At 43.2% G+C, this 70,703-nt stretch overlaps 3 protein-coding genes across 3 annotated transcripts; 1 reads left to right on the forward strand and 2 right to left on the reverse strand.

The window, feature by feature from the left end:
* Positions 1-528: 528 nt before the first annotated feature.
* On the forward strand, positions 529-13,477 carry LOC309880517 (biotin-dependent 3-methylcrotonyl-coenzyme A carboxylase beta1 subunit-like). Its single transcript, XM_082765528.1, has 13 exons — positions 529-557; positions 1,017-1,340; positions 3,039-3,235; positions 4,337-4,515; positions 5,474-5,554; positions 6,001-6,179; positions 7,126-7,318; positions 8,337-8,428; positions 9,266-9,422; positions 10,166-10,288; positions 10,910-11,055; positions 11,532-11,613; positions 13,287-13,477. The coding sequence occupies exons 2-13, from the start codon at positions 1,021-1,023 to the stop codon at positions 13,368-13,370; spliced, it is 1,833 nt and encodes a 610-aa protein (XP_082621654.1). The 5' UTR covers positions 529-557; positions 1,017-1,020; the 3' UTR covers positions 13,371-13,477.
* Positions 13,478-14,261: 784 nt separating this feature from the next.
* On the reverse strand, positions 14,262-19,467 carry RPE65 (retinoid isomerohydrolase RPE65; the record flags this gene model as incomplete). Its single annotated transcript, XM_082765722.1, has 13 exons — positions 19,388-19,467; positions 18,805-18,951; positions 18,169-18,276; positions 17,935-18,076; positions 17,508-17,655; positions 17,152-17,233; positions 16,689-16,821; positions 16,462-16,601; positions 15,789-15,918; positions 15,411-15,525; positions 15,221-15,315; positions 15,006-15,117; positions 14,262-14,413 (listed from the first exon to the last, which is right to left on the reverse strand). Exons 3-13 carry the CDS (start codon positions 18,243-18,245, stop codon positions 14,262-14,264), a joined length of 1,326 nt encoding a protein of 441 aa, XP_082621848.1. The 5' UTR covers positions 18,246-18,276; positions 18,805-18,951; positions 19,388-19,467.
* A 5,480-nt stretch (positions 19,468-24,947) lies between these two features.
* On the reverse strand, positions 24,948-36,678 carry DEPDC1 (DEP domain containing 1). Its single transcript, XM_082766465.1, has 11 exons — positions 36,607-36,678; positions 35,945-36,210; positions 35,169-35,322; positions 33,885-34,000; positions 33,314-33,444; positions 32,934-32,981; positions 31,406-31,546; positions 29,251-29,423; positions 28,024-28,200; positions 27,558-27,743; positions 24,948-25,848 (listed from the first exon to the last, which is right to left on the reverse strand). The coding sequence occupies exons 1-11, from the start codon at positions 36,649-36,651 to the stop codon at positions 25,708-25,710; spliced, it is 1,578 nt and encodes a 525-aa protein (XP_082622591.1). The 5' UTR covers positions 36,652-36,678; the 3' UTR covers positions 24,948-25,707.
* Between the last annotated feature and the right edge of the window lie 34,025 nt (positions 36,679-70,703).

Below are 70,703 nucleotides of genomic sequence, written 5' to 3' on the forward strand. Positions count from 1 at the left end.
TATGGACAGCAAATGTCGCTGAAAAGTGTGGATTTCCAGCAATCTGCAGCTTTTTGTGGTTCAGTGGAGGACTTGGGTTAGGTCAGGGGCTGCGCTGGGTGATCCTGGAGGTCTCTGCCATGGCTCTGTGGTGACTCTGTGTAACGCGCTGCATGAAGGGGGGACGTGGAAGACCAGGCACTTTGCAGCCATCCTTTACCATTCTGTATTTAACAGAATACAGAATTCTGTACTTAACAGAACACTGAATTCTTTATTTATTTAGTGAGGTCCCAGTGTGGTATTTCTGAGGCACCATTCTATAAACCCCATGTAATCTCCACACCAAACACTCCGTGTGTGTGCATTGTGCTTATCGCCGACACCGGCAACTCTGCCGCTACTGGTACACCCCCGGCACTCCAAAACGCCGTCCACCATCAACTTTTTTTGCCTCTTTTCCCCCGGAGAGTCCTGGAGGGCACCGTGAGGCCGCCCTGAGGCCTCCGGGGCCGGGCGGCTGGCGGAGCCGCCCCCGGGGCGGGCCCGGTGGGGAGGACGAGGCGGCGGCTGCCCGCGTAAGGGTCGCTGGAGCGGTGGAGGCCGCGGCGGGTGCGGGGAAGGAGAAAGAGAAAAAGAAGGAGAAAGAAGGAGAAGGGAGGAGGCGGTGGGACGAGCCGAGCCGAGCCGGGCAGAGCCGGGCAGGAGGAGCGGGGCCCCCGCGGCTCGTCCCGCCCGGCCTCGGCGCAGGCCCCGCGGCAGCCCCGGGCGGGCTCCATGCGGGGTGTCCCGGAGCGCAGGGGCCGCGCTTGCAGCTCGGGGGCTGTAACGCAGAGTTTGGGAGGGGATTTTTGTGCCCCCCGCCGCTCTAACAGCGCTAAACAAGTTGTTAAAAGTGGAAGTTTCACCATTCGTGGCCGCACTCCTGTAGCAGCTGCCACCTCGCTGATTTCTGCCTATTAATCCTTGCCTTTTCCGCCCTGGGGAGGCTGGATTTTAATTTGTAAACGCGGTTTCTCCTCTCTTTTAACTCCTAGGGCCATGTGGAACAATCTCACCTTCTGCTCCGTGTGCAAGCTCGCCCCTCAGCCCACGCCGCTGCTGCTGCCCAGATTCCTGCCTTTAGCTCATGTGTTCAAAAGGAGGTGTAAGGGCCTCAGTGGCAGTAAGCACCCAGCACAGACACTGCAAAGCGAGGGGCTGAAAAGGACGTGCAGCCTGCTCCCCGCTCGTTTAGTAAGTAGCAAAGCAAAATGTAGGCGGTATGCAAAAACCTACCCTGTGTTAGATGGACGCGTCCTGTCCGTGTACCGGCATGTGTTTGAAGAAAATTTAAGGAACAGTGAGGCTGTTGTTAAAAGGTAATGACTGATTTTTGTGACGTTTTCAAAGTGTTGATACGTGTGAGGTGGTGTGAGCGTTACTTACAGGTGCTTTTAGCAACTTTGAACCCAGGAAGATCGCTAGTTCAAAACTCCAGAGATGAAAAATAATAATAATAATAAAAAGGTTGTTAGTATTTTTTTCTGACCACTTTGAAGCTTTAGTTTCCTTGCTGTCTCCTGGTCAGTTTCTGTTGACTGAGGTGCCTGAAGCTAGGTGCAGGCTGTATTTAAAATACTGTCATATGACATTGTTCTGCACATAATGCCAAGAACTATTTTTAGGCCTTCATAAAATTTACTCAGGTTTGATTTTGAATGTAAAGAGGTAAATGGTGACCCGTGCACTTAAAGATTGCTCCTGAATGAGGGGGTAACAGTTACTGAAATTAATCACGGTTCACTGATAAAACAGGAAAACGTGTTTCATGCATTTGGCCTTAAGGATCAGATGGCAAAAATTCAAAGGCCTTTGTTCAGAGGAATGATAGGGGAGCTGAAAGCCCAGCTATGGAAAACACACTGTGCCCTCCTGTGGTGGCATTTACAACACTATTAAAATCCTTAGTTTTTTCCTGCTGAGGTTTTTCGACCTCTACAGTCTGCAGGAAGCCATAAGAAAGTAATGGAGTCACGCACAGAGCGGTTTGTAAATAGTTACATCAGATGGTATTTTTATTTAAAGATGATGCATCTTGGTGAAAAATATTTGACTTAAAATAAATATAAAGCCTTGCTTGTTTAAGACCAACGTTATTGGAGGTACCACATTTGTTTCCAGTTTTGCTCAGTTCATTACCTGTATTTTATGCTGCCCTGATAATAGCAAATGGTAATCAATGTCTCTTTTTGATGATTGTAGTGACACTGCAGTGTTCACTCTGTTAAAGTTCATCTTCCATGCTGTTGAGTATACGTCAGGCCTGTCAAAAAAGCTTTCACAACATGTTAAGGGGGAGCAGAGGAGGAATTCATTGAATGGGTTCTTCCCTAGAGTAGTTGGAACCTGGAGTTAAATGCCCATGCTGAATTAGGAATAGCAAATTATGATGGCCTTATCAGTATTTGCACGTTTATAGGCCAAAGATGTAGAGCAGCGTCTCTCAAATTCTGCTTTGGTAGCTGATGGTCAGCCCCTCCTCAGGACTCCATGTCTGGGGTTGCTGACGGTGATTGAAGTAGGGTCATATATTGTGAAATGCTGCGTTGGATGCATAAAGGCAACACCTGGGAGGGACAGGTGTTAATTAATATGGCTTAATATTGTCTCCTAGCTATGATCAAAAAGCTACAGATAGAATTATATTATTTCTGTTTATGTGTTATTTCTGTATAATTCTAATGTAATTAATTTATATTATTTCACTCTTCTTGGCGGGTCTTTGTTGGGTTTGGAAATGTGACACCTGAATAATGAAACTAAAACGACACATCTCTGCTTTTTGTTACACTTTGGAAGAAAACTTATGCCTTTGAATTGAGTGCTCTGTTAAGCAGACCTTACCTGTCATTAACAAGTTCCTTTCACAAATGATAATCCGCAAATGTGAATTAATGTTGTTCATGGTGTTGGTATGAAAGCTGTGCAATACATTTAAGTCCTGTGCTAAATCTCCGGAAGATTATCTCGTAAATTAAGGTGGCTTTCATTAATTGAAACTTTCTTTTCTAAATCAGATACTCAGAATTGCTAGAGTTGGTCAGTAAAGGAGGGGGAGAGAATGCCATCTTGCGTCATACTCAGAGAAACAAGAAGCTGTTTGTTCGTGAGCGCCTGAAGCTGCTTCTTGATGATGAGTCTTTTCTCGAACTGTCTCCTCTCGCAGGCCTCAATATGCCTTATGGTGATGTTCCTGCTGCTGGATGCCTTACTGGTAATTGCTGGAAAGTTTCACGTTAGAGGTTATGGAAAATTCGTGAAGTTCATTTGCTTAATTGTTTGTATCTTTAAATATGATTCAAGTTAGATCTAAAGATGCGTATGGGCTGAGGGTATGGGCTGAAGCAGCCCATGCTGGAGATGCAGCCTGGAAGGAAGAAGGGTTTTGGGCCATTGTGAACCTTAACATAATTTGAGGGGTGCTGTCTGGGTGCACTGAGTATGTAGTGTACGTTAGTTGTGGTCTGCGTGTGCTGCACACCTTCCCATAGCATCTGGCCTTCCTCTCCGAACTTATGGTGTTTGTTCTTACTGGGAAACAAAGAAGGATACGTGTAGTCAGGTTTATGGGATATAACATGGAAGAGCTTGGACTCTTCCCAACATGGAAGAGTTCAGCCACTGATGTATTATTTTCCGTTGTTCTTTGCTGGGAAATCTGGAGGAAACCTTTAAAGAAAAAACTGTTTTAATTTCTTCTAGATCTAACAATTTATTTGACATACCAGTTACTGATTTTTGTTTGAAAAATTTAGAATGATGAGTCATTTAAGCTGATGCCTGTTGAATGAAAGGGGACCAAGTCAATGTGTGACACAGGCACTAAGACATTTATTTTGTAATGCTTTTCAAATTATGAACAATTCATTGCACTTCAAAGAGCAGTTCCAGTTTAAAAAACAACTAGAAGAATGGATTGTGAAATCCTGTCTTTTCTTGAGTCACAGACTTACATTTTTCAGTTTTATGTAGGTAATTTTTAATTGCCTTCACTGTTAACTCAGTCCAAGAGCTGTAAGTCAAATTAAGGTTTTTTTTTTTTTTTTTTTTTTCTCTTATAGTGATACCAGGAATAAGTTGTATTTCAAGTTCAGTCTTCTGTCATTTAGATTTTTTTTTTTTGTGTATGTGTGTCGTTAGCTTTCATTTTCTTATTCCAGAGAAGAGCTATGGATTTCTTCCCTATGTGGTATTTGCCAGTTAATTTGCAGCTTATTGATATCACCACAATGACATCCTAGCTAAAATTTGGTCTCCTTGTTTCATATCTGGTGTCTCAGAGAGTCCTGATAAACATCTGTGGTATCACTTGTAGGAATTGGAAAAATCTGTGGGGTTTGGTGCGTCTTCACGGCAAATGATGCAACTGTAAAGGGAGGAACTATTTATCCGATTGGAGTGAAGAAACAGCTAAGAGCTCAGGAAATAGCCATGCAGAACAGACTGCTGTCTGTGTACCTTGTCGACAGCGGGGGAGCGTTCCTACCACTTCAGGTAATAGCAGAGCCAGTTCATAGAGGAAAATACCTACTGCTTGTTTCAGTCATACTCATTTTCTAGAAATAAATCTCAGATTTATGTTTTTGTTTTCTTGGCTGCCTGATTTTCATTCAATTTAAGTTGTACTTAAATGGAGTTTTGCCTGCAAATCTGAGTCTAGAACATGATCTGAAGATACATAACAGTAGAGACAGCTTTGACTAATCTCTCATCTAGCATCTGATCGAAGTTTAAAAGCTTGACTATCAGCATTGGGAAGAAAGTGCAGAGCAAGCAGGTATCATGGATACTCCTCAATGTGCTGAAACATGTTGGTGTCCTTGAGAAGTTAGAACATTGTTTGAAGTTTCCATTTTCAACTTCAGAACCTTTAAAATGAGTCTGTATTTTGTTATGAAGTCTGTTACAGTGATGCGCAAACCTCCATGGCCTTTAAAAATGCAGTTTTTAAAATTCTTGCTGTAGTGGAAAAACTTGTGCAGGTTAATTTCTAGTTCACAGAGGTCACATTATCACAGAGACTTGAGCTATTCCCTCTCCAGACTGAATCCAAACACGTAGAAAAAGGTTTTATCCAAATTCAAGAGCTGAACTGAAAACTAGAGTAAAAAGGGAAATTGTCCTGAAGTTGTTTCATAGATAAAATACTAACATGAGCTTCCGCTTCTCCACATTTAAAGTTTAAGCCTGTCTAGAACAAATGGTTTTCATAAAACATCGGAAGACTTTCTCTGCTTTTGAAACACTGATGGCCATGGGTGCTTTTGGGGAATTGTGCAATGTGTAAGGGTAACAAATACAGCAGAGGGTGCTGCATGTAAAAGTTTCTGGTATGCTTGTTAGCGGTGACCTTCCCAGAATCAGTTACAATGCTTTTGTGAATGAATGAAGCAAAGAGGAAGTGCTGGCTTTTACAGTTAATACTGAAACTCGCTTTGTTTTCTCCTGTCAGTCAGAGCTGTTTCCTGACAAGTCACACGGTGGCAGAGTTTTCTACAATGAAGCAATAATGTCTGCTATGAAAATCCCTCAGGTACAGTGTCATTTTGAATACAAGTGTAATACGGGTGATAAATAGAGTTCTGAAAAAAAAAAAAAAAGAAGTTTTCTTAATAGAGTTTCTAGGAGCAGCTGTCAAGCATGCAAGAAATTTCTGAAAGCTGACCTTTTCTGTTTGTGGGGTGGGGAGATGTGAGTAGTATCTCACAGACAAGAACACTTCTCCCTTAAGGGAACTTCTAAGTGCTTACTGACTGATTTTGATGGAAAGCATCACATCATGAGGTGGTTTCAGGGTGAGCATTGAGCTCTGTGATGTCAAGAGCAGCAGCGTTGTTCATGCTGGTATTTGTGTCTGTAGTTCGTGGTTCTCCAGGCTGCAATTTATCCTCTTGAACATTCCTGAAATAAAGGTGATGGCTTTGCCCTTCCATTCTTCCCTCTGCAGCACAGTGGTTTGTTTTCGTTTGTGTCCTTCAGGTGGCAGTAGTGTGTGGCTCCTGCGTAGCTGGAGGTGCCTACGTTCCAACCATGGCCGAAGAAGCTGTGATTATAGATAAAATCGGCACTTTGTTCCTTGCTGGCCCACCCCTGGTAAAAGCTGCTACTGGAGAATATGTCTCCCCTGAGGACCTGGGAGGAGCGAAACTTCACTCTAGGTATGTGAAATAATTCTCAAATTATTGTTGTTGAGAGCTCAGCACACGCAGCTTTAAAGAACGGATCATTCTGTTACAAGTTAATGTGACTGTTTTTGATGTTTTCAGTGTTTAAGAATTTTTTTTTTTCTGCCCTAAACTAATGCATGCAGAGGTGGCTGAAAGTCACCTCTGCATGCATTAGTTTAGGGCAGAAAAAAAAAAATTAGTTACTCTACTGAAGACAGTAGAGTAACTCGCTGCAGAGAAGAATCTGGATGCTTGTAAAAGTATCTGAAGCAAAGAAGAAAAAAAAAGAAAACCTATCTGCCTCTGCTGTTGATGAGGGTTTCATAGCAGGAAACGAGCAAGCAGGAAATAAACGTGACAGTAGTAGCTGTGTAACTGTTTCTTTAATGTTATTTTTCTACGTCAGAAATTTCTGTAGTTGTCAAAATAGTTTTTCCCTTCTACACAGGGGACAAGGGTGGATTTGCTTATTTGTTTCTGGCATTCAGTACTTGGTATGCAGAAACAAATTCCATGCCTTTCTCACAAAAGCAAGTATTAGTGTGACAGCCAGCTGTGTTTATATATTGTATACATTGTTACTGTGTTTATATCCAAGCTGGAAGTGCTGCTACAGTGATGCAATTTTTAAAGTTTGTTTTACCTTTATTGTTTCCAACAACATCATCGTGAGAATAGAGGCCTTTCTTTCACATATGTAGAAACAAAAGTCATGAGGAAGGACTTCTCTCTACTGTGAATTTGGTTTTGGTTTGGATTGCACAGAAATTCCTCTGATGTACTGGTTTGAGCTCATTTGTACAGGAATAAAAATGCACAATGTTTTCAAGGAGTTCAGAGATTCCCAGGACAGGTGAAGGTTTGTCTTTCACTTTGGGTTCTATCAGAATTCAGATTTCATTAATTCAATGCTATTTCCTGTTGTTCTCTCTCTTAGAGTCAGCGGCTGCAGTGACCATTTTGCATCTTCAGAAAAGGAAGCCTACGAGTGTGTTCGAAATGTTATCTCAACGCTGAATTACGAGCCTCTGCCAGAAGAGGTCACAGAACATGACGGTCCTCTGTATAGCTCTGACGAGCTCTTGGGGCTGGCACCACGGGATTACAGGTGTACTCTCCCTGTGAAATTGGTAAGCTGGCAGATAATACATCCCTTCATCCTTTTGGTCTGCTTTGTCTAGTATCTCCAGGTTAACAGGCAACAGGCTATTCCCTCCAGGAGAAATGAAGCACCTGAAAAATTTCATATGATTGCCTAATCATTGCCAAGCGGTCTTTAGCCGCAGCAAAGCAGAATGGCAACAAGTCTGCAGAGCTGTTGAAAATATTTAAACCAAAAACCTGCTAGAGATAAGATAATTACAGATTATGCCAGCTGATCCCCATCTGTTTCCACTCGCTGTTTGAGATGCTTTTACATCAGTGTATCTTGTACTGTGTTGGCTGCTTTTAGAACATGCATCCCTTTAGAAAGGGGTTTGTGCTCTTATTCCTCCTGTCTCCTTCGTTTTTTAAGGGGCTAAGGCTTTATGTTGTAACTTAACTGCTTAATGCAAATGTTGACTGAAAAAGCAATGAAGCTCAAACTAAATTTGTTTGAGGTTGAGACAGACATCTCTGCAGAAACATGTGGAGTTGCATGGCGCTATTTTTATTGTGCAGTTTTTGGAGAGGTTTGGTCTTTCTAAGGATGCGAATCCAGTATCTTCGACAGTGGTAAATTCCTGGAGTTAAGGGAATTGGCTGTAGTAAGAGTGTAGCTTTGAAAGGCAGCTCTTAAAACTGGGTTTAAAAAAAGCGTGAGCAATATGCCACTGAGTATTTTTAGGCACATAAACTATAACTGCACATGCTGTTTTTTATAAGGTTTTTATGCATATGAACAACTGCTCTGTAACTTTGAAATAATCTTGGAATTGAACTTGGCTCAAAATATACGGTTGGTAATCAAACACAATTTTTATGTTTTGTGCATATTGAGTATTTAGCGAAGTGTAAGACATAAAAGGACCACTGTGATCATTTACTTTGACCTCTTGCATAATACAGGTCTCCCTACTATTGGAACAGAGCAGAGCATGTCTTTGTAGCAGAACCATCCTATTTTCACTCAGATTTCTGTAGGAAAGATTGTATGTTTCTTTGCAGATCCTGAGCCGTCTGCTGGATGGAAGCAGGTTCCAGGAATTCAAGGCTGACTATGGAACAACGTTAGTGACAGGATTTGGCCATGTGGAAGGGTAGGGCTATAAGACTTCATTATCAATATGCATGGACATATTTGTCTGAATAGCTTTTGTACAATATTTATGGAGTTCTGAACCAGTCAAGAATTGGTGATGAACTATTTCTAGAAAGCCTGATCTTTTATCTGTGGGTTCTGTACTCATTGTGTTTCAGGCTGATGGCAGCAGAGTGATTACAATTGAATGGTTTTTGTGACTTTGAACTGATTTGTTTGGTCACTCAAGTCACTAGCTGAACAGCTGGAAAGTCTCAGCAGATTCTTTAAGAAGTAAGAAACAACATCTTGAAGTGTTCCTTCCCAAACTGAGTCAAAAGTTATCCCACCTCCCACATGGTGGAGACAGAATAATAGCCATGCAATAAAACCATGCATAGTTCAGACCAGACTGTATTACTAATGCATTCCTAAGCATAAAACATTCCAGACAAATCTTTAATTAAAAATAAAAAGAAGTAAAATGTATTTTAGAGACTCTTTTGGTTGAAAGTATAAACTTTTCAGCATGACTCTTACATTGTATGTTATGGAGAAGTGGAGAGCATGCAGAGTTCCAGTACTTTGTCTTGCATTGTGAATTGTAGCAGGTCATCTGTAACCTTACCTGCCTCCTGAGAGTTTATCCATGTTAATACTTCAACGCTTTATGTATAGGGACTGCTCTAAGACTTCTTGTTTGTTAGGTATAGCAGGTTTCTCGAGTGAAGTGATATGCATAATTGCATCCTTTTCTGTAAAAGGGTACATCTATGTGTGTGTTTCCACCCTTCCAAACATTATGGCCCGTCTTTTCATAATTTGTGGGGAAAATGTTCCTGTGTCTGTTTTGTAGGCACTTGGTGGGAGTGGTGGCTAGCAATGGGGAGCTTACTCATGATGCTTCTCTCAAGGGCAGCCATTTTGTACAGCTCTGCAGTCACCGGAGCATTCCCATCCTTTTCTTCCAAAACACTGCTCCCCATGCAGCAGAGCCAACAAGCATCTCGCAGGTATGGCGTTTTAGTTTGACACACTTAATTCAAGGAATTCCCTAGTTCTTGTTTCACCTAACATTACATTTTGAGAACTGTTAGTAGAAAAATTATTATTTGATCTGCTTTTGATGGGTAAATCAAGAAGCTTTGTAATTACTTTGCTTTTAAATCTTCTCATTTCATTCTAATGTTAAGCAGGCCTGTACACTTATCTAAAATGGTGCTGTCAAGCTGGCAATGCAAGCTGTAAAACTTGGAATTTGCAATGCTTTTTACATTGAACTACAGCCTGTTGGCTCTTCTGATACCACTGTGCTCCACAGAAAATAAGTATTTCTCTTTTCTAAGGCATTAAAGTACAGTATGGTTTGTCCTGGGCTTTGGAAAGCCTGATAGTAAAACCTGTGTTAGGTTCTCTCAGCAGAGACTATTTCTGCAGCTCTGTTCCTCCCAGCTGTCACCACGTCTTAAGACAAAGCCTGGCATAACTGTGTTGTGTCTAAGCTTGCTAATGCCTGGGAGAGCTAGAGTTGCTCTGTATCATAGGTTTCTGCACAGTGGTTATAATTGTTTTGCTGATTTACATCACAAAGTAAGGGGTATAAAGGGCTATTTATGCTGTCCTATTGTTTTGGAAGACAGGATCATAAAGAATTGCAAAGTAATAAATGTTTTAGAAATAGGTTGTAAGTTTGGTGAGAGTAGAAGGAATCTAGAAGAAAGACTTGGCAGAACTAAAATCTTTATTTTCATTTCAGGCAGAGGCTCACTCCAACAGATTAAAAGCCCAGGCCTCCATGATGGCTGCCGTTGCCTGTGCTTCTGTTCCCAAAATAACCATAGTAATTGGGGGCTGTTACGGGAGCGAAAGTTATGTTATGGTAAGGATATCATAAAGGTTAATGGGTTTGGTTGTAGACTTGAGACTTTGCCCAGCTTTCATGGCACTTTCATTTTTAAAACAATGAAAGCTGTAGGCATTTAACTTGACTCATTACTTTACCTAATTTTAAAGTAAGAAATGCATCACAAGATGTGATTGCAGAAACCTTGGTCTGCAGCTAACCTAGAACGAGTTCTAAAAAACTGGTTATTGTGTGAAAATGTCCCTCAGAGGGTCCAATCCTGCCTTTTGTTCAGCACATGCTACTTGTTTTCAAAGATTAAGAACCACATCTTTTCCAGTTGTGTTATTGTGTGTGCTACTCAGGCTGCCAGTAAGCGTACCAGGCCTCTTTGCTTGCTTTGAATTAAACATGATGAATAATAAAATGCCAATACCAAAGGCAGTGGTAACTGTGGTGGTTGCTGCTGCAGGGGATCTGTGCTGGTACAGGAGCTGTAGCTGTATTGGGAAGGATCTGTATCATTAATACTCTGCAAATTAAACTGTTACATTTTGTCTTAAACTTGATTGTAGCATTCTACAGCCATTTTTTGGGATTAAATTCAGCAAGTTTATACTGAGGCTTTGTTTCTTTCTTTCTTTGTTGTTTTTGTAGTGTGGGAGATCATTCAGTCCAAATTTTCTGTTCTTGTGGCCTAATGCAAGAGTTGCTCTTGTGGATTCAAGACATTTGACCACAGTCCCACAAGCTGGGGGCAGTGATAGTACAGATGAATCAGAGCTAAAACATCTGAAACAAAGGTAAGGATGTTAATGATACAACCCCACAGTTACGCTGAGATTTAATTAGTTAAAGTACCTAATTGTATTCATATTACACATCCCAAAAAAATGAAGCAAACCTGAATCTACTGAAAACTATTTTAAAATTCCGTGTAATTCAATGTCTACTCTTAGGATCTTCTTAAGGAAACACAGATTTTTGATTTTAAAAACCTAAAACTACACAATCCTAAATCAAGATACTGTGCTGTATATTAACTAATGGCAAGCTTCCAAATATGGGGGATTGTCTGTACTGTGAAATGACTGAAATACAGAGGGATCACATCTGATACGTATTTGCTGGATCCTAATTGATTTTAACAGTAGTACTGCACATTCACTGAAAACTGAAACACGTGCCTTTTTCACCTATGACTTCATTTTACTGTACTGATATTTTTTCATTAAGTTTTTGTGCTTTTTAAGTTTGTTTAATACTCTCTCTTCTCCAGGCTAGAGGAAGAAAGCAGTGCATTTTATTCTTCTGCTAGACTCTGGGATGATGGTATAATTCTACCTCAAAATACTAGAAAGGTAGGTTAGCTTTGTTTTGTTTTTTCCCCTTGTATGTTCTTTATGGTACGTTTTCATCCTCTGATCTCATCTTGTGGTGAGTGTGTAAGTCTATGATTTGCTCAAGGTCAGCTAGCATGCTGCTTCCCTGAATTAGGTCTCTGTTCTTACTCCATTTTCCTTGGTATTTAGCCTTGCAATTCTCATTTTTTCTCTAGTTTGTTAGTCCATCCAAAAAGTTTCTGTTGAATTCTGGTTGTATTCTGGTTACTTTAGTGTTTCCTCACTGTATCTCTAATTGACTTTGCGTTTTGATTCAGTATTCTGATCCTTTTTTTGGGTCTTGCATAATGACTCATAATTTAATGCTCTTCACTGCTCACATTGTTTTCATTCTGTTGTCCCAGGATGTTTTATTTTGTTGATTTTCCTGCTCTACTTGCGTCTTACATTTGGGATGTGCCCACCCCCACCCCCTGCCTTTTTCTTTTAAGGCAGCAGACATCTACTCCATTAAATTATTCCCAAAACTCACAAATATTCAGTAGTTGTTTATTAGCAGTACCTAAAATGTTCTTTGTACTCTTGAAGGTTTATTTTTCTATTTAAAGTTCATATATCCTGCCATCAAATAATACTTCTAAATAGGGTACATATTTATGATGCTACATATACATTAAATATTTTGTAGGGAGTTTATGGGAACTTTGATAAGGAGAAAGCATTGAGAAATATTTTCTAGTATTAGAACCAAGAGACAACCTCTCCCTAGGAACTACCTGTGAAAAGAAACTAATGTGACAGTTGAAATGAATCATTATTACTCTCTTCAGGTAATTTTTTACCAGCATATCACAATTCATGTTCACATATTTAGTTTTTTTTTTTTTCCTTTTTTACACTACACTTTTGCCACTTTATCCCATTTCTTGCTAATAGATTGAATTTGTCTTTGTCTGCAATGACAGCATGTGCTCATGCTTAATGTGCCCTTAAAAATGAATCAGCTTTTTCAAGACAATGTGTGGTGGTTGAGTAGAAGTCAAATATGTACAGTGAGATTAGGAAAATGCTTATTCTGACTCCTTTTCCACAGCCTTTTGTCTATCCTGCTGGAATTAGAAGACTATTACACATATTGTATGATAATAGTTAAAATTCTCCATTAAGATTTTATGTTTAAAGACTGAATTTTTGTATTTTCCCCTCACTGTTCTCACAAGGCACCAAGAAATATGACTTCTTAGAAAAAGATGGACACAGAAGAGCAGGATGTTCTGCTAATTTTTGATATGTTATTGGAAATATTAGGAGTGTAGCTATGTAATAACTGAAATGGATTATCATATATTTTGATTGAACTTTTACGGCCAAGTAGCTTTCCAGTGTTCCAGAAGTAATACTCATGTCACCACTGACTGAAGTGGTTTAGTGGCTTCCGTATGTAATACATACACTTTGGGATCCTGTGGACATTTTTTCCTTTGTATTTTCCCTGCCCCAGTGATATGTTACACTGACAATCTGTTTCTGCTAAGTGTACAGCCAACAATTGTTCATTTTCATTTTAAATGTTCATTGTTTTGCAAAAATTAAGAACAAATGCACTATTGAATGACTGAATAACTAGTAAATCTCACTAATTTCTTGTTTCAGCGGCTCACTGCTTATATTGTTTTTTGTTTTTTAATCAGGTAATTGCACAGTGCTTACAAATTATAGAACAGCAGAAGTACCAGGTCGTACCTTCATATCAGCATCCTGTCATCAGAATGTAACTACAGCCATTTTTGAGTAATCATCCTTTAAAATTAGCACCACGTATCAGAAGGCTTTAATGTAAATGATTTTCTAATTCTTTGATACCATTAATAAAAAAGGTTAAGCCACTGCAAACAATCCTGGATTTCAAGTCTCTTTACAGTGAGTTTGTATTTTAAACCATAGTCTGCTACTGCATTAATTGAAAATTTATTTTGTAGAAAGGAAGGATTAAGTTGTGATTCTGCAGCCCTCACTGGAAGCAAATTCATCCTAAACCATAATTGCGTGATTTTTTTTTTTATATTCATATCAAGAATATGCAGAACTCAAACTGCATTTGGACAAAGTGGGAAAGAGAAGTCACATAGGCATTACTAAAGCTTACACACCTGTAAACTAGACAGAGTAAAGGCCAAAATGGCAAGTTCAGCTTTCCAGAGCAGCTCTGGAAGGGCTTTTTCTGAGGACACTAATACGGAGACCAGGAAGCAAGTTCAGTCCAACATTGCTATAGGGTAAATATACCTCTTCTCAAAGTGTGCAACAGAAAGAGCACATAGCACAGTAAGTTCAATACCTGTAGACAGGGTAATATGTAGAAAAGGCTATTCCATGCATCTTTTCCTCTGCTGAAGTGGCGAAGTAAAAATTTGTAAAAGAAAACTTGCGTTATTTTACCTGTATAGTTCTTAGTACCGTACATTTTGAACTTGTGCCACAAAGTACGTTTGAAAAATACCTGGATAAGTATTTTGAAGAATCATCAACAAAACCAAAACGCTCAGTCTTAGTTAAATAGCCATGCAAAGAAATGATCTAAATTCCTTCAGTGTCACTTTTGGTGTGCTTGCAAATGGCAACTGCACCTTTTCAAAGCTGGAAGAAACCTAAGGCACCAAGCTGCTTCATGCTCTTTTGAAGAGTCCGTGGAAAGTCACGGGGATGTTCACCTCCACCTCAGCCCGGGCAACTTCGCTCATGTCTTTGGCATTCAGGATCAGGAGGTAGGCGGGCTTCGGCCCTGTGCCAGGGCTGATCACGATGCTCAGCACGACCCCTAGTAGGTAAGAAAAAACACTGGGCAGCAGGGCCAAGGCTTCTCCCAGCTTCATACAGCCCTACTCAGAGCTGAGGAATTCAGGGAATAAGTCAATAACCTTTCAAACCTAGTGCTGCTGCCCACTTTGAGAAGTAGGTACAGGGCTGGGGAGGTATGAAGAAACGTGTATTCACCCCACTCCTACAGGAGGAGGTGGGGGGGGGGGTCAGAATAAAATGCTTGGTTTAAGACAGGTTTAATTTTACAAAGCTTGGCCATCTGGAATTCTTTAAGTGTTGTTATTCCTGATGGAAAAAGGCTAGGAAATGAGGATAACAGATGATCTAATCACAGAGGCTTTTCTCCTCTCTCTCTCTTTTTTTTTTTTTTTTTTTTTTTTTTACACTACTTCTTTCCCAGTATTCTCAGAAACTTGCCAACAGTGTTAGAATAAGGCACATCTCACCCAGGAGCTGTCTGCAGGTCCCCTGCCTCCTGCAGGCTCCTGGTACAGCTTTGCAGGCTGGTTTTGCCAACAGCATGCCTGGGGCCAGGAGACACAAACTTTTTCAAACAGCTGTGCAATTGACAGACCAAAATCCGTTCTTACCGTCATCTTCCTCCAGGGCATCCGGGTGTGGAACAAAGATGGGCTCTGAGGGGTATGAATCCGGCTCCTGCCACACCCAGGTCTCCTTTGTTTTAACATTCAGCTTACAAAGCTAAGGGTGGAAAAATTAAAACCACATCTCAGAAGTAGCCTTTCTTGTCCTTAAACCAACAGCTCATCAAAAAGATGTGCCTCACCCGTTTGCTGATAGTTACCCTGTCTGGAACAAAGTGATTCAGTCCAAGCCCATAGGTGTATGTGTAGGGTTTCCCACCATATTTCTTGTAATTGATCTGTGGAAATTCAAAGGCTGCAAAGATACGTACGTATGCATGAGGATTAGTGGGACACGGCCAGCTGATGGTGCTTGAGTTGTGTGGCTGTGACTCGGAGCTTTCACCTTACCGTGGCGTGGGCCTGAGAAAATAACTTCTGGCTCCAGCCAGATGGTCTCGTCGCTGCGCAGGGTCGCTGTGGCTGTGGTGTAGGGCAGGGTGACCAAGTTCTTGCCCGTGTCGGCCTGGGACAAGCAAAAATATCCAAGAGAAATGGAGAAACATTTCTCCGAGTCAAAAAGCAACACGCAGAAAATCGAATAGAATAACATTTCCAGCTCTGGGAAATAAGTTTCTCTAAAGACTCATGCTTTAAGAGTATTTTCCCTTCCTTTAGAAGCTTTAATTTGAATTAAATGCGACGTGGCAGAGCTCTTGGAGCACTCGGCCACAAAGTGCAGGAGTGGTGCAGACACTGGTGCCTGCAGGCGCGGAGCTGAGCAGGTACCTTGTCGATGTTGAGGGGCAGCACGTATCTGCGGGCTTCGGGCTGTGGCGCCTTCTCCGCCTGCCTCTTCACCTCGTCCCAGTTCGCCCGCAGATTGGCTAAATAGAGGTAGTTGTAAACGAACTCGAACCTGCACAGACAGCAAACAGATGTCATTTGTAAGTGAGGAGTTTCAAAGCAGTTTTTTTTCCCTAAAATCCAGCTGATGACGAGTCCATTCCAGCCCCTCAGCTGGGGCGAGCCGAGTGCCCGTCCCCCAGCACCCGATGGGTCTCAGCACCCACTCCCAGGGGCCAGGACAAGCCTGGCTCAGAGCTGCCGGCACGCTGGGGATCACCTCCCTGGGGCCACATTTTTATCTGTCTTTCTGTGAAAAATACCCTTCAAGCCTAAATCAGATTCTGCTGAACACAGCAGAATAGCGTCAGCCCTTTGGTAGTCACAGGAAGATCAAAGATGAAGGCAAATGAGAGCTGAGAAAATGAGTTTGAAACAGGCTGTCCACACCACAAGGGAATTGTCACGCTGTACAGCCAAAGGATCACTAAGAGGGATTCTCAGAGTGGCCGATGGAAGCGGTCTGGGTGCCAGGAGGGGATGCCCACGCAGCAGCAGGATGTGCAGCCCTGTGGGCTGGGATGGTGGCACCGGTCCCCAGCCGCTTTCCACTCACCCCTTCCAGGTGCAGAGATCGACGATGAGAAATCCGTTATCTTCGTAGGTGTTGATGTGATGGAAGAGGTTGAAGGCTGAGGTGCGGTACTTGATATTGAGGAGCCGCCCTTTTTTTTTCTCTGCCACGTGAAGCCAGACCTGAAAGGTGGCAGCACTTTGGTTTTGCTTGCATGGACACCGGAGACCCCCTGGCCCGTGAGCGGGCATGGCCTGCCAGTCGCTTACCCCCATGGTCTCGTTGGACTCGAAGCAGTCCATGTAGTTGGCTCCCCACAGGCTCCAGGAGGAGAGGAACTTGAGCAGGTTGATTTTCACCGGGGTTTCAACAAACACGATGTAGTTCGGGGTCAGTCCGAAGCTGTTTGGAAACACACGGGGAGCACATTGGGCTCCTGGAGCACGTGGCTCCGTGGCTATAGCACGCAGAGCAGAATTTCAACTTGTAGCAATACAAATATCCCAATTTTAGTACCTCCCCTAATTTCAGTTGCTGATTACATGCAAGGATAAACCATGTGTGCCACTTCTTTAGAGCATGTAACCCCACCAAGGCAGCACAAGTGTGCCTGTACCATCCCGTAGCAGCACCAAAGGGGACTGCCACCAAATGCTCATTTTCTAAAGCTGCTGCTCCAACATGGGAACACGCTGCATGGAGCAAGGAACCCCTGAGCCAGGCACAAGTTACCTGTGAACATAGGAAGGCTTAAATCTGTCGCTGCAAGGAAATTGCACCACCACCTCCGCCTTGTTCATTGGGTCCTCCTTGTCTGCAACAGGACAGACCAACAGTTATGGGAGAAGTGGCATCCGTGCCTACTTTGCCTGCCTGGCTACTGTTTGCCCAGCAAGGCTTCTGCCTTTAACACAAAGGAAGATCGTGATCTAGAAGCCATATAAATAACTATTAAAGATAATTCTTTTAAAGATGATAACTTAAAAAAAAAAAGTCAAAAAAAAAAGAGACAAAACTCATTTGAAGAACAAAAAATGATTTATAGGACAAGATTTTTGCAAGCAGAATCACAGGTGCATTTAACCGACCTGCCTGGAGCGGGGGGATCCGTATGATGTTGTAGGCAAGGGAAAAGTTTTTTCCAAAGCAGTTGCCGATGTTGTAAACCGTCCCATCGTTCTCAACGTGGGGATGCGCCGTCGCCCCATTGACGGAGACGTACTTGCAGAGATCCACCTGGAGGGCAAGATGCAGAAAGTCAGGGCTCCCTGGGCAGGAGATGGACTCACCTGCCCTGCCAGGTGAAGGCGTTCTTGCCTTGCACAAAGTTCTTCTCTAAGAACTTCTTCTCTGTGCATTGGACATTGGCCACAGAGCTGGGAACAGCCCCGTAGCACAAGCTCTGTGCAAACCACAGCTCGGCTCCAGCTGATGTGAAGCCCGTAGCCTCCAAATCAAATGCTCCCTTTGTAATTGCACTCCCCCACGAGACAGAAGCCAAGCACAAAGACCTACCTGCTTAATTGTCTCTAAAGTGTCCGGGTTAATTCTGGTTATAAAGTTGGTCTCGGTGCAGGCGTAGTAATCTTCGCCGACGGGGTAGACGTTAACGAGGGCGTTATCGGTGACCTCCACGCCTTTGAAGTAGGAAAAGAACCTGAGCGGAGGAAGGCAGCGCTGGATCAGTGGCTCTGGAGGCAGGAGCCCCATGGCACAGGACTGTGGTGTCCTCTCGGGGCCCCTCGGTACCTGGAGAAAATGTTCTTGCAGGGATCCGGGTAGGCGTAGGTGCCGAATTCGGTTATCACGATCCTCTTCTCCGTCATTGCTCTCACGTAAGCATCAGTCCGAACGAACCTGGAGAGGGTAGGGGGTAAGGGTGACCATATAGCACAGGTATGGTCACGTGAATGTGTCAGGCCACATAATCAAAATAAATACAAGTGATCTAGCCTCAGATCAGGCTTCATGAGACCTGTGAGAAGCAGAGGCCCTCAGCCCAGCCTCGGGCAGCCGTCCGAGCCACAACCCACACATGGGGTCCCAAAGCTGCCCCCGTCCTCCCCCGCTGGCACAGCAGGAGGGAGGCCATGGTCTGCTGAAGCCAGCCAGAAACATGTCCCAGTTCCTCCCAGCTGGCCTTCACCGAGTGCCCAGTGGCCCCCAGCCACTTCGGCGTGAAGACTCGCTGGGCTCCCAGACACAGCATGGGAGGTCAAGCAACCTCCTGCCCGTATCACCACAAAAAATAAGAAGTGACTTGTGGGAAAAGTAGCATTTCTGCTAAGTGTGAGCAGCGGTGCCTGCCCTCACGGGACGGCAGCTCCTGTCCCCACCTCACGAGCCCGAGCCAAGGCCGGGTCCCCCCGGGCAGCATCCCCGTACCTGCGGTGGTAGGTGACGTGCCCCTCCTTGAAGTCGAACTTGTGCAGCAGTGCCTGGCCGTCAAAGAGGTGGTAGAAGGGCTCTGCCCCGACCTCAAACAAGCCGGGCCCGCAGCGAAGGAGGCTCCCCCTGAGCCAGGTGGGGATCCTGCCTGTGGGAGACGCAGCACCGTGAGTGCTGGGGCCAGCACCGGTCAGACCAAAGCTGTTTTATTGCATTGAGGGAAAAAAACAAACTTCAAAGTATTTTATCTTCCTTATCTTTATCCTATGTTTACTAAACACATTTTTGTTTTTTAAAGAAAAGATCATGCGTGCTCAGGAGTCCTTTGGTCCATTTTCTTCTTCCTTTATAGAGTCAGAGGAAAGGACAACATCCAAAACTGAAATGACCACAGATCCCACAGCCAATCTGCTCTTCCTCCACCCCAAACATGCCAGCCCTGCCACAGCCTTCATCTCCTACACATTCAACCCAGTGCTCCAGGACCTGTGAAGCCCCTGAGACCCGGGGAGCTGGTGGCCCAGGTGCTCCTGAGATCAGGACGGGGATCACAAGGCACAAGAGGAGGCTGAGGGCACACCAACCTGTGACATGGGCGGTTACCGGAGAGGACAGCTCCTCCACCGTCTCAAAGAGCTTCTTGTACCCTCCCGCAGGATGCTCCACTCTGAAAGGGTCCAGAGAGCTGGGTTAGTGTGACTCTGGCAACCCCCAGTTGCCAGCAATTTTTGGCTTTGGGTGGACAAATCTGTGGCTGGCAAATAACTCCATCAGGATTGGCCAGAAAGCAGGGGTCCTTTTCAGAGTCAGAAATCCAACTTGTATCTCCCAGGTCTTGGATAAGCTTTTTAATTTTTTAATTTTTCTTTTATAAGCAAAGTGCATTTGAGCACACAGCTGAGCTTTCTTTGTTCCCAGCAGGAGCAGACACAGGCCATGTGGCCCTTCCCATGGAAGCCAGGGCCCTCTCCTGCTGCCCACACGTGGGGTGTAGCAGCACCATCACCCACGTACCAAAACCACCCTTGAGTCCCACAGAGACCCTCAGCCCTGTCCCCGACCTGCTGGTGGCCCTAGGGACCTCCAGGCACAGCTGCAATACTGCTCACAAGTGTGACCATGCACCCACTCCCACAGAGAGCACTGCAGGGATACTCACTGGCTGTACATTCTCTCCCCGGTGAAGGATTTGAGGCTGATGAAGCCCAGGGTGAGGCCGGGGCAGCGTGCTAGGATTTATGCGAGCGGTAAGTCCCGCTGGAGGAAGCCCCAGGGCCCACCCGCAGCCAATGAGCTCCCCGCTGCGAACAGAAGGGGCTTTCACCACCCAAATCCTCCCGGTGCTTGGCGAGGTTTTGTCTTGCCCTTCACACAAAAAGAGGCTTTAAATGTTTCTCAGAGACCTAAATTCTCCCCAGGCAGAAGCGATTAGAAGGAAACAAACAGCAGAAGAGCGGAGATGCACTGGCTGCAGCCTCAACTCTCCACCACAGGAGCCCAACAGCACCCATGTCCCGGCTGCAGCCGCTCCATCCCGTGATGCTGTCCCCATCCCATACCACCATCCCCATCCCATGATGCTGTCCCCATCCCATGCCACTGTCCCCATCCCGCAGCACAGCTCGGTGCTTTGCCCAGCCTCCAGCTGCAGCACACTCCTTTGGAAGGATGGAGATTTCTTTTTTTTTTCCACTACAAATTGCTCTCTCCCCCAGACTAAAACTTTACAGGGAGCAGTCAATTTTTTATTTTTATTTTTTCTAGAATTTAAAAAACCACAAACATTTTTCACCGAGAGGCTGTGGTTCTCCTGTTCTGAAATAAACTTTGGAACCAAGTTAGGTCCCCACGCCCAAATTGAAGGTTGCTGGTTATAATGTTACAGTTACAGATAAATCAAGCACGTCAGAAGACTACTGATAATTCAAGATTTCTCCCCAAAAATGCTTTGCTTGTGAAGATTTGAACACGGGCATACCAATAACCCAAGGCAGCCTGCGGTACTGCCATGCTACTCACACAAATCACACGGCAGCAACCTCGGCACAGCTCCTGTGGAGGGACCAAGGCAGAGCGTTGCTGACCAAGCAGCTACCGAGTTGTCTTTGTGAGGTCTTTGGCTGAGGCCTCTCACTCGCCCCTCGTATTGAGCAACCTTAAATGACGTGGGAATTTGTCTGGGGAGGCATCCTAGGAGTAAGTACTTTCAACACGAACTTGCGTGCTGGTTTGAGGCCTCTTACACAGTGGAAATAACACAGATTTTTAATTAACCCCAGAAGGATGCCTAACAGTGTCCTCATCCTCGATGTCACGAAAATCCACCGTTTCCATGGTGACAGCATCCACCAGGCAGCACAAAAACCTCCCAGCCCCGTGCTGCCAGAGCTGTTCGGGGGCACCAGCTGGGAGCAGGACGGCCGCCACCAGCAGTGCCCATAGCTCTCCTCCATCCTCCTGCCTGGAAAGATGAGCCCAAGCATCCGTACCTGGTGTTCCTGTGCCACAACACCAGCTGTGGCACCAGCCAGTGCTGGACCCAGACGCTTCTCTGATGTGGCACTGACACCACAACCAGCACCAGCCAGCAACACGTTATAGATTTGTTAGTCATTTTAAGTAACACAACTATAAGGGTGCTGTCATCAACACTAATTAGCAAAAAAAGGTGATGCCAAGTACCAGTAACAGCACATCTTCCTGCCTTCCATGTGGAAAAGACAAGTTTGTTACCTGTGACAGGCAGTAGGCCAGGTGGTATTACAGATGGCAAGCACAAACAGCTCCTAAATGCTCAAGCAAGAAAGAAGAGAGTTTGGGATCTGTTTATGCAAAACGGTGAGTGCATTTTGCAAACCACAATAGCCTACCGTGACGGCACCCACATCAGCCACGTGCTGAGCCAACAGTTTATTTGCTCACATGAAGACCGTATTTGCAAGAGCTCCCCAGTGTTGGAAGTTACATTCCAGCTGAACATGTTTTTCAAATAAATCCAGTCCATTTCAAGTGAACCCAAACACTCAAACCAAATTAAGCGTTTTAAAAAAAGACTAGAAAAATTTATATGAGCTTAATTCTTGCATGACAGAAGTTGAGAAGCCATAGCACGAACACACGCAGTCCTTTTGTAAGTGAGAGACTGGAGTCTGAGAAGCAGCCACTAAGCCCTCTGCTGTCTTGAAGCAAAGGGGAACAACTTCCAGTAGAGCCTTTGCTTAGATCCCCAGAGCAGAATCCTCACTAGCAGTACGTACACTATTGCAGTCCACCCTGAATCGTTCTTTCAAGTCACTGAAAGTCAACCACAAATCCTTCCTAGTGTCAGTTTTCAGAACAGAACTACAACCGGGGGATAATCCTGCTGCTCCCCACTGAACACAGCTGAGAGCTTACAGGCAATCGTGAATTCACATCTGATGAGCTGCTCCCCACCTAGAAGTGTAGCGTTTGCAGCACAATACTTAAAAAAAAATAAATACTAAAAGCTTGCAGTAAAGTCTCTCACTTGAGGAAGTGATAGCTAAGAAAGGTTGAGATTAAATTTGTACCTGTTATTCATTTGGAAAGCCCCATTGCAGGTCAATTTGTCTATTTATTCAAGGTTTTGTTATATTTCTGTCAAAACCTCAGAAAGGAGCGTTAAGTAATACGGATCAAGCACTCTGAATAATGAGGGCAGCCAGCTGAAAGCTAAATCCTAAGAAATGTGAGCTTCTGGCCTGATTAGCTTAACTGGAACACAGATACACACAAACTAAAGCATTTATGCAACACTTAGGCTGAAAGTAAGTAGAAGTTTAGGCAGGTACTGAATGTTTAGAAGCTATCTATAGGCACTACAAACAACAAACATCCATCACCTGCTACGTAAAGCATAAAGATCTACAGGGCATCAAAGCATTTACTAACATCAGCTGAGACTGGGCTTACCTTGGTTTGCCACTTACAAAGCCTTCTGCATAAAGAACAACACAATGCAAAAGGGGCATCGTGCCAGGTGTGCTGCAGCTACCAGCAAGTAACTCCCACACCTCTGTAGGCTAACATGGGCCTGATTTGGTATTTCACATCAATTTCTTCACATAGGAACAAGGCTAAACATCCACAAAACAAAGGTTGTGGGAGAAAAGTGTTACAAATACTTCTTTAGGCTAAAACCTTTTTAGATTCAAGTGCACAGGAACAAAATGGGATGCAAAATTATAACCTTAATTATTGTAGGACAAGTTTCAGGTAGTAAAATTAAAAAAAGACAATGATAATGAAGCCCTTTATTCTAAATGATTTATTCCAACTTCTAAAGTAAAAACTTTTCTCCCCATCTTAAAAAGCAAAGCAAAAACCAACAACCCAGCTTCTTGGAGAGGCCCAGCACTATGTGGATAATATTAGATTAGCACAATTGTGGTATGGGTTGTCCCAATATATTAAAGGGACCAATATATAGAAGTCACTTAAAATGACTAATACCAAGAAATGCAAAAATAAAAAAAAAATCCAGGTAGAAACAAGTAGTTGAGATTTGCTTTCATTTTAATTTTTATGATCGGTTTTATGACAATTCCTGTAAGAACCAGCATGTGCAAATACAATAGAAATTCAGTTCGTCTTTGGAATGGAGAGACAAAAAAGCACACTGGACACGTCTACACTGCACAGCTCACAGCTCTGAGATAACCAAACAAGATAACCACCAAGAAACTTGCACAAAGGAAAAGCGCTTGTGACTAAAGTATCTGATTCCATAAAGCACACAATTGCTTAATAAAACAAACAAACAAAAACACACACACAAAAAGTGAAAATAAAGGTGGCTTCACAAATCTTTCATCTTATACATTCCAACATTGCAGAGCATCCCTTTCATTTTCCTGCAAATACAGCCAGAATAAGCAAATAGTTTTATAGCTAGAAGCACTAATGCAATGTGTAAAACAGACACATTCCTTGTAAAATGCAGGGTGGTTTCAGGGTATGGCACATGAGTGATTGTGGTATGAGGTTAAGGAAGCCTTCAGCTGAAGGCGGCAGTGGAAGAAAGCAGTACTATGCAGCACCACGTCCACCCGAACAACAAGCCTCAGTTATGCTTGGGGCAGGACACAGCATGGACTTGGGGCCTGAAAACTAAGTGATCAGACAACTCTCACAAATTTTCAGCACAGCAACATGCACAGACTTAACATTGAAGACCCTGAATTGCATATATATACATGCCTGACTGAAAACCCAGCACCAACACTTACAGGTTTACGTTGTTCCTGACTAGTAAGGAAGGTCTGGCACAGCATTGGAACATGGAAAGAAAACACTGGATATTAATGAGAATCTACAGAAATTATTTTATGTGTTGGCTTCACTCCCCCTGGGAACATTCAGCTACACTACCTAACACTGAGAGTTCAAGTGCATTACTTCTCACCTCTCCCCTGTCTAACCATCCACAGATGCGGCTACAGCATTACCAACACTGCTTTTAAGCCCCGTTATTACCTTCACCTTGTCCTCTCAGCTATGGTTCAGACTGAGTGGCAGGTCCATTAATGCTCCTACTTGCAGCACAAATTCTACAAAAGCCTTACAAGACACAGAACTTGGAACTGCTCCAGCACATAATGGTGATGCTTTGACTGCCAGCAGTGATATCCATGGGTCCCACTGCGCAGCTCACACTTGTTATGGCAGCCGACGGTTCTTCCTAATCACAGCTTTCCAAAATAACAACACTTTTACATAAACAATGTTTCACTGGAACCTTAAAAGGTCCATTTATATATATATTACATTATTTTTTATATTTTTTTTTCCTGTTAAGAGAAAAGGGATTTTTTCATTAAATCGTAAAATTGCTTTAATTGCCCTGGTTGTACCCACATGCTCTCAGAGTCTCCTTGGGGATATAGACAAAAGGATTTCAGGATTTATCCATTTGGATACCAATATGGGAGAGAAGAAGCATCCAGTTCTCTCCAAACCCACTATTGAACACCAACAGCATTCACCATTTACGGCTTTTTAAGTTGTCCCCCCATAAAGTCAGTGTTTCATAAAGAAGATCCCAAGTTGTTCTCACAGAAATATCAATGCAGATACACGTTGTGGGGGTGGTCTTGGTCCCATCAGAATTAACCCTGAATTCCAGATTAATGCCAGAAACAACACAGGGAAATGTCGTGTATTACGATTCTATTCTTAGTCACATCTCACATACTTCTCAAACAAAACGACAAGTTACAGATGGTATCAGTACATCCAAAATAAGTATTCCAGGAAAATATCAAACATACCTAGCACTTTTAATATAAATAAATATATATGAAAAAAGCAGATTTTACAGATGAGAAGAAAATAAGTATTTTAAGGAGGCAGATAATTTATTTATGGTGAATTTCTGGCTCCCCTGAAAACAACAAAAGCAACTTTTAAATTAGTCCTGAACTTCAAAAACATTATTTTGCTTATAGACAAGTATTTTGTGAAAACAAGGAAGGCACTTATCCACACCAAACAAACAATTAAAACTCCACACAAACTATAATTAATGGCACAAATTCCTGAACAGAAATTAAAAAAAAGTTGCAATATGCATATCATTAGTTTCCTGTATGAAAACCCTGTATACATTTTTTGGTTACCAATAGCTTCATGCTTATTTTCACATTTATTCTACTGAGCACAATACATTGATTAATTTGTAAACAGATAAATATTTCTCTTAGAAGTCATTTAAAAGTAACCTCCAGAAAAAAAGTTATTTTGGCACTTTTCAGCATAGTGTTCATGTAAACATTTCTTCCTTCTACATAAGCAACCACTACCAAATTTGCATAGAAAGCACCCCTTGGTAAGTCATTCATCCATTCATTAAGTAAACATGCAGCTGATGTATGGTTAAATTTAATATCTCAGGCTACGAAATTTTGGTTTTCTTAGGCTAAGCATCGGTTGTTTGATGGTAGGTTTGTTCTCAAACAATATTGCTTCATTTTCTGTAGTTGGAAATCTGTTCTGGTAGATCAGAGGATATTCCTTCTGAAACTAGAAAACAGGCAAAAGAGAATTATTAAAAGGCACTCCACTAAAAAAATAAAACCCAACTGTTTTGGACTTGAGCATGAATCACCACGTACATGTATCAGCAGCAAGACTATCAGTATGTAAAGTATTTCTGCTGTGACACTTGACTAAAGCTGCAGCCCTTTGTGCTTATAAGTTCACAAGTGATAAACAATGAATCAGGTGGAAGTAGTTTTGTCAGGCACTTCATCTTCTGTTGAAATGAGAAAAGCTTCCAAGCTTTCCAATCTCATTTTAACCCCAAGGATGTTTACCTGTTGACTGGAATAGTGCCAGCAGACACTGTACTGTTCTACCTCCAACCAGCAACTACCTGCTGGCATCTCCACTAGAAATGATGGTCTGAAGCTGCTCACGATCATGAATATTAGTTAGCACAGCTTATTGCTTTTGTCACCATCTTTGTGATTCTGAAAGTTATGACCAGCTTTTACTCTCCAAGCAAGGCAAGACAGTCACCCATTTGAAGATGCTGTCAGCATTGGTATACGTTCTGTTTATGCCTGGAAAGCTGTCTTTCAAAAAACACAATGATAAATGTTTCAAATAACTGGAAGTTCAGGTTCAGATTTTTGAAGGCATTCCCTCAGGGAAGAGAGAATAACTACTTAAACTAGGGGAGCTATTTTTCAGTTCCTGCAGATGCGCAACAAACAGAAATATCTGGCTTTGGAGATGTTTTGGTCGTATTGCCTGTTTCTTATGTAAGGTCAAGTTGGAATCTCAAGCAGGACTCAATCTACTGAAGATTCCACCATTTGTAACATTTGGTGCTGATGCAAGTTGGATCTAACCCCCCTAGGAAGTGGCATGTTTGTGGCATTGACTTTCACCTAATCAAATTATCAAAACTATATAACCACTCCAAAAAGCTGTGATTTATCATGCCACTAGTTATCCCTGCACAAATGATAAGACAATAACAGAACTCCATGAATTTTAAAAATAACTTTGCTAATATGTGGTCTTTACAGTATAAACTGCTTGTGGTTGTCAGTGGGAACTCACCAAACATTTAAATACATGCTTCAAGCTTTATTATTAGAGTATATTAGTTTATTTCCTTCCTCCCTGCTTTGCCTGCTTGAAGTGCTGCTGTGCATCACTTCTTACTGCTTGCTTACTCAGAAATTTAGGTTTCAGTAACTGTAATTAACTATTCTTTTTTACATGCAGGACGTTTCAATGAACTTGAACAAAAGGCCTGTCTTCTGAGGCTTGAAATTGAAGCTATTACACTGAAGCTTTCACAACACGTGAAAGTCAGTGTTGCAGAAGCAGGGGGAAGGGGCATCAGAACAAATGCACTTGCTTTGAAAAGCTGCTTTTTCAAATTTGAGTCACAAGACTTGCTTAGGAAATTCTAGGACAAGTACAATACTATTCAATTGGTCAGAGACACTTGCCAAAGGTTTTCTTAAAAAGAAAAAACCTCCTGTAGGAAATCCTGCCAGAGTTGCTGTGCTTTAGCTTTACTATTAGGCAACACATTAGCAGGCTATAGAAGTGACAGATAATCTTGAACAACATGCATGTTACAAAACAAAGCTAATTCCACAGGAAAAACAAGCATTCCTCTTTATAGTCTGCTCACGTTCTGTTCCGCCTGTCATAGCTGAGCCCCTTCCCTCACAGGAATGTTCTCAGAAGTAAATATCCACCTTTCTTACCTGCTTTAACTTCTTCTTTTTGTCTTTTACAGACAAGTTCTTATCTTTGATAATGTTCTCTAACAGCTCTGCCACTGCAGCTTGAGACGTAGAAACCTTTTGTTCTTCAAACTCCTGAGGAGTTATTTGTTTGCAGTACGAGTATGTTGGCAATATGGCACAAATTTCTTCCCTTGGATATTTGCCCTGAAATAAAGATAAAAATCAAAGAAAGGTCTACACGGTCAAATGACTATACACTACCTTGGTAAGAAGCTACCTTACTTAACATCCAAGCAAATCAACTTAGTGGCATCACAAGTTGCAAGGCATTATAAAGTAGCTGATGATTATGATTGCACCAATACCTTAAATAAAAGTTTGCATTTAAAATACTTTGGGTTTATTTGCAATTCTCCCATCCCACCCACATAAGCAAATACTCTGCAGCTAGCAAAGATACTTGAACTTCTGGCATGCCACCAACCTGAGCCATCCTCACGTATTCTATGTGATCTTGCACTGCAACCTGCAGGTAAGTTGGCACTTTAAATATTTCTTGTTGGTGGTCCATTAGAAATGAAACTAATCGTGTAGAAAGTAGCTCATCAAGATCAACTTCTTCTGCACAGCATAACACACATCGAGAAAAGGTCTGTATCATCTAGAAGTGTTTAGCAGATCGTTAGTATGTGCAGTCAGGGATCTGTCTTCCTTCTACTCTATACAGTGGCACAACAAGTTCTCCAATACCAACTTTCTTAAAGTAATCTTAAAGTAATTTCTTTTAAGATTTACTTAAGAAATAAACTAAAAAAATGTAATATCTTCCCCCACAGAAAAATGTGCATATTCAAGTAGCTATCTTGAACTAGGCGAGAAGACAGAAAACACACCTGCACAGTCAGCCTGCCCAAGATCTAATGTACAACAACAACCAGTTTCAAGTTTTTTTTTTTTTTTAAATAAACATTTTTAGAGTTTACCTATTTCCAGCTTTTATCAGGCTATTTTAAAATAATTTGTGCAGGTAACATTGTTGTTTAATCTTATTTGGCACAAATACTACAGCTGTCTTCCAGTAGTCGTTCCAATAAAAGCTTAAATTCAGACCCAGAAGCTAATCTTTAAACTCACTAGGCTTCCTCCTTCTGGAATGGTTTAAGTCCTAATCACAGGAGGTGTTGTCATGTCCCCTGCCCTGGAGCTGTTCAAGGCCAGGCTGGACAAGGCCCTGGGCACCCTGATCTAGTGGGTGGCATCCTTGCCCATGGCAGGGGTTTGGAACTGGATGATCTTTAAAGGTCCCTTCCAAGCCAAACCATTCCACGGTTTTGACTTCAAACACAAAAATATCCCAAGAAAGGTTGTCCACACACACTTTGCCACCTTTTAAGCTTAAACGGCAGCTGAGTGATAAATCAGACTGAACAATCATTTACATTCTTTTAAAGAATTATTTCCCTCCTCCTGACAAAATAAACATAAGCAACATCAATATTTCAAATGTATTAGGATGGAGACAAAGTGCCTGCTACAAGCCAGATTTTTTGTAAGTGTCGGGGAAATGAAAAATCTGCCCATTAATCACAATTTAATTGTGTTTAATTACAGCAAGCCAAGAACCTTAAATCCTAATCACTGCTAGTATTCTCAGCATTACTTCAGCAATATTTTTAAAACAAGAGATAAACTGCAATTATGATTCTCCTACCAAAGAGCGTGTGCCCATCGCATCGTGCAGTCGTGGCATATCAACGTTTTCACTGATTCGAGAGATCATACGCATCAGGAGCTGCATCTTTCTACGGTTTGGTGGTGGAAGCAACAAACAACAGATCTGTAGTGCTTCAACAGCAATTCTTTCTAAGTGAGGCTGAAGGAGATCTACAAGTTAATTGTGAATACAGCTATCGTTAAGATTTGAATCAACTTTCGGGATTATTTTTTATTCAGCAAAATAACTCCCTCCCCTCCCAATGCAGACAATCATGGTTCATAGCAATCAACCATAATGTTGTAGATCAACATTACATGTCCTTTTTTTGTCTGTGCATCCCCAACTCACTTCATCATGATAAACTGCTTGTACAATCAAGGCCATAACGCGATGAAGAAATGACCCTAATGTTATTTCTTAAAGTATTTTCAGAAAATACATTCCAAAGGTTGTAAAAAGACATCGTCAATAGGCAGGTCTGTACAAATTCCTTTCCTTACTACGAGACAGTGCCTAGGTCAGAAGTTCCATCACTTACCTGAACGGGAAGGCTCTGATAAATCACACTTGAGAATGCAAAGACACTACACGCTACTATTTGTTAGCGGAGGTATGAAAGGCTACATTTAGGCAGTACAACTTAGCAACCAGGACTTGTTTTTTAAACCCACAAGTTACATCAAATAGACATCAAAAAAAACCAAAAAAACAGTAACGGTGTCAAAGAAAGTAAGGAAGCAGAGATTAGTTAGTCAACACAATAAGCCAATACAACATGCTTTGGAAAGCCGTCTTACTTTGCGTGCCAGTCAACATACAAGAGTGAGTGAAAGAGTATTCTGAGAGCTCTATGGTACTTTTGCAGAGCCTCTTGCTGACGGTGATATCAGAAACCTCAGTCCCGATGTCCACTGAAGCATTTGGTTTTCTTTGCCCACAAAGTTGAGACGTTGGCTTTACTGTGATTTCGGCAACTGGTATATTGATGCTAGTACAACTTTTGGAGTTCCTGCTGCCAAGTAAACTCTGAGACCTGCATATTTCCTTTGATCTATGATTTTCATCGAGTAGCTCTTTATCCTGAAGAGTTGAGGCAGACGCTGTCTTCACACCATAAGTTTGGTTTTGGTATGTGTTATCAAAACCAAACGCCAACGCAGAGTTGGCTTTATGCTCACATGGTAGTGATTGGTTTTTACTTCTTATGCCCAAGACTGTGTTCACATCAGTTTGCCTGAGGACAACTGATTCTCCTTTATTACGTACACTTGAGGCAGTACCTCCAATTCTTTCCAAAGAGTAACATCTTGTCCTGAACCTGAGAGCTGGATCTTGTTCATTCCTGAAACCTGAAAGATTTTGACAACTTCCTCCTATTAGATTATCAGCACTGCCTTGTTCACTTCTCAGTTTATATTGTTGCAATTTCTTTGCACGTTGTTTTTGAACAGCCGACTCTTCTGCAGACCACTTCCTGGAAACTTCATATTCTTTCTTCTTTTTCTCAGGCTCTTTGCGAAGTAGGCTTAGAAGAAGACATTCAGTTGACTTGAAAGAGTTCAAGTGAAGAATTTTTGAAGGTTGTGGGTCACATGTCTCATCTTGGACAGAATGTTTTCTGCTGGATAGATCTGGTATTTTGATGTAGCCACACATAACTATCAGAAAATGAAATATATATATTAAGATGCAAGTGATGTGAATAAAAACAAGTCCAGAAAGAAATTAAAGTTGCTAACTGAACAGAGAAGACAACAAATATAAGACACTAATTGACTCAGTTAGTAAAATGTAAGAAAAATTTAGCTCAGCCCAAAAGCAATCTAGCACAATAATTGCAACCAACATGCAAGGATAAAGCAAGTTAACAGACTGCAATAGTGAGGGACAAGGATGAGCACATATTTCCAAGTTATGGTTACCGAATATTTAGAAAGTTAGTTCAGACAGTAATTTGCATAGAATGAGATACAATTGCATTTCAATTAATATTGTAATACAGAACGACAGCACTGATGATATTCCTCAGATTCCAGTTGCCATACAGACTAAGGGGTCAAGGTCCACTTTGAGATACAGATTTTTTTTTTCCTCCTAGTTGATATAAACTTATAGCTTACACTTAGCTTATTTCTAAGTTCATACATACCTAAAATATTAACAAAAAGTTCATAGTATTCAAAAGTAAGTAATGGTTCAGGGAGATTGAGAAAATAATCAGCAACTGTTCTGAACACGTCCCGTTCAAACCCACTGTAAGTTGGTTGGTTCATGTCATTATTTCTAGGCCCTAAATAGAAGCAAAGAAAGAAAATTCACAAAGTTTTTATTCTCACAATTCTACTGAAATAACAGTATGTTTATTCCTGTAGGAATGACTGTTTCACAAGAGAACAATCATGTCAGCAATACACGTACAATCATAGTTCAGCACTATAGCATTTGTAAGCAGAAATAGTGTAAAATATTCTATGAATCCACTGAGTTCTGCTCATTTTTAAGAGGGTATTCCACACCAGTAATATAACTCAGTTATGCTCTTTATATATCCCTCAAAATAGTCACAAACCTTCTTGCATTTGCCTTCATTTCACACAAAGATCAATTAGATCTAAATACAGGACTGTTGTGGGGGTTAAGGAAATCAAATGCTCAAAGATTAGTACACAGCTCTGTTTTCAACTTTGATTTAAGTCCATTCACCAAGCTCTTCCCTGTCCTGCTTTTCCAAATAGTGATCTTCATGAAAGAGGCTCTATGCTTTTGAGAATGCAGCTGAAGAAAAAAATAAATGTAATATTCACAAGAGTGTACCTTGCAAACTGGACTTCTGTAGCCACTCTAACATTGAATGGACACCTACCACAGCCCCACTGAACAGCTGGATATACACATAGATGTATAAACCCACACCATCCCACTATGCCATCGCCAGTACAGCTTTCAGAGGAGCTAATGAAGGCAATTGCCAGGGACAGGGGCAAGGACACGCATACAAGGAGCTCATCATATCGCATTTCATTGGAGAGGCACTCATCTAACACTTGCATGCCCTGTTAGCCATTTAAAGAGAGTTAAAAAAAACAAAAAAAAAACAACAAAAACAAATAAAAGGTCAGTATAATTATTCCATTTCTTCAAAATCTTTCCAAAATCTGCTTCATAAAGATGCAAAGCTTACATAATCGTGATCTGCATGTATTTGTAATGCTATTTCTGAAACATCTGACAAAGGAAGCTTCAAAGGCAGCTAGACATTGAAGTTTCATAAAAATCGACTGAGTATGTTGATTTTTATCACACAAATGAAGGAGAGAGACTAGTGGTACCACTCAGGTCTACTACAGTACAAGCTAAAGAAAAAAACACTCCTTTTTTAGCAAGACAATTCACAACAGACAGCCATTAGAAACTCGACTTCATTCAATTCACTGTTTTTTGCTAGAGGACTGATATCTTGATTGCCTTAAGCATAACATCTCTAAAGTATTTGCTCTTCTATGTTACATTTCTGCGCAGTAATTTGATATGAATTGCTTTCATTGCTTCTCAATATATCAAGGCACTTCCAATTATTTGAATTTTGAAAATGAAATTCACGATTGGCCTTAATATGCATGTATATTTCACTTTCAACTTTCAAAATAGGTTTCTGGAACTTAAAAGCTATTACTTACAGTATGCAAGGCATTTCATAGCCGACAACACCCAGTGAGGGAGATCTTCTAAAAATGAAGAACATACATATGTTATTTATACATAACCCCAAAGACTTAATAATGAATACAAGTAATCACAATCATGTATTAAATGCGTCAAATAAAAGCTCAAATATAAAACTAATTTTAAATATTACTATGCACATGTATTTAACGTGTACTTACAGATTAGTGTAATATACCTACAAAACCCTTTAGACAAGCACACTGAACTGGACTCTAGTTTGGAAAAGCAAGTGTATGAGACAGGCTATGAAACATATTACCTTAGTCAAGTACTATGTCGTTGTAATTGCACCATCCAAAAACTTTAAGCAAAACTAGAAAAAAAATCTTACCTGATTTGTTCTGTAAAATAACAACCCCATGTTTGCTTGTGTTAGTCATGTTGTATATGACATACTCAGGAACTATCTGTGTTGGCTGCAAAACTTCCTCCAAAGATGGGAGGCCTAAAATGGTTTGCAAACTGCAGGGAGGAAGAAAAGAGACATTGTCTAAAACTTTTATTTTGTTAATAACAAACCAAAACAGATTCTTCGCATTTATTCAAACAACAGTAGCTTGGTAAATGGATTGCAGTTTCATAAAATTTCACTTCCAGAAGAAAAGTTTGTGGACACAGTTGTTCCTGGGACAAACACCAAAAACCAGTAGGAACAGGGAGAAGAAAGAGCAGCTGTGGTGTTAAAATATAATTTAACACCAACAGCAGTACATTTCTTAAGTACAACAATCCAATATTAGAAAATACATTAGAAAGCATATGTAGGTAGTAGTTAATAAAAATATTCACCTTTAAGCATGATTTTAAAAAGCTCACATAGTTTGCAAGTGAAAAGCTTCATTGGGCCACTATAAACAGAAAGCATACGCACAAGAAAGCACCTTTTGCACTTTCTTACTTACTGTATTAGAATGATATTTCTCCAAATTTCTTGCACATATTCCTGGCTTATTTCCTTCCTATGCAGTTCATCTTCTTTGTTCTCCTTTGTTATATCTGGTTCTGTTTTTTCTAAGTTCTCCTGAAAATTAGTGGTTTATGAATGTTATACTGGAAGAAGCCATTTAAGATAAAGAAACACACATCTTTCTTGAGAACATTAAATTCCAAAGCATGATCTAGGAAGTAACCTTAACAGTCTCAGCACTGGATGTAAGCATGCGCAATTAAAAGGTTAAAAAATACACTACAGAAAATGACCTAATCAAGACTTTCAGAAGTCAGCAATTTAAAGAATAGAAACAGATCAAATCCAAATGTGTTAATAAGCAAAGGATTCTTCTGTAGGATCATAATCTAAATTCACAAAGTATGCATACACACAAGTCTGAAGAGAACAACTCGCTAAACAGTTGCATTCAATCTTTTTGGAAAGAAAAAAAAAAAAAAAGAAAAGAAACAGAACAACTAGATTTTTGTCCTAAATGGAAAAAAAAAAAAAGTTAAGTTTCAATATTGTGCTGGTCAATTCAAGAACTCCACCTTCCAGTCCTCCCAATACTTTAAAACATTGTATTAGGGATAATTCTGAACTGAAGGAGACAAAACCACAACTCTGTAAGAAAACAAAAACCCCTCCAATACTGATGGAATGAGATGCTGAATTGCTTACACATATGTACAATTAAAGCTATGTAAGCCCAGATCATTCAGATGCAAAACTGACTGTATACTGTGATGGGGGGAGGTCAAGTGACCTTTCTTTCTTTCTAGTTCGAAAATGTGGCAGCACTATTAACATTCTCTCCCTGTATTTTCCTTCCAACAGACCTATTGTCAGTAAGTTGAAAAATAGCTTCATATAGGAGTTTAAATATTATCTTGTGTCAAATACCCAGTCCCTTTTACTTACTGACCACATTTCAAGAATGCCATGTTACATTTCCAGCTGTTTTACTTATGAGTTTTGCTTAAACATTTATGTATTGGTTAATTAAATCTTTCTGTACATACAAAAGAAACAGAACACATAACCAAAGCACTTCACTATAAAATATAGCTGCGTCTTGTTATCAAAGCTACATAAATGTTCTATTTCACTTTCTAGAAGAAATTAACAATTTATTTCTTCAGCTAGAAAGGACGATGACATGCAGTGCAACTAAAAGATGATTGCTTCTAGTTTTTTGTTTTGTTTTTAAAGGATAAGGCAAATGCATGGCAACTATGTAAGAAACATAAGTTACTACCAGAGAGTCCAGTAATTCATGTTTTTTAACAGTTCTCCTGGATAGATGTGGCAGTTTAAAAAGTCTTTCTTTGTCTCTAGAGAACGTTTCCAAGTTCTCTTTTTCTCGACGAGAGCTTGGTAGAGGTTTAACTGGAGAGGTTGAAGGAAATCTGTAATTAATAGGAGAGACAGCAAATGCATTTAGAATAAAATGCAGTAAATATATAAGAAGCCATTTACCCCAAACTGTGACTTACAGATTCCATAATATCCCGAAGAGAATTCAAGAAAAATGACTATTTTTTTCCTTTGTTAAACATAGTCATAAGTTAGCTTTGGGCTACTCTTGATTCCAAAGTCAAGTTGAAGATGCTGAGATATTTATACAGCACTGAGATCAGACTTTGAGAAGCAAGGGCCATTAATACCTTTAAATTAAGGATTTAGGCTAGGCTTTGTTTCCCACTTTGGCTTCCTGTAAAACGTACAAGAGAAGTAAACACAGGACTGGTAGCACAGCACAGAGCCACTACAGTAAGTTCTCTTTGCCTGCCCCCCCAAGCACTTGAATGCAGCACACATGCCAAGTGAAAAATTTGGACAGACATCAGTGTGAGAGCAGCCCTCAGCATGCAGGATTTATGGTCTATACTGCCAGACCGATGAGTAAAATGGTACTAATAACTCCTTTTGGCTCAAGCAGTTAAACCAAAGTGAGATTTTTTGAGAGTTTTAGCATTAAATCAAATTCTCAAGCAGAAGACCTCTGTTAGCTGCTCTTCATTTCAGTACCTGTATAGCACACCGTTGTCTTCTAAGTCTTCGGATCCCCATCTTCCTTTTATGTCCTCAATTACGTGATTCTTGAGAAACTTCCTCAGCAGCTGGACAGTCTGCTGCCTGCTCACCTCGGGCCCGAAGTTGCTGTTACTCCTCAGGACCTCGTGAAGCCAGTCCACGGCTTCCGAGGCAGTGAAGCAGCTCCCGTGCTTTTTGAACCGCTGCCTGTGCTTCCGCAGGGGCATGCCCGCTCGGAAATACCTGGTGATCTCATTCCACTGACGGGAAGAGCGAGGAAAAGAGGATTAGGGACAAAGTGTTAATAATAAAAATCAATAAAAACAGTAAGAGTTAGCAATAACCGTGTAAATAGAAGCAATAGTTGGCAATAACCGTATACATAGTAGTTAGTAATGGTTAGTAATAGCCATATAAATAAAGTCAGAGCTACATTGACGAATATCAATACCTACAATAAATCATTATTAGTGTCGCTATGCACGCAGCACGCCTTAACCCCAAATTTAAACTAAACTCCGTGAGCGTTTTATGCAGGGTTTTGCCTCATGCCCGCGTACGCGCTGACAGGGCGGCCCCGGGAGCCGGCGGCTGTCGCGACACAGGCAGCTATCGCGACATAGGCGGCTATCGCGACACACCCCCCCGGTCCTCACCAGCCTGGTGGCGCGGTAGGGGCCGGGGCGGGCCTCGCCCTCCATCCCCGGCCGGGCCGAGCCGAGCCCCCAACGGCCGCGCCGTTCGAACGCGCCGCGCGGCTCCCCATTGGGCCGCACGTCACACGGGGCGGGGCCGCGCCGCCTCAGGGGGCGCCGAGGTGGAAGTCGGAGCCCTGCAGCCTCTCAGGGATTGCGTTTTTGTTAATAAAAGGCAAAAAAAAGAGCTTAGATTGCGTCACTTGGTTTTCAGAGCGGTTTCACAGACACTGCTCCAGGTGCGGGTGCGGCACGGCACATCCCCGTGTAGTTCCCACAGCAGCCCTGCCACACACACCGCCAGAAGAAAATAATAAACCCCCCAAATCGGCTAACACGTTTCACAGTTTTTAACACACTTTCACAGTTTTTAACACACTTATCGCAGTTTTTAAGTGTTTTTCCTCTCTCTGGGCCTGTAGAGCACATAGACTTGCTTGTTAAGCTGGAGCTATCAGTACCCCGTGAGCCTCTTATCTCAACGCTGCCATCCGTTGCTCAGACGTTTAGGGCTCATCACCTAAGCTTCTTGTATAGTCAAATAAAGGCAGCTGAATACCTCAGGCATCCTTATAAGAAAGATAAAGCCGCTACTGCTAAGAGAAAGCATAGCAGCATAACAAGGGGATTTCAGCAAAGACCTAAAGCTGTAGCTCAGGGAGGAAACCAGGAGGCTAAAGCACCAAAATGCCCCCGTAAGCACAGCCGAGGTGACAGTCCTGCTGAAGGGGCAGATGGCTTTTTTCTGCTTTTATGTGTGTAAGAAATGAGTTGGAGGAGCCAACCAAAGCATCCTCCTCATGGCATTTATCAGATCTGTGCACTGTGGCACCTGCTGGTTGGTTAGCAGTGGCTGGCTTAGGATTCAGTGTAATAAACAACGTAACATTCAGGGAAGTTATTTCACTTACTTTTTCTATCTGATTAGCAGAAGAAATGTGGATTCTCTGACTAGATTAATAAACTTTGGAGATGCTCTTCATCACTTGCATATTTCAACAACTGGCCTCCTGTTTTTCTTTCTAACAAAATTGCCTGATGAGTGGCTGCCAAGATAGGAAGTGGTATTGATTTTTCCAATGACCCAGGCTCTAAACCTGTTCAAGAGTATAAATCAATTTACTGATTATCTTAGGGAAATCTCCATGAGTAAAACCTGCAGAAAGTGCTGACTACAGCTGTTCTGGTATTGATTGCTTCCCGTACTCCCTTTCTCAGGTAATTTTAAAACATATAAAGTTTGATATATTTGCATTCAACCTATTGCTGTAGATGATCTAATACATTTTATGAAACTTCACATCTTAGAACAAGTAAAGAGGTTTTTAGAGGCATCTCTGGAAACTGCAGTAACAATGATAATTGGAGCAGTCTGAAACGCTACAGTCCATCTTCTTCGTGCCAGTGTAAGCAGTGTTATACTGCTGGAGTGTTTTAATTAATCTCCTAGGAGATGAAAACTAGAGTTCGTTCTTCTTTTCTATCTCAATTCCAAGTGTACTGTTGCCTGTAGGTTTCCCTGCTTAGAGCAAAATTACCACACAGAGGCAGGAATTTTGTACTTTTATCACTAAACAGTCACATTGATGCAAGAGACTGGAAATACAAGCAGTCTTTTAAAAGCATAGAAGAGCACTTTTGGGTCACTGAAATGATTCTTAAAGCCAGATTTATGGCTTTACAATGAGATTTTCTTATCTTTCAGATATTTTCCTGTCCCTTAGAGGTGCATACAAATACCGTCCCAGTTGAGCTGAAGGAAGGCATCAGTGCAACTTTCCACGTGAAGTTTTGCAAAACACACAAGGGAAAGGAATGGGAAAACTAGAGCATTATTCCCTCCCTGCTCCCCCTTATAATTGTTTGATGTTGGTGGCTACTGCTAATTACAGCAGAAAATAAAACAAATAAATAGAAATGAACAGAGTCCAGTTAAAATGTCAAGGTCACGGCTGTCCCTCTGCTCGTACGTTACTGTGTGCATTAATAAACAGAAGCAGCTTGTGCTGTATACTGTAGGTCTTTGTTTTGCTGGTTTGAAATAAAGGAATAAAGCTAATTAGAAACTCTTAATATTGATTTCCCGATGTTTATTTCAGATGAATTAACATCCCTGCCCGTAAGTTCAAACAGAAGGTGAATTTAAAACATAAGGGAATAGACCATGGAGACTGCTAGTGATAACATAAGCTTTGTGCATTTGTCATTAAGGAGTGCAAATGCATAATACACTTGGATTGTGGGGTTGATGCAGTAAATGGATCAGATTTCAAATGTTAATTTGCATCTTTATTTCATCTAGCCTATATTGAACTGTTACTTAGAATGAGATGCTTCAGAGGAAAGTGTTGCTTGTGGGTTACCGTGACTAGCCAAGTATCCCAGGGACGGAGATCCCACAAACACTCTGGGCTCCTGTTCCCATTTGACCACCCTCTGGTGTTGGTCTTTCACAGCCAGACCTTCCCAGGTCCCAAGTTGTCCCTACAGCTGCTTGTCCTTCCATCGTGTGCCTCCGAGAAGAGCTGGCTCCACCTCTATGCCCTCTGAGAGGCAGCTGCAGGCAGCAGCGAGATGTCCTCCAGCCATCCTCTCTTAAGCCCGAACAAACTCACTTGTCTCAGCTTCTCCTCATATATCATCATCCAGTCCTTTTGCAGCAGTGTTAACGCTCTTTCTTCCTAAAGCAAGAAATTACACAGTTGAACTATGTTGTATGGAAACAAATTGCATTTTCAAACCACCAAATTGAACTAAAGCCTTTTTCGTGTGTTGTGAGACATGCAGGGGAGATCTGAGTTCTCCACCGTGTCGTCTGTGTACCCCACTTCTGTCATTTCTGCTTTGTCATTTGTAAGCCATGTAAGTCCACGCTTTTCTTCACAAATTTTCCTATGCATTCATTCATTTCTTTTTCTCTTTTCTGCACTCTCATCAAATCTGCCGATTTTGGAGATCAGGTGACAAAGACAATGCACAGTGGCTACAGATTAAACTGAATTGTTATTTTTGGCAAATTTTCAGGGCATGGGGAACTCCATTGTATTATTAATTGCCTTACTCTCTGCACATTTTATGCTGTGTTAGCTGTTCTGTTACATGCTGAACAAAAGACAATCCATGGGTATACCCACAGATAGCACAGTGCTGTGAATGCTGAGGCCCTGCCATATTATCTGTGAACTCTCTTATTTTCTTTTGTCTTGTGCTCATTTCTATGTTTTAAAAAAAAAGGTAAGAAGTACAATTTTTTAAGGTAGTGCAAGGAAAGGAAGGCCCGTGGGGCTGCTCTTGCTTGGCATGAGGACTGGGAGGGGATGGGAATAATGACGACTGTTTCTGGCAGACACAGCTTCCCTCTGCAGCAGTGGCCTCTATCTCAGCTCCCCCCAGCCCTGCACCATCAGCAGCTGTAGTAAATTTGTTTTTACAAGTTCTGGCATAGGCAGGGCAGATAGCAGTGGGGCACAGCAGCTGTGCCGTCTTTGCAAATCTTCTGCTCTGTTGGGGCCAGGCGCCAGCCCCCAGCAGCATCAGCAATGCAAGGTGTGCCTGATGGAGAGAGCAAAACCCCACTGCAGTAAACAAAACCATAAAACACGGCGGAGACTTTGCGAGCAGTATCAGTAATTCAGAGTGAAATGAGCTAGCTGTTACGTGTATCTCAGCTGGATTTAAGGCACTACCTCACTCATGCTTCTGTTTTAAAACAAATCTTTACGTGTGTCCTTCTTTCCCTAGTGTGGCTTCTCCTCAAAAGCAAGTTCTTGGTTTTTGCAGTGTGGAAATGATATAGCGTGCGTCACTTCTTTCCTTCTCCTTTTTTTTTTTTTTCCTTTTCATTGTTCTCCCTGATTTCCCCTTCCCCGAAGCACTGCAGTGACCCTGAGCTGGGGCTGGGCAAAAGTCAGCCGCTGCGGATACCCGGGCCCAGCTGGTGAAGCAGAGGCAACAGGCAACCTGCAGGACTTTTCGTTGCCCCCTGTGTTTTATAACTTTCTTTTTACTGCAGCTAGGTGTTGGTTTTGATCTCCTCTGCTGAGCTGGAATTATCTGTGTGCAGCAAACCAAGCATCTGCTTTCTCTGCCGTGCCCCTGTGGTAAGGCAGGGCGCTCGGCGGTAACAGCGGCCGTGACAGGACTGCTGCTGGGACCATCAGGGGCAGCGGTGACGAACGGCAGTCTCTGAACCTGCTGGTGGCCCTGCGGGCAGTAGGAAAGCCAGGAGAGAGGCTGAGCACAGCATTTGTAAAGTGCCGTGAGGATTTCAGAAGCATGCTTTGTTGGTGCTCTGGTGCTAGTTTCTCCTGCATGTCTGTTTCAATGTTGATTTTAGGGGGATGGCTTCTATATTTGCAGTACACAAAATAAAACTGCTTGATATTTGGTGAAATGAAAAGATAACGTCAGGTTTTGTGGATGTACAATCCCTTATCTTGTCAGGGCTTCATTCCTTCCATTCTTCTACTTGAATATAAACCTCTCCTAATGTTGACCCCAATGATATTGTTAAAGAAAGCACATATGGAATATCGTTATCGCAGGAATAGCAATCTAGAAACGTTTTGCTATTAATATTAACTCTTATAAAAGACAAAAGAAAAATATCTCTGAAGAGAGGTCATGGAATTGTGCCTAACAATGTAAGTGTCTATGCCACGTGTAGCTGTAAGGTGAATGTTACCCTGCTATATGGCGATGTGCACAAAGAGCGTTTTTGCAAGAAAACACTCATGTTATGTTAAATATGTGCAAAAAACTAAAACGGGTATGGAGTTGGGTGATCTTTGAATTTCCAGAAGTACTGAGCTTGGAGCTCAGCTGATTGGGGTGAGTTTCAAGCACTATTTCAAAGTCTTGCAGAAATGTTTTATCTATAATTAACAACTAGCACTTGCAACCATCTGAGAGGAAGGTTGCAGCTTTAGTGAAAAACTACTTTATTTTTAATAGGATTCAGAGACATTGCATACAAAAATAACTTAGCAATATTATTTTGGCTACTAGAGCTGAGATTATCAAGTGTTAATGCTGTATGCATCTGAAACTCTAGTTGTAAATAAGGTCTTTGTAAGCATGGATGTGAAATGTCCTGTGTTCGAGCAATTAGTATAGATAGTTTGAGGCCTGAGGTATTTCTGAACCAACCCTAAATTAGAGCCCTTTTGCTTTGCCTTTCATATATTATTTATTGTCCTGTCAGAAGTTCTTTATGTACCACATCATGATATATTAATTAACTCTCTGCTTTTTTCCCTAGTCATTTGGCTGAGGGCTTCATTAAGCACAGGGATGTTAAGCACAGCTTCGAGAAGGGAGCCAGCTGAGCGTGCTCCTTGCTGGCTGGGCTGCGTGGGATGAGCGTGGAAGCTGCTGGTTGCTCCAGCACTGAACCACAGGCAGAGCTACACTCCACAGGCGTAATGAAACCCTTCAGAGTGACAGACACCAGCAGCTATGGAGGAAATGCTCCCTTCCACTCCGGGCTGGTGTCTCCGTCTGCCTGGGGACCGTGGGTCCCTCCCGGGAGAGGCTGGCTCTGTGCCTCCAGCCCCTGATGTTCACACACGTCTGGGTTCAGTGTGTGCCCCTAGGGTGGCTCAGCTGAGATGAGAATAAAATCACAGCAAGGTGCAGTCATTTAGCTGTCTTGCTCTTTGCAAGGAGGTTGCAAGTCCTAATCCTGCTGATTGCAACCCAGGCGTTTCAAACTGATGTACAGACCCACGAAGCTGATTTTTCTTCTCTGCAGTGTTCTCTTTTCCTTTGCAACATTTCAATGTGAAATGTGTTTTAGTGCTGATATCTCTCTTAAATGTCCCTTGGATTTCTCAGATCCACAAACCAAGTATTTCAGAAGTATTTAGATGCCTGGAGGAGTTTTAAATTTCCCAACCATCTGGGTTCAGAGAACTGGATTTTTGAAGCATTCTTCTTTCTGTTGTGTATAGTGCTGCTAGGCTTGACACAAAGACCCCCAAAAGTGTTTTGGTATCTAACTCCTCTGTAAATATCTATTATTATTATTTAATGAATTTAAAATAAAAAGCTGGTCCATTTTATGAAGTTTCATTAACAGGCTTTGCTTCATGGAACAATACCTTTGCATCTGTCTTCCACTGGAGACCTGTTGTTCTTTAGTTAATTTAACCTGGTAAAACTCAGTTTTGGCATAATTTATCTCTCAGGTAGAGTGGGAATGTGGTCTGGGTGTTTCCTGTGGTGACAAGCTGGTGCTCTGGAACAATCCCCCAGCCCTTTGGCATTACAGCAGTTGCCTTGGGCTGCGTTTTATAATCCTGCTCTGTAGGAACTGTGCTTAGAAATGTAAAGTTTCCCAGTTCTGTTAGCGAATACACAGAGCATCAGCAAAGATGCACACGCTCTAGTAAAACTGTTGTCAGCAGGTGGGTGCTGATTAAAATGCAATCTGTAAAACTTTTCGAGCAAGAGGCAGTGGTGCAGAGCTTGCACTGCTGAGTAGATGAATGTATCCGAAACGTTGGCTTCTGAATTGTAATGATTTTTTTTTTTTTTTTAATGAGTTAAGCATTGACCATCCTCTGTACTTCTGAAAATCTGAGTTTGGTGGTTACTCAATATATAAATGCACTTGAGAATATTTTCCTAAATAATGTGGTAGTTAAAAATGCTGAGCTGCCTACACTGATATGCTTACTATTTCTGTGGGGAAACTGCGGGATTCTTTTTAGGTAATTACAACATAGGCTTGGTGAGAACAAGCCCCGCTGATCCTGCCTGATATGTGACTGCACACCTAACAGACTGAGCTGTGGCTCTTCGGTTCAATTTCTTACAGTGAGATGTGGATGGCCTGAGGTTATTGGAAATCCTGCTATTACTTGTGGAGAGCGACGGTTTCTGCACCAGCAAAATGCGGAATGAAGCCTTGGAGCAGACAAATAGGCAGAGGGAGCAGGAGAGATCTACGCCTGGAAGCAGGCTGCCTCTGCTGCACTATGTAAAATCGATTGCTTTTCTTGTGTTAAATCATTCCCTTTCATACCATCAGCTGTACTGTGCGGGCTGCTGTATTACTGTGGGTATTGCAGCAGGTTGCTAGTAAAATAATTCCGCTTAAGTATGTTCTAAGAATAAATTACAGCATTATCTCTGTCCTGTCGGCGTTGCACAGCAATAATAATCTGTTGCTACAGATTGCCAGCAGAATTACAACAGGAAGGTGGATGTTTCTGGCTATTGTGATGGACTTCTGTCTCCAAACAGCTATTTTCTTTCTGAAAGGTATTTCTCAAATTGTTTTGGTTACAGCTACAATAAAAATAATTTATAACCCCCCAAAACACATTCGGATGTTTTATGGAAATGTCAATGCCTTTTGCTGTTCTTGCTTATGCTGATCTGTAAGTTCTTTGGAAATAACTTGATGAAATGAAAAACTGGCAGCTCCTCAAATCAGCTAACATTCAGTAAGGCTGGACATTCTTCTACTTCAGCAGCTATCTGGTGAAAATAGAGCAAAATCAGCTAACTAATGAGTTATTTATTTATTTATTTATTTTTTCTGGAAGGAAGTATGGGTGAGTAGAGACACTGATCTTTATGATGTGGAGAAGAGAAGGAAACAAACGCGGAGCCCTGCACCTGCAGTGGGCTGGCCCCGTACGTCAGTGGGGCTGGTGGAGGGGCAGCAGCTCTGCAGGAAGGGAGCCAGGGCTCCTGGTGGAGCTTTAGTTTAAACATAGATCAGAATTGATGAAAATAGTTTTTTTACTCTGATTTTTTTTTTTTTTTAAAGAGAAAGTTGTCAGTAAAACAGCATATGATTAAAACTTCAGTTTATATGTCCCCGAGTCTGAAATAACCCATTGGCACGTGCTGCCCGAATGGCTTTGTGCAAATCCCATGACTCCTGTGTTGTGACAGCCTCTCTTGAGATGATTTCTGGAAGAGAAAGTGAAATTGTATCTTCCTTTTGGGTGTAACACAAATGAAAGCTTGATCTTATAACTCATTATGTTTACTTAGTGTACTAAGAATTTTGATCCATGGTGTTTTTCTGGAAGAAAGCAGAATTTCCCTTCAACATGTCTGTCTGCTCATGCAACTTTTATTGAACTCAATTGACTGCTCCTGTACTTTAAAAGAGAAGTAATTTTCTGACTCAGCTACAGACCTTTAAATAGCAGTTACTTCAGATAGAGGCCTTGTTCCTTCTGGTTCCCTTTTCCACCAAACTAATTAAAAAAAAAATCACAACACAACTTTGTGCAGTTTTAGTGAAGTTGGTCTGAAAAACAATCCTTTTATGCAGTTGCTTATAATTTGTTGCTTTTCATTTGTGAGCTGCATCACAGCTGTGCCCAGCTCTCTCACGAATTAGTTCATCAGATCTATTATTCTACAAATGTGTAGCAGCTGTTACTCAAACCCAGCCTGATTGCACATGCCCTCTGCAGTTTTACTCAATTGGTTTACTCCAAACATTTTGTTACTAAATCATTCATTTGCTTGTAACCATCCATACAAAGTGTACATTAAAATGCTTCACAGTGCAGCAATTTGGAAGCCGGTTGCTCAAAAGATCAAAGGATGGGATCCTATATGGGGCACGGTCTTCTTCCCATGCGTATTCACATCCCCCTGGCTGCTAGGAAGAGGCAGGTACTCCTTTCAAAAGGGGAACACGATCAGATTAAAGATAGCAAATTGGCAATTTTTCTTCTCAATGGTATTTGGAAGCAGTAGGGAAATAATAGGCGTGAATATTTTACCTACTTTCAGGCGTTCATCTGTGGTTCCTGGTGCTCACTTGCTCTCCGTGAGTCCCCAAATTGCAGATGTTCCTTCATGGGAAGGGGGCAGCTGTCCTCAGCAGTAGGAAAAGGGAGAAGCTGGCAGGCACCAAAGAAGTAGACGTCTTAATTCTAGGAAATAACTAAACATTTACAAAAGGCTTTTTTTCCATTATTTTCTATGATCTTCCATAGTCTCTAAAGGGCTCCCCAGCAAAGTGGGTGGCTTTTGCATGCGTGTAGTCATAAGGTGGTCGCTGCTGGTGTTTGTTGTGCTGCTTCCACCATCTGAGGCTGTGCTATTTTAATTCAAAATGTGGAATAGTTGTCTCAGGCTATTGGTGACTTGGAACATCCATACAGCCTGAAAGAAAAACTAGTAGGAGAGCATATTAAGAAAACCCATGCAGATTTTTTTTTTTTTTTTTCTAGGGACTAGTCTGTGGCTTCTTTGAATATCGCAAATTCGGTGGAGATGGTCAGAGTCTAATTAAAAGTCTAATGAGGGCTGGGCATGACTGTGCAGCATCTGCTAGAAAGTCAGAGCAGACTAATCCATGACTCTGGGATTTGGAAGTGCGATGTCCTGCCCCACAGTGGGCAATGATACCACAAGTCCAGCCACCCAAATGAAACCTTGCTTTCTAAAACCCAACCCAGGAGCCTGCTCTAGGATCTCTGTCTACCTAAAACCAAGATGGAGCAAGACCTTGCTTTTCTGGATCCAGCTCTTGTCTTTCTGCATCATTTTCTTGTGAGGTGGATGATTCTTGCCACATGGTGGTGGTGTTGCTTTTTTTCTAATCACAAAAGGTGTTTCTAAGGCCAGCTGGGCCAATGGAAACTGCTTTTTCTGTTAAATGCAACTTAATGATAACATGTTGATTTAATACATGTTCATGCAATTTTAATGTTACTTCTGCAGCCGGAGTGTAACAGTGGTATTATCGTTATACAACAGATCCGTCGTGTGGTAGCAGGGCTGTTCTTGCCAGCTTCCCAGGCCTTTGCATTGAATATTTTTCATGGCATTTGGTGGTCCATCACTGCTTTGTCCTATACGGGGAAAAAGATGAGTTTTTTTTTTTTTTTTTTTTCGAAGAACTTGCAAGCACTTTTCTTTGAGTCATTAGGCATTACTTTATTTATATATATTTTTTTGGTAAAAGCTGATCAAGGCGTTGTGTCATGAGGAATGTATTAGTTCACATTTGTATTAGCAGAGGGTGAAATCTGCAGAGATCTTGCTTATCAGCCTGGTAACCACTTTGTTTGGGAAGAATGATTCATGCACTGATGCTCTCAGCAGACCGAGGCAGTAGTGGATGCTGTGTGTGGTCCCTGAGCCCCTGGCATAGGCTGATACGGTCCAGGTCCCCTTGACCAAATGTTTTATAGGATCTGTAAAGATAAGAAAGCTTTCCTCAAAGACTGGGAAGTAGCTTGGGAAGACCAGGGGGAAAAAGAGGCAATTGAAGAGTTGCTCTATCCAGCAGTCCTTAGCTGTACATGTCTGTGGGCTGGGATTTGGTACAGGAACTCAAGTAGGAATTCAAATAAACTTGAGTCTAGGCAGTGAAGAAACTATACAAATGGAGTGGCCCTTGTTGTCCAGCCCTTTTTAGTCTTATTCTGAACTCTTCTTTTGTGCTGTAGCTCAGCGGGGTAGGCAGGTGACACTTTTATTTGGCTTTCTAGCAGATGCTGTAAAACTGACTTTGAAATCATCCTCTGGTTTTGCCCTGCTTGGAAGCAGGGCACTTCCTCGGACAAGAGGAGGAGGCAGTGAAAGCAGTAGCCCCAGCAAGACCTTTACATTGCTCCTGTCCCCTCTCTGGTTACTGAGCCTCCCGGCAAGGGCAAGAGGCAGCTGGGCAGGACTGGATCAGGAGGAGGGAGCCCCAGAGCATCTGTGCAGCGAGCTGCATGGACTGACAGCCCTGGCACGAAGTAGTTTCAATTCTATAGCATCCAGCTCTATCTGCTTCCTCCGAGATTTTGAGGTTCTTGTTAATATTCTCCCTAATCTGTGGGTAACGTGTATGCAGAAAACCTCTAGAAGGTACAACTCCTTTATGCAAGCATTTTTCTTAGAGGGCTAATGCAGGAGAAAATGAAAATTTCTAACTAGAAAGGAAGCCACTTGAAAATCACCATGATTTGATTAGAAAAAACACTCGAAGAAAAATCCTGGAGGGAAGACAGAAGGAGCAAATTGCCCATGTGAAACAAGGCAGGAGGAACTGAGGAAGTAAGAGGCTTGACAAGCATTCACCCAATTAAGATACGAGTTACTACTACTTCTGGTGAGGCAGGGCTGCTGTTGAGGTTTTGTTGCCTCCTCTCCATTGCCCCATCACCCCGAGGAAGCCATTTACTCATGTTTTAATTACATATGTAATGATTCTGATCTTCATAGCATACCTGCTCGTTCTTGTAAAGATAAAGCACTGTGCAGTTGATAATATTGCTTGTCATGGGTATTTCAATTTCCTCTGTTGCATTAATATGAAAGTTGAATTTGGTATAATTAAAAAAGGCATGCTTGTAACAGTTTGGAGTCAGGGATAGTGCAATCCTCTCCGTGCAGGCTCTGGCAGTAAGTACACTGACAGCATTTCTCTAGGAGCATTGAGTCAACGCACCTCTTACTTGCCCCAGACTGAGTAACACTGCAGTGTAATGTACTGTGAGTAGGGCTTGAGTTGTATAGAGTTAAATATTTCTTCAAATTTTTGTACCTAATTGTAAGCTATGGACAAAAACGTCACTCCTGAATATTTTTTTCTAGGTCACGGTGCACTATTATCAGCTGGCGTCCTTTATATCAGATTACAACTATTCAGTTTCTGGCCAACAGGTTTGTTAAACTATTCATTGACTCGAAGAGGAGATGCTATTCTAAAACTGTTGGAGCTTGTTGTTAAAAATGACCTTCATGCAATACTAGGTTATTTTGTTTAAATAGAAGGCTAAAAATAAGTTCTCCATTTCAGCAGGACAGATATTGATAGAATGAAAGCATTGCTTGACCATTAACTGAGCAGATGAGCCTGAGAGCCTGAAGAAATAAGAACTTCTCCAAGTTTATTGCCAACTCTTGGAACAGTTGGATGGGGTAGGGCTTGGCCCTGTTGTGATATATGTTTAGAACAAATATTTTTGAATAACTATAGAGCCTTGAAAGGATGGAAAGAGAATGGCAGATTAGTGAAGAAATCCATGTAATGGAGCTGGGAGCTGCTTCAGGGAACAACAGGGAAGTCCTAAATGTTTCATGCTGGACCCCATGTGGTGGTGTGTCCTAGCATCCTCACGTCCTTCTCTGAAGTCTGTCCCTTCTCTCCTCAGGCATATACCTCTAGTGCATCTTTCCTTCGAAGTTCGGTGTCCCAGTCTTTGTGCAGCTAGTCTGAGACATATGCTCATTTCTCTTCAGCTGTTTCTGGCCTGGTGAATATTTATGCACAGTAGAGAACATTGAACGCCCTGTCCAGAACAGGTAGTACCACGGATTATGGAGATGGAGGTCATGTCCTGGGTCCACCTGGGAGCTCTCACCTAGTCCGTACGAGTGCCTGAACTCCAGGTTAAACACAGCTTTAGGAAAGGGACTTTTTCACCTCTGGACTTGTATTTAAAAATTATAGGCAATCTCTCTTCTAACTAAAGTAGAATGGCAATGCTAATGGGGTTGAAGGTTTTCTGATATGGGAGCCTGTTGTTTAGCAGACCTGGCCCTAAGTGTTGGGCAATCTCGGTAACAGGAAACGCCACCAGCCCCATCCACAATTAGCTTCTCCTTGCCTTTCAGCCGATTTTTCTCCTGATAACACATTTCCAACAACTCTAATTTTAGACCAGATACATGGATGTAGATACAGCAATGCCAAAAGTGGTGTAGTAATGTGCTGAAGATTGATTTGATTTAATCTTGAATGATGCTGATGGCAATGTGCCAAGCTACCCACATATACATAGTCAAAGAGCAAGCTGAAGGAGTCATCCCTTTGCATTGCCAGTTACGTATATTTTCAGCTTTGTGTGTGCAGAACAAGTGTCTGCTTACCCGCTATCTGACAAGGATACATGTGGGTTAGTCACTGCACGGAGCTGTTTTTCACCCGAAGGGGCCTATTTCTCTGTTTGGCCATGAATTTTTCAGTAATGTTAATGTTGCTGTTTGCAGGGCATTAACACTGCTGTTAGTGGGGGCCGCGCACATGAGCTGACAAATGCTCCTAAAGTCTGTCGTCTGAATTCAGGCTGGATGGAAGCTACACGGGGAGTTTCAATGGTTTTGTACTCGGTGGTCAGGCACAGGACGATGTGCAGTGTTTGCATTGATCCCTACACTCCCAAGATGTTAGTATCACAGCCACACTTGATTCCAACACAAGTTAAACACAGTGCAACGCTTTGGGCATTTATGGTAAGTGTCAAGTTTGGGAGGTTAAGTTTCTGAAGTCTTTAGGTAAGGATTCTTCTATCCTAGATGAAATTTTAAGAGAATAGAAAACTGTTTTTCTGGCAAGACCTCAACCATAGAAAAGTGATGATTCCAAAATGTTTTTTTTTTTTTACCTACATTCCTGTAAACACAGGTGGAATGACTGCAATTTAAATATGGAAGTTGTTTGGTTATTTGATAAAAAAGCTTTTCTTCTGTTTGGACCATAACTCTCATGGAAAATCAAACTTTCCTCGACAGATGAGCATTTTAAGGTAATTTACTCTGTTTTAAAATATAGATAATGGTGTCATTTTCTTAACAGCTGTAGAGAACAAACAGATGTATTCTGAGATGATCACGGCCTCATTTAGCTCTTGTCTTACTGAATTTAGATTTTTTCAAATGTAATTGTTGTCTTGGTGTTTTCAAAGGGAAGCATGCGGGAGCCAGGTGTGGTAGGGCATGATCCCCAGGACTGCAGCTCCAGGCTCCTCTTGGGCTGCAGAGCTTGGCTCAGCCAGCAGTGAGCTGAGCCCCTGTTGTCTTCCAAGAGTGAAAGAGCCTCTGCGTGTGTGCAAGGAGGACCGATTCACCTGCACGTGGTTGTACAGCCCCATGCGATGCAGCTGCATTGGATGCATCCATTTGCACATGGAGCAGCCGTGTAAGGAAACTCAGGCCTCTTGCCTTCCTGTACAAGCAGTGCTGAGGGTTGAGCAGCACTCTGCTCCTGTCTGATCACGCATTGCTATGCCTCTGCTGTCGTACTGCAGCACAAAGTGGAGGCTGGGAGGTGGTGGGCAGGCCAGGATACGTCCTGCACCCAGCTGCTGCAGGACAGCGCCTGCCTCCTGCGGGACGTGGGACCTGGACCACCCCTGCTCTGCTCCAGGGGTGCCCGCATGCATGGGGGGCACAGCCGGGTGTTTTCCTTGAGGCCTTAAGTGCTGGCCTTCACTGGCAGCAGGGAGAGCAGACAGCTCAAACCTGGGCTTTGAACGCTCTGGAGCCAAGATCTTGATTAGTTCTGGGCTTCACCACTGCATATTTAAAAAGGCCACGGTGACAAAACAGATCTGGATCCGGGTGCAGAACTGGAACTCGGTGAGTTCTCAGAGATGTCTCATTTGGAACCTGGAACTTGGCTCAGATCCATCTCATTAAAAAAAAAACACCACCACAAAACACACACAAACTCAAGGCTTTACTGGAAGTTTCTGGTGGCATATTATGTTAACAATAAAGATAAATGGCTTTAATATAACTTGCTTGCTTTAACAGGGGCTCCAGGAGGGTTCTTGCAGAGCCAGTGAAGCAAAGGCACAGCCGCCACCATCTCCCAGCTCTCAGACCTGCCCCGCTGCCGGCTGCGCTCTGCTTCCCTGCTGCTGGAGGCACAGGGCGGATAAAAACCTGTGGATCCCTTCCAGGCTATCAGTCTGTCACCTACGGGTGGAGTTCAGTTCTCCGTATGTGATGTGCTCCGATTAAAATCGGGAAAGCGTTTTGAAAGCACAGACTTCGCTATGCCCAAAGTGCCTACAGAAAACTCCTGAGGAGCTGTGGGTCTGTGACTCCGTATCTGGGTTCAGATTGCATCCAGGCCATGGGCTTTGATTTTTGATTTATTTATTTTCCAGCTGGGGTAAGGCTCAAACACAGCTTCAGCCATATAGCACTTAATGCTCCGCTCTTATAAAATTGCAAAAACTTCATCCAATTTAGCTAAATTCATTGCATGGTTTCTCTTAAGGAACACAATTTGCCGGTTACATAAGATTTCTGTGCATCTAAAAAAAAGCAAACCCAATTGTTCCTTCCTGGTCTGCTTCCAATATAGACTTGTCCAGCCGGCCCCGAGAGCAGGCTGAGCTCTGGCCCCAAACCCAGCAGTGAGGAGCTGAAGCGGGAGCACTCCAGGGAAACTTTACTCTGCTGTCTGAGAGGAGGATGCTGTGGGCAGCTCACCATGAAGCTGGTCTTACTGGGGCCCCCAAAGGAAAAATGCTGTGCTTAGTTTTGGTACAATGCCTCGTCTCATTTGCAGAGTGCAGTTGCCTTTTGTATTATTAGGGATAATTACAATAATTTGTTATCCATCAAACAGTTGCATATCTTGAGAAATGTACTTGGGGTACTTCAGCAATGCTCTATGAGGCAGAGCAAGCGGGGCAGGGAAGGTGTCACAAGCTTCCACGGGCAGATTACATGTTTTCTTGAAGATAATATGTGTCCCAGACAGCTACACTATGGTGAATCATGCAGAGCAAATCCGACTTTTTTTGTTTTGTTTTAAAAACTACTTTTTAAAACTGCCTGATTATGTAATAATGCTCAGTGATTTTTAGGGCTTTGTCCTGCAAGTCATTGAACAATTCCAACTTGAGAAATATAAAAAGTCAATTTGTAACCAGCTACCTGGATTGGTTGTCAATAATTTTGAGTAATAGTGCTTAAATACTATTTTCTTGACAATTCTGAAAACCAAGGGGCTATTTAGAGAATTAGCCTTGTCATAAAAATACAAATTAAAAAGAAAAAACAATTAATTAGAGTTTTTAATCACTCAAGATCTGTATTCTTTTCCTCAACTGAAGTTCTCTCAAGTTTAAAGAGTTCACCTCTGAAACGTGGTTGTGGTAATTGCATGCCACATGTCACACAGATGCATTGCCTACTGATACTGAAGTTTTCAGAAATTATAATGGACAAGGACAGATGTTGCCAGGTTTAAAAATAAAACTAAAACAACAGAAACAGTGTTAGCAGCTCATCAGAATTCTTCAGCAATCGCGGTTTAATTCCATGGTACTGTACTGTTATCTGTCAACCATTCATGCAATTAAGAGAAAATATCTCCCAACGTTTCCATGGTGCTAAAGCACTCCAGGAGAACAGCCAGCCCACACAGGACCCGGGAGCGATAAAATATTAATTCAGTACAAGCACATGTTCGATAATCTCAACATTTAATACCGGCTATAGTAATTCAGTCCTAGCAAATTATTCAGTTAAACAGAGCACTGCCAGATAGTACACTACTTGGCAATAGTTTTATATGAAAAAAAAAAAAGGAAGCCAATTTATTATGGGATTAGGGCTGCAGATATGGGAGCGGTGCTGCTTGGCTGGCGGAGCAGATGTGGAGGCTGCAGGCGCGGGGCAGGCTGGCGGCTCTGCCAGGGCTGAGGGGGAGGTTGCAGTTCCCAAGGTGTGCATCTGTTTGCCAGGTGAGGTCCAAAAGAAGAGTTTGAAATGCTGCATCACAGAGAGTGGTTCTCCTGCCATGAGGCTTGGAGGTGACAAATGGATCAATCTTGGTGTCTGCAGCAAGGAGTTGCAAGCCCGGAGTGCAGCTAGGGGGGATTTGAGCATGCTGTCACCACCCACTGATTTTTTGGGTTTTCAAATGCAAGCGTTGTGTCTGAGGGAGCCAGTCAGGGTCTGAAGCCGGGTGTGTGAGGACAGCCTCAAGCCTGGCTTTTGCCTCTCGCCCATTTCTGGGTCCCTCCCTGACTGCAGTTTCCCATGTGCTCGCTGCAGGCATAGCTGGAATAAAGTGGGATTCGCTGGAGATGGTTATGCCAGGGTTGCCACCTTCTCCCTTGAAAAGAAATCGTGCCTGGGACTTGAACTCTTCAGAAGAAAGCCTTCCTGAAAATATTTCAAGTGTGATGTAGCATCTTCCAAAGCCCAGACTCCTGCCTGAGGTGCCGAGAGGTCCGTGCCGCTGTGCTTGTTTACAGCCCGGAGCCGTGCGCTGCTGCGGGAGGAATCAGAAGTGTTTGCCCTACAGATATTTTGAAGACCTGCAGATGAAAGAGTCATCAGAGCCCCTTGGTTTTCCTTTCATCTCTTCTTCATAACACGATGCTTTTTTGTTCAGGTTGTTGCTAGAAGAGGAAAACAAGCTGAAGGCTGCTAGGGGAAAGACCCACAACAAGTTTTTGGGATGCGGTTGTGTAATTAGCTGAATAACTTAATTTGGTATCGATTGTCTTGTAATAAAAAGGACAGGCTCCCAGTTTGTCTGGGAACACCATCAATCAAGGGCTTTTTCCAAGAACTGATGATACATTTCCAACACGAGCAAAGTGCTGTGAGAATGGATGTTTATAATGGCAAATCACAGAAAAGTTGCAAATTATATGTTCTCTGGATTGTTTGTCTTCTAAATACCTTGCAAATAGGGTTCTGTTAGCTCCCTTAATAAGCTGGACCATGTAATGAGCCAGATATTGGTAGCTGGGGCTGTAGGGTATTTATTTTAAACTTAGATGTCTGGTCTAAAAAAAAAAACAAACAACACAAAACCTGAGAAAATAAGTGAAGATAGTTTCAAGAATAAAGGATATGAAAACTCTGTGCTTAAAAGGGAAGGGTTGAGAGGGAAATATTGTGAATTTTTGCTTTTTTCCTAAAGTTTTCCACTTCAGTGGGTAATTAACATTTCAGAGCAAGGAAGACTTTGCTCAAAATCCAGCCTCTCTGCTTAAGGCTTGGCTTAAAAGTATGTCCTTGGGATCTTCAAGAATTCTGTAGAAAAACAAGCTAATATTGGCATTCCTAATATTTTAAGGATAAAACAAAGAGCAAATACTGCAAAGCTATTCCAAACAGTCTTCCAAGCCCGTATAAAGAATCAAATTCACGCAAAAGTTTTTAAAATATACTTGGCAGCTCATCTTAAATACTAACTCTAGTACTCTTTGTGTATTTTTCTGAATTACACATCCGGGGTATTTAACCCCTTCAGATGTTTTAGACTTATTTCCCTTTTGCCGTTTAGCCAAGTTTGTATACCCCATGGTGGCAGCTAAAATTAGTTCTCTCTGTTCCTGGTACATCAGCTCCATCTCTCAAACCACTTCGGGTTATTCCCTTTGAGCCCCTGTGTGGAGTCAGGGTGCGGGGTCTGGAAATGGCTCGTGACACTCGCCCATTTCCAGGGCTTGTCCTGTAGACTGAACTGGCCAAGAGAAATGGGCTTTGTGCTTCTTGGAGCTGATGTAACAGAGGCTGATGGGACAGAATGGACAGAAAAACGGATCTAGAACCAGAACTATAATGCGTTTGGTTTTGTTCCCTCACAGCCATGGTTCTCTTTGTCCAACGCAGACCAAAAACCCTGCTGCTCCTCCAGCTGTTCCCCTGGCAGGAGGCAGCACGTCACAAAAGCTGTTGCCTGGCTCTAGCTGCTCAGCATGGGTTTTTGCACTGCTGGTTGTGCTTAAGGGTTGCAACCCATATCAATATATGGGAGAAAGAAATGCGTAAAATCAGTTAAATGTTTTTAGTACAGAAATCAGCTACTGATTTGCTCGGCAAATTACCTTTTTGGTTGATTTAGTTCTGAGAAAAATCTTATTTAACATTTTATCCATCTTTGTCCCTCTAGTATGACACGAATATGAGTATTTATTATTGTTAATGCATTAACTAATACGATGCTTCCATTTTCCCTGCTGTAGTGAGAATGCTCCTTTTCTGTTAGGGTGGGACACACAATCCTACAAAGAAGATTCTTTTCCCCATCATGTCTTACTGCTAAAACAAAAATCCCCAAAGAAAAAGCCTCCAAAAGACAAATTCATTGCCATACTCTGGAGTGAAACTGGCAGCACTGCAGAAAAATTGCAACTTTAAGCTTATTTATGTGAAACTTCTCAGAAATCATTTATCACCAGTTATGTGGGGAATGTGCGTTTTTTCCTTGTGTTGCTAATAAGATATTTCATCCCTAATGCCTTGTAAGCCTTCGGTCACATGCTAATATGGCAGCTGTTTGTACACGTCTAACGTGACACTGCGTTCTGTTTGTGACAGCGCAGCGATCAATAAATGTTCTGTTTTCTGTCTTCTGGACTTTCCTCTACAACACTTCAGAGGTTGTGCCCTTGCTCCATCCTCCCCAGGTCAAGCAGCCACTGGATGCCCCGTCCCCAGCTCCGGCACCGGGCTGCTCCTCTTTGGATCCTGTTTCGTGCCACAGAGACCGGGGGCTGAGCTGCCCGAGGTGCTGCTGAGGTCCCTGCACACCGGGGCTGCCCCAATCCGGAGTGTCAGGGCTGGAGCCCACAGGACAACGAGCTTGTTTGTTCTGCTTCCCTCTCCCAGCCGTGTTTCCTTGTTCTGCCAGTGTCATGGCATCAATGCCACGGGAGCAGCCTGTTGCATTACCCACTGCTCTCACCAGATCAGACTGCATGGCACGTTTAGTTTATTTCCATAATTATACAACCAAAGGTTTTGTCTGTTGTTGCATCTCCTGATTTTCATGATTTTTGGTTCAGTTAGGAGCTACAAACTTTTTATTTTTTTTATTTTATTTATTTATTTATTATTATTATTTTTTATTTTTAATGGAACAAAAGGGTTTTTCTAACTATTGGAGAAAACTCCATCCTTCTGGGAGGTGACTGGTCTGAATTTTTAGCATCTTATCCTACTGGGAGGGGACTGATCTAATATTTAGGATCTTTTGCTGGGATTTTGCATGTTGCTGTTTTTCTCTTGGTGTGATCCGGGCTGTGCAGTTTCCTAGTTACTCCAAGTCAAAGCACACGAGGTCTATTGATTTTGGACCTCTACTCCTGGCTTCCTGCTTTCTTATGGAGACTTTTAATGTTGCCATCCTTCTCCTAAGGGCAAACCTCTTTTGTTTTGGCTCCTGCTGAAGTTCAGTGCTGCTTGCCCAGGGCCTCAGAGTGCACAGAAGCTTTTTGATGAGGCAGTTTCCTCCCCTGAGTGGACGGAGGCCCGGCACAGAGCCGAAGCCCGTGCAGATGAGGATTACTGCCTGCACGGTTGCTATGCGAAAGTCACTGATTCGTAAGGGACTTTACATGTGAAAATGTGTACACTGGCTTAGCCATGAGAACTCAACTGTGGTTGTTGGGTTTTGTTTTGATATTTCCCAGCTAATCCACTCCTAGGACCAAAACCAGGCGTCCTTCGGCTCTTTGTAGATTTTGACCACACTACTGAAAGCAGTGCGGAGCCTGGGGGATTGCTCCTGATATACCAAACTCATTTAGCTGAAATACTCTCTGGATTTCAGCTATGCAGCCCCTTTCGTGCTGTTTTTCTCCTTTGCTTTTGTTCCCTTACTGCATCTGCCTCACCAAGGGGCAGCTATGGGTCACAACCTGGCTGAAGCTCTGTTGGGTGGGCTGTCCTTTGGCCTCCAGTTTCTACAAAGACTTCAGTTTGGGGGCTCTGAGAAGTGACCAAAGTTTTCCTTGCTGGGGTGGCTGTACTCTCGGGTGAGCTCTCCAAGCCATAGCTATCAAAGAGCAGCTCGCGTCTTGCAGAATCTGCAGAGGGCAGAGGCCTTGGAGCTGCCGTGGGTGTCTGCCCGCTGGAAAGCGAGGCTTTTCTCCTCTGTCAGTCACTGCAGGTATCTGGGATGTGTTGTTTTTAACAAACAGCAGCCGAGGCCCTGAGGGGCTGGTGGGGACGGGCCGTGCAGGCCTCGGCCGCCTGCTGTGCTTTGTGCTCACTGGCTGCTCGGTGCTGGGGGGCTCCACAGCCATGCCTGGGTCCTGCACAGACTGCACGGCCTTGGCAGCTCTGCCCAGCTGAATCGTGGCCAGGTAGCCCTCCCGGCTATAGGAACAAAACCTTCAGACGTATGGAGCCTTCTTGGGGTTTCTGCAGCACCTGGGGGCAGAAGCCAGGTTCTCAGCCCTTGTACAGCACCCAGGCTTTTTGGCATCTCGTGTCTCTGTGCACAGTTTTGTCTTTCCTACTTCTGTTGTGTCCAAGCTCATCCATAAACATAGCATGCTGCCTCTTAATTAGGTATATTAATTCTATATTTATAGGTCATTTGAGGCTTATTTGGATGTTTAACATCACTTCATAATACTTAACGGAATCTGAATAATGAAGGTTTATTATTTAATGACCGTGCATTTCTTTTTCCTGCTTGTCTAGGATACATTTTTGCTTGCACATGCAGGTCTCTGTTCTGACTTCTTTTATGTTCTTTCCAATATTGTGTTGCAGTCTGAAATGTCATATTTTAGGACTGTATATTATAGCATAAACACGGCATAGGTGATATTTTATGGATTAAATGGAGATGAGACTGGCTGTTCAAAGACTTGCTGGTTTATGGGCCAAGCCCAGCTCATTGATTTGACTGAGGAAAATGGATTATCAACATTTCTTTTAATTGCATTTTCAATGGAAAGCCTCTGAAGTTTCCTTCATTCCTTCCTCTTCTCTTCTCCCCTGTCCCTAGCTGGGTCTGCAACTGCCACATCTTCTGGGGTGCTGCGCCTCTGTCTTTCGAGTGCAGCTTTGGGGTGCTCCTACCCCACATCCTGGCATCCAAGCCTCTGACCTTCCCACACAAAATAAACTCCTTAATTGTACCCTCTAGCGAAAACAAGCCCTCCCAGCTGTCTGAGCTTCCTCCCACTGGCTTCTGGAGGGGGTGTATGGTGCTGCAGCTGGGCCCCCCCTGCTGCGGGCAGAGCTCTGCCGCAGCAAATCTGGCACCCGGTCGGGGCTGAGGATGGGTATGTGGCTTAGGGGTTTCAGTAGGGATCACCGCTGCCTAATCTGCTGCTTTAAATTCTTGTTTGAAAAGCCCAGAAACTGTGAGAAGAGAAAACAAACTGATGCTTGAGTTCTCCCGATTCCACTGGCGGAATGTCAACATCATATTTTATCCAGTGTGCGTGCTGTTAAGGCACTGAGATAAGCAAAAACTCCGAAATTTCCCTGCCTAACAGCTCTCTGATGCTCTTGATTCTGTAAATCTCTTTATTCTATAGTATGTGGTTGGAAAAGGCCACCTCGCTAATGAGAAAAGCCACTGTAGGGAACAACAATATGTGCTTACTGTCCAGCTTTCTATCTAAAGCTCTTTTGTGCTTGGATTTTAAAAAGCTGCTTTTATTATTGTTGAGCTTTATCTCTTCAGCTGGTCTGGAGACAGTGTATTAGTCAGATATGTGGGTAGTGAATTACCCGTGATGTCAAACTGTGTTGTTAATTAAAAATACATGCTTTTGACATATTAAGCCTTCATTAAAAGCACCATCCTTTGTCTGGAGAAGCACTGTGCATTGCACTACAGAAGTCAGTCGAGCTGATGAGACATGGGGACTAGCTTGCAGAGAGCAAAACTGAGTAGATTAAATGTAAAGAATGGAACTGTTGCTTTGGATTATGTGTTTGCTATTGCTTTTGCTTATCTCCCAAGGAATAAATCTCGGGGGCTTAGCTGGATGTCTGGGTGAGAACTAGCAGGTGAAGTACTGACATTTTTTCACTGGTAAAATTGTTTTTCTGATTTGATCGGCATAGTGCAGCACGGTGTCTGTTGGTTAGCATATCCTTATAGCTGGAGGTTTTCAGGGAGATGAGAAATTGGATTTTTTAAACTTGATATGACACGCTGCTAATTCAAGCAATATTTATTTTCCCACAGGCTATATTTTCAGAGGTGTGTGAATGGAGATGTGCAGTGCTGTAGTATTCTCTTAAAATTGAAAGCTAGCTTTCATTTGTAATCTGAAGAAGCAGGTATTAGGCATACCTTAGTTCATGCAAAATACATGTATGGCAGGCTGTTGTTCTCAGCACCAGAAGGTGTGCTAACCATGGCCTTGGCCCTGGCTCAGAGCTGCTGGGTGCATCCCAAGGCCAGGCAGGGGGTGATGGGTGCCAGAGGAGATGCTTCTCTCTGCAGCCCACCTGGGTTTCAAGATGTTTAGTTTTTCTTCCTGGTGGCGGTGCTGCAGGTGCAGTGCAGGGCCTGCAGCAGTGAGGGTTTGGGTGCTGGAGCTTTCCTTCCTTTACTCATTTTTTTCAGGTAAAAAATCGGGATGGAAAAGGAAACCTTTTATTTTCATTTAAAATCTGGATAAATGTATTTTAATTACCAAGGGACAGCTTTGCCTTGTTCCCCATTGATCAAACTCGTGCCCAAATGAGCTGAAGGAAGCAATGAGGAAGGCAGATAGGCTTCCCCATTCCAAGCAGTTGTACCAAGGCAAATGGTAAAACCCTGACAGTGAGAGTGCTGCTAATAGGCTGTCACTCTGTTATACGTGGGCTTTTCCTGGGATTATATGGGAAATCATATTTCTTTAATTTTGAAACAGAACAGAAAGCAGACAATTTCATGTTAATATGGATAAATTTGAGTCAGCTGGAGCATTCCCTTTAAAACTGGTTTTCTTTTTAATGGGTAATTGCTGAGTCCTGAATCGTTTCTCAGCCCATCAGGCAGTGCACACAGAGCTTTACATTGGTATGCAGCAAGGACTGCAGGTCTGCGTTCGTGACGGTCTATTTAAAACCCGCAAGAGAAGGAGCCTCCTGAAACAAGGTTATGCTCTTCATTTGCCATTTGAGTATTGAGAAATTGTATCTGCTACCTCCATAAGGGAAATGGAAATCCTACCTTATTTTGAGTTTGCTTCTAATGATTCTGAACAAAATTTAATTTTGATATTGAATGTAAATTGATGTGTTAATAAAATATGAAGTCTTAATGTGTGTAACTGATTTAATTCAAAATAGGTATGATTACCCACTAAACCTGTAAGTACTGTATGGATATCACCTTGTGTTTTATGGCTAATGCTTAAGGTACCTGGAGTGCAACTGGGGAAGAAATGCTTTTTGATTTGCAAAGCTGTTACTTGAACGGACCTGCCTGTGTGTGGGAGCTCTGAAAAGAAGTTGCATCTCATTAAATATATTCAAGAATAAGACAAAATACTTTCATAGCTTAAGGAAAAATGATACTGCTGGAACAGTTTAGGCCAGTAAGGTCGGCAGTGGTAGGTTAGGTGCGGTGGTGTGCTGGATGTGGGGATGCCTGATGCATCACGTCAATCCATCCTGCATTTGAGACAGTTCTCAAAAATAGCACTAAAGTAGGGCAGCTCTTTGCCACCTCTCCTCCCCTGCACTGTCCTGCTCTCCCCAGTTCTTCTCTCACCCTGTGAGCAGTGCCGCTGCCAACGCGATGCCACTGGTGAGGTGGGTGGGTTTTTGGGGGACCGGGGCAGCTTGTGCATGCTGCTTGGGGCCACCTGCAGCAAACATGTGGTGCCGAGGTGCAGTCTCCTGCCCTGCTCTGTGCTGCCATAAAATATTTCCTGTAGCATTCACGCCATGCACTTGCAGAAGGGCTGCATGGAGCCCTCCCACCGGGCCACCCGTCCCACCCCGCACCGTGCATTTGGCATGATGGAGTCCGCCACCGTCCTGCTGTAAATGCACAGAATGTGACTCCTGAAGGAGATAATTCTGCTCCTAAAACCAGGCCCGCTTAGCCTGTGAGAGAGAGTTTTCTGACCTGAAAAGCTGCGGATGGGTGTTAACTGCAGAGGTCTCAGGTCCACGTGGAAGGGCCGGGCAGGAAAGCCAGTCCGTACAAATACCATCGTGCCAAAGGCAGCAGGTACCGACTGCCAGAGTGATGCGAGGTTTTTATTAGTATTTAAGAAAGGAAGTGGGAACAATATTAGACTTATCGACGCTCTGGAAGAATAAGAGCCCAAGGAGGGAGGAAAAAAGGAAAATGACACTTGGCTGTGGTGTTGGAGTAATGCCTGATAAGGCGAGCAGCTCTGAAGTGCAATTCCGGTCTGAGAAATTGCTTTGTGATAGCGATGGAGTGTGAGGTTTGAGGTGGTGTGAATCAGTGGTTTTCAGCATAATGTTTTTCTAACTGCCAGCCCTGGAAACACAGCCTGAGCTCTCAGAGCAAACTGCAGCTCAAGCCATTAATAAAACCTGTGACATCTCTTAATTTCAGTAGCGGTCGCTTAGTGGTGACCTGCGGGGTAGAACAGACCTCATTTCAGCCTCGGCTATGTGAAAACCACAGAGTTTGTGGGAATAAAAGTCAGTAAAAACTTATTTTTGTCCCTGATGTCAGCAGATAATGCTGTGAATGCACGCAGGGAGCCGACCTGCTGAGTCAGGTAGAGCCTTTCTACAAAATCGCTTTTCAGAGGAAAAAATGCTTTTTGATAAGATTTAAGAAATCCATGAAGATCCAAACTTCAGTGTGTGATTCAAATGGAAGAAAATATGCTGTAAAAAGATATATATATATAAAATGCAACAGGACTCTCAGCATGACTAGAGGCAAAAAAGCAAGAGCTAGAACAGTCTTGGATGCTTTCCTGCACACCGGGGAGACCTGCTCTGGTACAAACCGCTGCACTAATTGGGAAAAGCCCCTTTTGTACTGGATGTGAGGGAGGTGCACGCTACTAAAAGTATGAGTTTTATCCATTTTTCTATGGCTGAACTCAGGGTGTAATGAGTGAGGAGCTGATAAGGACATGTGCAGTGCCGGGAGCTTCAGGTGCTGCTGTCCCGGCACCGTGCAGCCATGAAGTGCCCGGCCAGGAGGGCAGCGGGGTTGGCTGGCTGGGAATCGGCCACTTGTGGGCTCAGCATGCAGGAGGCTTGGAGGATTTTCTCAAGGTGGGCTCCTTTTAGGGCTCTTGGCAGGTTCTCAAGATCTCCCACAGCGCCCTTTTCATTTTGGCTTTTGCTGTTCTTGCTATTCTGGGGGTTGCAGTTGGGTTTCTGGTGTTTCTTCCATCGAGCACATCAGAGCAGCAGCACCCAAGAAGCTGGTGCTTAGATGCTGTGGCATTTCCACGGAGCTTTGGAGCATCTGAAATTGGTTCAACATGCAAGTGCCAGTATTCCTCCTGGCTTAGCCTGTATATCAAACCTATCATGACAGACTGCATGGGTTGTGTTTAGGTAAATTGGTGTTTTGTAAGCCACTCCATTTAAATTATTCAGAGATAAGTGTGGAACTGCAAGCTTTGTTTTCTTATGTTGTAGCAGAGGTTATAATGGTTCCCAGGTGTCCTCTGAACAGGAGAAAAATCTAATTAAAGGAAAAATACTTTGCAGAGCACATGCAAGGCTCACAGCAGAGCTGCTCGATGTCTTTGGAGCTTTTGCTTTTTCCTCCCTGGTGCTGGGGAGGGCTGGCAGAGCCTGTGCCCCCCGTCCTGGAGGCAGGGGTATGGGCAGGCTGCTGCCTCCAAGCATGGAGCCGCTCCTTGTTTCCATACCTAATCCCGATTAACTTCCTTGGGAGGGCTTCTTTGTGTGCTGCAGTGTAATATTTGGAAAGATGTAATTAAAAAAAAATCTTAACTGATAACGCAGTTAAACCAAAGCCCATTATCCCATTGCAGCCTTATCTCTGGGGTGGGGAGGATGGGGCGATGGGGATTATCTGCAGTGCCCCCAGCTGCTGCCCAGGCAGCTCAGCCTTCACCCCAGCACCGTTGTGCGAAACAGCAAATGGCAAAAAATCAAACCCACAAAATTGGAGGCTGTCAGTGAAATACGTCTCCCCATGGTGCCCCCCAGCAGTAACTGGGTCCCACTGTCCATGTGGGGTACCCCACAGTGCTGGAGCGAAAAGGCTCATCCTTGGAGATGGGCTGCTGCTGATTGCCAGTGCCCTTTGTGGCGTGTGGTGCATGCGGCCTTGCAATGGGTTTTGGTGGAATTACTTTGTTCTGTACCAATTAACCAAAATCTTTGCTAGCCACAGAAACGCCTGCGGAGTAGGGCAGAAAATAGAAATGTAAGCAGCATATATTTCATATTTTTATGGGTATGTTTTTAAGTAACAGAAACCTGGTGTTTATTAGAACAGATTGGCCTGAACCTAACTGTGAAATTTAAATATTAACATTTCAGAGATGTAGAATGTGAATTTAATATTGACTTGCTCAGCATGAATGAGGGCTCTGGGTCTCTTACGATAAATTCCAAGCATTTCTGAAGCTGTCTGGGGCTCACAGGTTGGAGCTTCCTGGAGCCAGCAGCATTCTGCTCCTGGGTTCTGCAGGCAGCTTACCGCATGATTTTGCCTCTTTGCTACATCTAGATATTTCTGTCCTAGCTATTTTCTGTTCATTAACAGATTCATTTTCTGTGCGCACGGATTCCTTTTCACTTTTCTTTTAACTGATGCATCGCAAATTAATTTTGTTATTGTCAAAATCCTGTGAAACCCTTTTAGGTGAAACAAAGGAAAGAACACATTCACGGGGATCCAAAACGCCAGCAGGCGCAGCGCTCTGGCCTGTGTCTGTCTAGCACATCTGCACTTCTTGGCAGCCAGGGATGAGGTAGGAGGACGGACCCCTAATTGAAAAATGAGATGGTTCACATAGACTTCGTTATGCAGACTGATCTGTATTCACCAGGAATCTGGTGCTGTTTTGTTTGGCTTGCTGGAAGAGGTGTTAAATCTTGACCTTTTTTGCATGAAAATATTCATGATTTTTTCCCTTGATTCAGGACAGTAATAATAAAAAAATGGATCTACCAAGTTTGAACGTGGTGTTTGAAGAGGTGTGAGCACTGAAGGCTGATACCCTGGGACGTCTCTTGAGGCCTGGGTCATACCAGTCTGCATCCAGAGCAGCAGGACCAAATGCACAGGATGAAGAGTTCCTCTCCCATTTTTGGGCACTCTGCTGCATGCAAAAAAAAAAAAAATATATATATATATATATATTTTATTTATTTGAATGATAGAAGCCGTGGAGCTTTTAAATATGCATTGAAATTGAGCCTCGGTGCCCTGCTTGGCTTAACTTTGGCAATGGACAGGATGGGCCGGGCCATTTCAGAAGCCACCACATTCCATGTGCAGTGCTGGCAGGAAGAGCCTCTGCTCACTAATTAATGAGCATTAATTAATAAAGTTCTACCAAAATGCTCAACCGGGCACTGCACAGCAACTGGGGGGGACACCCGTAACAGGGTGCTCTTAGCCTGGGGCAAGCCCCAGCCCCTGGTAAAGTAATGAAGAAGGAGAGGGGAGCCCTTGCAGAGGCAGCCAGGACTCAGTGGCAGCTCCTGGCTCTTTGAAATCTGTGTTGGAGGGCTCTGAGCTTGGTCTTGCAGCCCATGGCATGGCAGCACACCCGGGGCCTTCTCAGCCAGCTCTGGGCCTCGCTGCGAGCGGCAGGCCCGTGATGGGGCACTGTGGGGGAACGAGGCACCGAGCAAACCCAGCTGTGGGCAGAGCAGTGCTGCATGCAGGGGTCACAGTGAGACAAGCTTAGGGATGAAATGTGAAGCCAAGCATCTGCCTGTGTGGTGCTGTGAAGATGGGTTGAGCCCTGAGCAGCGCTGCGTTCCTGGAAAATGGATTTGGGCATTGCCTTTCTGTGAGCAAAGTAGTCCCTGCAATACAAGCCGTTTCTCTATAGCATATCTCTTCCCTAATTCCGTTCCTTACAAAATGGCACTATTTTTAAATGAGGCTTTTATTTTCATAGCTAACCATGTAATTGTTGCTTTTCTGTTTCTCCATTTTGTTGATACATTTAAAGGTGCCTCATCCAAGTCTGGTTTCTGCCTGAGCTTTTCTATAGCTTCCAGAACTGAAGCCAATGTTTCGCAGCTGATATGAAGTTTTGCAGCTGAAGGCTCCTTGAAAACCGATCTGCCAAAAAAGTCCAGCAGCAGCATCTGTACAGAAGGCACTTGGCATCGCAGAGCTGCTCGTTTTCGCATCAGAGCAGCTCCCAGTTTGGTTGCTCACCTGGATTATTTATTATCCCTGGGTTAAATGAAGTTTTCCTGAATTCCCCTGTTCTCCCTGCTGCTCTCAAGCTGCCCAGGATCTCGACCTGTGGGTTGGGTCCTCCTCCCCTGCCTGGGCTGACTCGTGACGGGGCAGGCAGAACCTCAACACCAGGCAGCTCCACGTTGCTATGAGGCTGTCCTAATGAGCTTGACCTTCTTGTAGTAAATGCTGTGTACAGCCCTCAGCTTTCCCCTGCTATCTCACCCTGGAAATGACCTCAGGCTGTCGGGCTGGTGCTGGTGTGTCCCCTCGTTCCCAGCTGTGCATGGTGTTGTGATGCTTCCAGGCAGTGCATGGAGCTGCCACAGCACAGCAGAGCAGAAGGGTCAACATGGAGAAAGAAGATGCCCCAAGAAGAGAAGAGTTGTGTCTTTAAAAAAGCCCCAAATAGGTCATTTGGGTGCATAGACCTTGAGTTGTTAAAGCCCGCCCAAAGAAAAGGAAGGTGAAGACGTCAGAGCAGAAGGACGCTGCAAGAGCTGAGGGACAGGAGCAGTGAGAAAGATGATGACAGGGGTGAGTGCCTCATGCTGTGCTGGGGGTGCTGTGAGGAAAAGGAAATTCATGTTATTAAGGAGTTTCCTACAGGGAGAACTGATCTGCCTTTTGGAAAACTCAGGAAGGCTGTTAACAGATCCCTTTTTAATGGTAGAAGTTTTTACCAAATCCTGCTAACTGTCGAGCACTTTGCCACAGCTGTTTTGAAACCGATTGTTGCAACACTCCTGACCTACCCTTTCTGCTTCGAATCACCGTGCTGTTTCTGAATAATGGACCTGACAAAACCTCTGAAAATAAAAGTGACCCCCGGATGTAAACTTTGTAACTTTGCTGTGAGCAATATTTTCCCTCTTCACTGAAATTACCACTTGCCTGAACGTCCCCAATTTCGTGGCTGTGGAAATGTCACTGCCTGGGGAGTTACTTAGGGCAGCACACCTGAGCACAGCCAAAGCCATCGCCTGGATGCTGGGGAGCCAGGCAGCAAGTGCAGCCTTTGGGAAGGCGGCCAAAAGAGATGTTCTGTGCTGGGAGGTGTCTGGGGAACTGATCAAACCATAAAATAGTCTCTTAAACATATTATTTTTTTTTTTAATTTATTTTTGTTAAAGGCCTGAAAATGATTGTTTTCCCTCCCTTTCTTTACTGGCCTTCTCCTGCTTATGGTACCTATCTCCCCTGCCTTCAAGGTGACCGTATCCTCCTGGCTCGTTGGCAGGAACCTGCCTGTCTGTGAGCACTCCAAAACCCTTCAGATGTCCTGCTTCAGGTGTGCAGGAGCAAGCAGGATTGCATCTGTTTGGATACATTTCATTTCAAGCTTCCTTTTGTGTTGCAGGGAACATGGCTCTCTCCAGGCCTCCATCAGGCTTTTCCAGACTTGCTTTGGCAAAAAGCCATCTGATTTACAGGACCAGTTAGATAGCAATTATTAAGAGTTGCTTACTCCATCTGCATTTGCAAGCTAACTGGTTGTCTTCATGAATCAGATGAGCCCAATATGGGTTTTCTACCCAGAAATGACTGGAAGCTTCCAGTGCCTTCTCAGGAAAAAACTGTTTGGTGAAATGAAACCCCAGATCTTGAGATGTGGAAACTGCTGCAGTTCATACAAAGCATCCCTGAGAGGCAAGAAAATGCAATCTGTTTCTTCAGACAGGTTTTTCCTTCTTGCCTTGAAAAATATCTCATTAGCGTGGCTGCTTCTGCTTGGGAAATGCAGAGCGAGCTGTGTGCCACTGCACACAGGGTAACCTGAGCTGGGCTGGGGAAGGTTTTCCTTGCCCAGTTAGTGCATGGGGTGGAGTTAGAGCCATCGCACCGTATGTGGCATATTTTAACGTGTGTGTACCTTGGAGAGATGGAAAATGCTCTAAAAAGTACTGAAGTACCATTGCAGATCCTGTGATGCTGCTGCTGCTACATGGTGCAGTGGTGGTGGGGTGAGATGGTGCAGAGTGACCCTCGGCTCGTGCACGGGGACAGTGCTGGAGGGTGGCTCTGCTGTGTGCTGTGAAAAGGTGAAAGCAGGGGAAGCGATGCACTGGTGGGGTGCAATGTTGGCCAGGGCCCGGTGCTCAGCACCGTGCGTCGCTGCCGCTTGGCAGCGCGTCGGGGAGGAGCTCGGGGTACCCAAAATAGCGTGAGTGCAGGGAGACGTGTTTTGAAATTACAGGGCAGCTAGGCAACAAAAAGTACACAGTCCACGCTAAGGCTTCAGCTGTTTGTTTGATGCTTCAGCCAAAAACGGCTTCGTTAGTCAAAATGAAATACTGTAGGCGGTTAATCCTAAACCCACCAGGGATCCTGAGCAAAATGGCAGCACGAGGCAGACACAGCAGTGTGGGAGCATCTGTTGCCATGCCAACCTTTTAATTTAAAGCTATCGCAGAGCAGATGCTATCACATCATAAATATAGGTTTACCTTGTAGTAACGATGCTGTTCTAGACATTAAGTTTGCTCATGTGTAGGGATGCTTGGGACCTGGAGTATGCATAATAAATCAAAGCACTGCGATTAGCTGTATTTATCTTTTGTGAAATAAGCATTAGGCTTCCTTAGACTCATTGCTTTGCCAGAAAACTGGTGAGTTTTGTTTTTTCTAGAAGGCATCTCTGTGCATTACTCACCTGGACGCGCTGCTCCCCAAAGCACCCCGTGGTCCCCCACTGCACACCCCATCCCCACAGCCACCCATCTCCACTGCCCACCACTCTGGCACTCAGCTCCACAGCAGCATTGATTGCGTTTTCATTTTATCTGAAAGATTTTTCTATAAGTCAAGCTAATGGGCTGTGCATGATGTATATTTGTGAGTCAGAGCTGCAAATTGACAACCTGGCAGCAGGAGAGGTGGCGCGTGCGGCAGAGCGCTGGGAGCCCCGGCTGGCAGGGGCTTGGCTAGCTCCAGACACGTTCTGGGAAACTAGTGTTTATTATTGTTCTGGCTTCAGTTTTGTTGTTTCACATCCTGAGATGGTATTTTGGATGTGAAAATACACGGGGACAAGTTTTAGGTTAAAAGATAAAATGAATTGCACCAACAGCTCCGTTGCCATACCCCTGCCCTTGGTGAAGTTCCCCAGCTCCTTAGGAGGTAAATGAGGGGGTGTTTTATACCACATCCTTCCTACTGCTTTTCCATTTCTCTAACTTGCAGAATCTGGTTATATTTTCTAGTTTTACATAAGTATTCTTAGAGGACAATGAGTTACGTTCCCTGTTGTCTGAAGTTCTGCAATGCTATGTGGGTTCTTGTTGCAGTTAGTGCCTCTCCTTCTCTGTTAATGTGCTTTTTTTCAGGAATGGGGGCGCTGGGCTTCTTACCAGTCCACACAAGAGGATCCCTTGGTAGAGGCTGTCTCAAACTCAGCAAGAGAGAGCGGCTATAACATTTCTTTCTCCGAGGAGGACAAAGCAGAAGCGCACAGAAACGTGCCCTGAGGCAGGCCGGTGCTTCTGGAGTATGGGCAAGAGGCAAAGCACTGCCTCTTAACTCTAAAGTGTTAGGGAGAAGTGGGACAAGTCACGTAGCTGCACATGGTATGGGGAAGTGGGGTGTCTGTGGGCAAAGCATTCATGCAGAAGATGCTCTGCAGTGAATGGTGTGCTGGTAATGTCTGGAACAGTCTGAAGGATGGATAAATCCTGCTCGAAGCGCTGTTTTCACCTTTATCCTAAGCATAACAAGAGAAACATCCTTCAGCTTCCACGTGCTTGTGGTAGAACAAGTGCTTGAGCACTGAGTTGTCTGGGGTGAGGAACAAAGCGAGGCTTCACCCTGATGCTGAGGCAGCATCGTGTGTGCAGGCCCAGCTCCCTGCAAGCCACTGAGCAGACCCAAAGCCTCGCAGCTTGGTGAGGGCATTGCAGAGGTTGTGCGAAAGCATGGAGGGCACTGTGCAGGACCACAGCAATCTCCTCAGCCTGATTCTCACGGGGATACTGGGGGGGAGGCCAAACTTATTGGTAAGAGCAGCACAATAGGCCCTGCTTGGGTGAATGGTCCTGCCAGTGAACGCAGTGGTGGGGATGTGCTTGGGAAGTGAACGCGTCCGTCTGCATTAGTGACTGCTGGAAGGCATTTGAGTTCGTAACTCTCCTCTTCCCTTTCATGCTTGGGTGAGATTCTGTGAGCATCAACAACTTCAGTCAGCTGAAAATTAGTTCCCAAACTCCCTTTTCTGATTTTAGTCCTAGTAGATACCCGCATGTTCTCTGTCTTATTTAGGAAAATAACTTATTTAGGAAAAAAACTTGAAAATGTGGATTTGTACCATGCAGTGTGTGAGTGGTGATATGGCTCAGGAGACGGGACACGCAGCTGGGAAATGCTGGGTCGCAGTCCAGAACTTCTTCAGAAGGTCTCTATTAATTTATTAACAATCAACAAACTGCACACCCCCTGGAAGGCCCAGACCCCTTGCACAAGCCCCATCTCACTGATGGGTGCAGGAAATCAGCCCTTTGATCCAGAAACGGGCTGTTTGGTCAGGAATTTTGTCTATCGCTGTGAGATATTCCAGATTTTGGGGGTAGGTGGTGTTTAAACACTTGCTTTTAAAATTTAATGGAATATGAAGGTACCAAAAAGTATAGTTTAAAAAATGGGAAGTTTGCATTTTTTAAATTCCAGGTTTGATATGGAGAGTGGCTCCTCTGCCAGCTGCAGCTACTCACCCATTTGAACTGTTACAGCTCACCCTGAATTAGCCACTTAGCAGAAAATTGCTGCTGTCTTTACAAACCTCAAAAACTGGTACACGTGTTTAAAGGCAGAGGGACAAAAGGCACTTGTTTCTAAAAAACATGTTGCTCAGAGAAGGATGCCAGCCCAAGTGCCAAAGCAGCTCTCAGCACTTTCTGGCAGCTGAAATGAGAAGCACAAAACAGGACCCAATGCAAAAAAAATCTGTGCATGTACAAAGACATAAAGAGGAGGATGCAATGAAAGAAGCACTTCTGACTTTGGCAAGACCCAGTTCTGTGCTACAAAACCGGACATGCTCATAGGACCAGATTTTATTCACTTTATTTTGTAGATTTGCCTTTCTTGCCTCTCTCTGTTACATCCATGAAGTTATACTTTGTGGTGGGACTTGATGCTGTCTTTGGGACAGCAAATAATGCCAGATGGATTTAATTACCAGTTACATGTTGTGCCGAGGGGTTGCAGAGTGGCTGTGGGGGCGTCACGTCGGAGG

Source organism: Aythya marila, assembly GCF_965140915.1.
Source record: "Aythya marila genome assembly, chromosome: 8".
NCBI lineage: Eukaryota > Metazoa > Chordata > Aves > Anseriformes > Anatidae > Aythya > Aythya marila.

Bases quoted from the DNA above. Each gene is read 5' to 3' on its own strand.
- LOC309880517 (XM_082765528.1), top strand. From the start codon at position 1,021: ATGTGGAACAATCTCACCTTCTGCTCCGTGTGCAAGCTCGCCCCTCAG. The intron at 4,516-5,473 runs GTAATAGCAGAG...TTCTCCTGTCAG, and splicing joins GAGCGTTCCTACCACTTCAG to TCAGAGCTGTTTCCTGACAA. The intron at 6,180-7,125 runs GTATGTGAAATA...TCTCTCTCTTAG, and splicing joins GGAGCGAAACTTCACTCTAG to AGTCAGCGGCTGCAGTGACC.
- DEPDC1 (XM_082766465.1), bottom strand. From the start codon at position 36,651: ATGGAGGGCGAGGCCCGCCCCGGCCCCTACCGCGCCACCAGGCTG. The intron at 35,323-35,944 runs GTACTGAAATGA...TATTAATTACAG, and splicing joins GACAACGGTGTGCTATACAG to ATTTCCTTCAACCTCTCCAG. The intron at 33,445-33,884 runs GTAAGTAAGAAA...TCCTCCCTGCAG, and splicing joins AGAAATATCATTCTAATACA to TTTGCAAACCATTTTAGGCC.